Raw genomic sequence first — 72,089 nt, 5'->3', positions numbered from 1 at the left:
ATCAGCAAATTTGCACCTTGGCAGGATTTTGCGCTCGTTTACCTTGCGAGATCAGGAATGCGACAATTTAATAGTTAGGACAATTCTGCATTTGGCAATAGCAAATATGTTTATTTATTTTTACTTTTAAAATTAGAAAAGGGTAGTGATTTAAACTTTTAATATAGGAAGGGTTTAAAAAAAAAAAAAAAAAAGGTTGGGTTCACACTAGGTTTATTTTATCCATTTTTGCAAAAAACGGATGGAAAAACTGATGCATTTGTGTGCATCCGTTTTGATCAGTTTTTCCATTGACTTCCATTATAAAAAAAAAAAGACTGATCAAAACGCATCAGTTTTTTTTTCACGTACACAAAACATAGGTTCCATAATTCTTGATTTTGCTCTTAGTTTCCATTGATTGTAACCGGGCTGATGTGGTCCCTCTTAATTCCATTGGAAACAACACTGATTTTATTCATACTCTGTCTTACCAGCTTTGTTCAACACAAGCAACTTATCCGACCAGTGAAATTCATCTTCACATCCAAACCCACACATTCAGTTCCCCCACACTCTCCTTTGTGTGCATCCGTTTTGATCAGTTTTTCCATTGACTTCCATTATAAAAAAAAAAGACTGATCAAAACGCATGTTTTTTTTTTCACGTACACAAAACATACTTGACCACATTTTTGTGTACGTTAAAAAAACTGATGCATTTTGGTAGTTTTTTTTAGGAAAGCAGATAAAAATGGATGCACACAAATGCATCAATTTTTCCATCGTTTTTTTTTTTTAACCACATGAACCCCACTGAACTGATTGCTCATAGGAATAAATGTAGTATGTATATACTACATTTATCCATGAATTTGCTGCTCAGTTACTAAGGGCTGCTGGGGCCCACAGTAATCGAGTGCCGAGCCGGGCTCAGCATCATATTGTCTCTAAGGCCAGAAGCACGGATTGTCCTTTTGCGAGCACATTGCAGGGTGGTTGATCCGGCCTTTAGAGAGGGGTTTTATAGCCATTTCAATGGATATGAGGGGGCGGAGAGGGGTTATGTTATGGGGCGGGTATGTGATGGGGCAGGAAGGGGTTAAATCAACTAGTGTCAGAAAGCTATACAGATAATATTATTACATGTAATACACCTTAGCAATAAACTGCATTAATAGGGCAGATTTACTGTTGCAAATACACCAGAATTACATGACTTGTGCTACACACTCAGTGGCTCACATTTACTATTCTTATAGCCCCCCCCCCCCCCCCCCCCCACCTCCTGTCCTCCCCATTTGGATTTGATTGGGATTTTTTTTCCCAGATTTACTACTTTGGCACACACAAATCAGGAAAATTGTGGCACACCGAAATCTGGGCCCGTGTGTGTGTTAGAGTGACGCTTGTCATGAGCATGGATAGCCATAGCATTTTGTGATCTGTCCCAGGCCAAAACTATAGATGGTGAAACTAACAATTCAGTACATACTTGTTCTTATTTATTCAGTCTCCTTCCTCCACTTTTGGGCTGCTGCTTTCTGGTGAAGACACAAAAAACTGTGTGTGATTTTTCCTCTCCGTCTCCCCCTCCTGGGGGGGGTAGGTAGGTGTTATTTTTTTTTCTTCCACCCTTCCCCTTGCGCTCTGAAAAAATGGGTCCCATCTGGAGTTTTCCTTTAATAATAATAATTGTTGAGAATGGTGACACAGTAGTCCTAATATGTCTTCAATCTTTTTGTCTATTTTTTAGAGTTGCACTTTATTTACAGTTTAAGTTTTAACAGTTCTTAAAAGTTATAGATTTTAACAATCTAGTTATCCATTTCTGTGATGAATATCGTCAGGAGGTCCCCATATATGTTAGGAAATTGAGAATGGGCGTTTTATAAATAAAGTTTTTTCATATGACTATGATAATACTAATGTGGATTCAATAATAAAATGCACTATTAAATTCAGAACAATGTCAGTTGTTTCTTCTTGAGGTTCCATAATTCTTGATTTTGCTCTTAGTTTCCATTGATTGTAACCGGGCTGATGTGGTCCCTCTTAATTCCATTGGAAACAACACTGATTTTATTCATACTCTGTCTTACCGGCTTTGTTCAACACAAGCAACTTATCCGACCAGTGAAATTCATCTTCACATCCAAACCCACACATTCAGTTCCCCCACACTCTCCTTCCATCAAAATGTTCCACAATGCATTTACATAAATTTTTGCTTTGTAGACAAATACATATTTTCTTGGCCCGACTCCATCCCCAACCTCTACCCCACAAACCTCTGTATGGGATTAATGGATTCCTTTGGTGGTGGAAGACAGAATGACTTCACAGCAAGATCATTTCTCCAATCTTTGTTATATGATCAAGCGCTTAACTCCTCCAAGACAGGAAGTTCTCCCATAGCTATATAGATTAGCTAAGTATATAGAAATGAGGTGTTTAATCTTTGTATAACATAAGCCACTATTGGACTAAGATGAAGATGTTACATTAGCACTCACCCATACTAAAAATTAGATTCTGTATGGGAATATTACACATAGGCCTGCCTTTATAATAATTCCTTTATATAGTGTTAACTCATCATAGGTGGCTTCTGCAGCCAGAGGCTGTCTGGTCCTCCCAATTAGAAGCAATTAGGTTTTAATGACTGAAATTATTTTAATGTCTTCCTTTAATGTTTTTAATTAACTTTATCGTTTATCTGTATATTGTCTCATAGTCTTTTACATAGTTAATGCTGAAGCATGCCTATTTAAAGGGGTAGTTCTGGAAAAAAAAATCTTTCAAATTAGCTGGTGCCAGGAAGTGCCAAAGATTTGTAATTAACTTCTATTATAAAATCTCAAGTACTTATCACCTGCTGTATGTCCTGCAGGAAGTGGTATTCTTTCCAGTCTGGAGTGCAGGAGAGGTTTTCTATGGGGATTTGCATGCTTTGGACATAGGTGGCAGCAGAGAGCATTGTGTCAGACTGGAAAGAATACACCACTTCCTGCAGGACATATAGCAGGTGATAAGTACTGGAGGACTGGAGATTTTTTTTTAATAAAAGTAAGTTACAAATCTCTGGCACCATTTGAAAGATTTTTTTTTTTTGCTGAACTACCACGTTAGTTCAGTTTGTGCCATATTCTTTTTGTTGAATTTTTTTTTTTTTTTTTTTTTTTTTTTTTTTAGAAGTGAATCATTTTATTGATTGTCAAAGAAATCTTTGCAAACATGGGCAAAATGGCCCATTTGAGGAATGTATAAAGACCATGCACCCGCATCACAAAGTGCAAAGATGTAATCCCGTTCAGGAAAAAACAGCACAATTGTTAATGAGCACCGAGTTAAAGGGTTATTCCAGCAAATATGTTTTTGGTTTCAGAAAGTTATGTAGATTTGTAATTTACTTCTATATATAATAAAAAAAAATCTCCAGTCTTCCAGTACTTATCCGCTGCTGTATGTCCTGCAGGAAGTCTGATACAGTGCTCTCTGCTGCCTCCTCTGTACATGTCAGGAACTGTCCAGAGCAGGAGAGGTTTTATATGGAGATCTGCTACTGCTCCGGATGGTTGATTTGAAAGAAAAAGATTTTCGCTGGAGTACCCCTTAATATCTACACGGACCATAAACCTGTAGGGCATGAAATAGTAGTTTTGGACATTGCTATCATGGCTTGCTAAGCACCACTGGGCTAATATTACACATGCACATTCCTACTAGCCCCTTCAGTATAGACCTTTATACCTATACTCCAGCCTCCATTACTGTCTTGATCTGCCTTATTATAGCTCTTGAAAGTGGTGTTGTGCTTGACACCTGTCTCATAGCCCAATGTGGTGCATGTGCCTTCTTATGGTTTCCAGAGACTTCAGTACATGTTTTCTTCCCTTCTTGGTTGTGTCTGTATTTTCAAGCACATGAATGTATAAGCATATGTAAAGACTTTCGCTGGGGAACCATAACACCACTGATTCTGTATTTATTCCCAAAATAGCCTCTTTTTTTTTTTTTTTTAAATGCAGTAAATTTGTCTTGTATAATTATTATAATATTTACTAAGATCCCGATCATGATTTTGCTTCAAACTCTGCAAGTTTAGAGAATAAAGTATACAGACTTTGTATGGTGTCCTCAAACATACCGGCAAATATTTGCCTCTTTTTAGACAATTTTTTTTTTATTAATTCCTTCCAACATTTTCTTTTCCCCCGATCTGGCGGAGCAGCGCAGTGCAGCCTGGACACAACGTGTCATTTCAAAGATGCTCATAGACCCTGGCATCTGTTGCTCAGTGTAACTGTTTGTCCAGTAGGAGGTAACGTTCCCCTGGATCACGAGAGAAAATATTTCTCCTCTTCTTTGCAAAATAAGTGAAATAAATGCATTCTGTCATTATATGGGGATATCATGCACCTTGACGTAGATATACACACAGTATTTTTTATTTTTTTTTTATTTATAGTCACAAGTGTGTGTAGACAGAACGGCCGGAATGGAAAGTCTAAATTTTGCAAACAAAATATTTGTAACTGATGATCCCAGAGAAAACAGGTTCAGCATGTAGAAACTGCATCACTAAAAGCTTAAAAGAGCTGAAGTTACAGCAGCCTGTGTTCTATCTATAGTGCTGCAGACTGGTGAAAATAACCACAGGAAAGCAGCAAGGATTTTTTTTTCCCTTTGTGGCTGCCCAGCTATGAAACTTAAAGTGTCACTGTCATATTTATTTATTTGCAGAAATCAATAGTACAGGCGATTTTAGGAAACGTAATTGGGTTTATTAGGCAAATATGCCATTATCTGCATTCAAAAAGACTTTCCCCAGGTCCCCCCCCTCCCCTCCTCTCTCTTATTCACTGCTCATTATAAGGAAATCTCGACTGTTTTACATCAGTCAAGCCCTGTGTTACCTATGGAGAGGGGGGGGGGGAGATTAGTCGGCAGCAGAGAGAAAAGGAGCTGTATGAAAGCCAGAATTCAGAGGTCAGAGAGGTCAGTGCTGACTTAAGAAGAGAGAGCCTGTTGATGCAGCTGTAAATTAACTCTTTGTTGTCCTTTTTTTTTTAGGGGGGGGGGAGCTTCAAACTGCCTTTTCATGATAAAAATGCATTTTTCGGCTAATAAAACCATTTACAAAGTTTCTTAAAATTTATTGCCTGTACTATTGATTTCTGCCCAAAAAATTTTAACGACATTGTAGGAAAACAGGGCAATATATTAGGAAATGTCTGCATGCTATCCTATGGAAATTCTATACATGACTGGGGATCAAATATGATTGTACAGCCAGTTGACTTGTTCACACAGGGTGTTGATGAGCATATACTCTTGACTTGTATTGCATGTAGTGATTAGCAGACAAAATTTCGTCCACCATGCAGTATACACCAGAATACCTTTATGCCAGTATGTTTACATATAGCGTGAAAGTGGAGCCGAAACTGGTTGAACAGAATATATTGAGACACGTGTTTCATACGGTAGACTTAAAAAAGCACACATCCAGCACACAGGCATGCTGCATTTATATAAAGGCACACGCCACTAAATAAATCTGGGTGCATCTGAGCTGATGAGCGTCCTCACTGAAATTTTGCATAGTTTTCAAAAAATGTATGCTTGTTAGACGGTGTAAATTGTGATAAATATGGAGCATGTATAGGTCATGTCCTCTCCGTCGCACCCTTGTTGTGCCCTCTTACCGCCTCCTTAGTATGAGCACCACAGACATCAAAAAGGAATATAACAGGAGTTTAAAAAAAATAATATCTTTTTGCCGTCCTTGCCACCATCACAACATGATAAATCCCTCCCCTAAAGTTTCAAGATGTCTGCTGGCCATATGTGAAGTAAAATTCCAAAGCTGAAATCCAGTTTAGCCATGATTTTGCGCACAGTTGAGGGTTTGTTATCAAATGCCAAAATCTTGTGCTGGGGCTGAGATTATAGCACAGACGTTTCCAAGATAAAAAAAGACTGTAAAGCACCATGCAGTTGTGTCCATAGATGGATTCCATTCATTTACATACTGATTGAAAAACAATTAGAAAGCTGCATAATTTTTACCTGAAATTTCTACTTAAAAAATTATTTTTTAACATACTGAGCTGGAGGAAAATTACTTCTGACACCATTACTCAAGAAAACAGGGGGAGAAAATAAATATACAAATGTAAGTGCGGTGCTAAATAATAGATTGCGGCCTTGCTGGTGGGGGGTCCTCTTTTTACATGCATATTCATGTGTGGAGTATTCTAAAGTGCTGCCTTAAAACCTCAGCATTAATAATTTAGCATATGTCTAGCTCTATTCGACCTCTCCTATGCCTGGACATGATAGTACCACGCCTGGGTTCCTGCTGTGAACTTCTTTCATTCCAGAATACTTCCCTGGTGATGTCTTTGCTGGCAGACATTTACAAGATTATTATTACAACATTAAGTCCTTCTCTAGCCTTCATTGATCTTCCTACAGTCTTGTTGAGCAGGTCCCTGCTGAGTCTCCTGCCCTGCAGCACATTAACAGCTTCTGCTCTTCTCTACAGAATGCAAGCTTATGCTGTTGTCCAGGGTACAATGAAAGACATACAATGATGAAGCAAATGTGTCCAAGCAGCAGAACTGGCCAAACAGGTAGAAGAATTGTCATTGATGTGGAATGTATGCTGGTTACTAACAGCCTTTCTGCTGAGTAGTCTGTGTAAGTCACAGCCTTGTCAGCTATCCAATATGGATAGAAAACTTTAGGTCTTGTTCACATCACGTTTTGTCATGTAACACTAACGGTGTTACTGCTGTTCACACCCTTCGCTAAAGTCTGTATTTTTTGTGGCCCTTTTGCAGCCGAAGTAGTACTAAAAGATGACCACTAGATGTCGCTGTATTGTACATTGAGGTATTATGGAAGCTGCACAGCTGAAGTGTCTTAAAGGGATTATCCAGCGCTACAAAAACATGGCCACTTTCCCCACTTTCCACCCAACCATAGCGCCCCACACACGCTGGATAGGAAGTTAGTCCATTGGGTGAAGGAGGAGTCTTAGTTGAGCTTCGGTGGAGAAAGGATGCAGCTCAGATAGCTCTCCACGGTCGTTCTACCTGGGCCCTGGCCCTCTGCCAGGTCCCCTCGACAGAAAAGTCTTAGTCTTAGTCAGTACCCCGCATGGGTAGGACGCAGGACAGTGCCCTCTTACAAACTTCTTTCTTGAGGTGCCTGTACCCTGCATGATGCAGTGCTAAACCCTTCAGTAGAGGACTAGCCAACAAATCATCTCAACCCACGCCGAGGGCTAGGAGTAACCACAGTGCAGGACAGTATCCACTAAAGAGCCAAAGAGCAAAGTTACTGGAAAGTCTATGAACTCCATCTCGCAGCGTGAGTGTCAGCCAGGGTACCCTCAGCACTCTGCTCATCGCAGGTAACAAGGTCTGGGGCCTGTGTCACCCATTACTACATATTAGCTAAGGTAGTGGACATAAGGTGGTGTGAAGACTATAGGAAAGTCAATACGCGGGCACAGGTTGTCTTCCTCTTCTTCTTCTACAAGTATTCTTCTATACACTCCAACATCCCGGCAGAGCACATTACTACTTTGGGTTGAGACTCTTACAGCACCCTCCTCTCTACTACGCTACCTCAGTACAACTTTACCAACTCTACTACATCCTACTCAGCACTTACCAAGCAGATCCGGTGGGTTTACTTCTCAGTATTTATTGGAACGTTGTCAAGTGTATATCTGAGCACGTCTGTGTTACCTGTTGCACATTTGCCAATAGTAAAGTAAGTCAACGTTGTCTATGGAGTCTGTGATTATTCACTACCACCTGCACAGCAGATACACTGCAACCTTGGGACATCTTCCCTTTCTGTGGGTGCTGGGTCCTACTATTTTTCGGGAGGGTCATTACACCGCTCTGGCCATCTGTAACAACACTATCCCAAGGGACCCCGCAGCAACCCGACAGGACACCGACCACAGGGGAAAAGGGTACAACCGGCCTTACACCTTAAAAGCAGGCATGCCATCACACCTGTGTGCCCACCAGCCACTGGCGTCACGTGACAAAACCTTAAGGTCCGGCTGTATCTCGGCCCTCCACCATAGGAGTGGCGTCACACTTCCATCTAGCAAGTGACCGGCCGTCTTACCGCTACAACATCATCTGGGGGCTCACCACACATAAACATTAAAGGGGAACTATCAGCAGGTTAGACGAATCTTAACTGCTGAGAGCCCCCTATTGCACACAGGGCACCGAGGAGGAATGTATGTCTCTTACCTTGCTCCTCAGCACCGTTTCCGTGCTGTTAGCAGTGTAATTTTTGGTCCGGAGCACTGCCCCGCCCCCATCGTGCAAGTCGGCCTGCTCCTTTCAATGATAATCAATAATTTATTATAATGGATAAATAAAGACCTAGTTTTCTTCCTGACACCACTACTTTAATATCATGTGAACAGGCCCTAAGGTGTAAGGCCACTTTGATGATCTGTTCACATTTGCATTGGCTTCTTTTTTTATTACCGCCATTGACCTATAATAGTATATGAAAAGTTCCATTGTAGTTCTGACAGGAACAATAGCCCTGCATGCTCCCAACAGTGCCTCTAATGCAAGCATGAAGACAGCTTAAAGGGAAACACTAGGTTGGCACATACCATAGTATTGGTGATGCTGAAGATAGTGATTCTCTTTTTTTTTTTTTTTAATCTGTTATGTTGTGTTAGGGAACTTTGGATAAAAAAAAGCATATGGTATTGAGCCTGTTTGGTAGACTGGGCGTGATTCTTAGCTCCTCAGTAGTCCGCTATGCCCACCCTTGTATGTAGTTCTCGTATATATATATTCATAATGTGCCTCAGCAGTGGTGTAGCTGTAATGGACTCCCAAGTCCACAATTGCGCATTCGGGTATCGTTTTCTCCTAGGCCGCAGCATGTGCACATAAGGTCTGACTAAGGTCAGGACTTGATTATATCCATCACACCTATGTCCTATTAATTGATGTCCTATCAATGGGACATTGTCTTAGCCATCCATTTTTGTAGGTGAGATATATTGCCGACATGTGAACAGTTTATGCAGGAAAAGTCATTCTCATTGTTGCAAAATCAAACCTGGCAGCCCCTTAATGGGGAAACAGCAATTATGAAATACTATTGGTAAAAAAGGAACATTTGGAAGGTCAGATAAACCCCTGTGCACATATACCTATAGAAATAATCGCTGCACACACTATATATTACAACATGATGTTGTGCCTTTAAGACATGTTGGTGGCATTATTCCCACATACCCCCTAGTTCATTGCCTAGGTATCCTGCTCATTCAGGATCTGTCTATCCTGGTCATTGGCAACCTATCCAGCCTTAGGGCAGCCGCCGTCAGGCTAATTAGAGGCCTGGATTTGGCCAGCGGGTGGCTGGGAGGAAGCCTGATGTTCCCACTGACCAGAGAGAATCGTCTCGTGTAATTATCTCATTTCCAGGCCCATGTACTATAAATAACAAGGCTCAGAGAGGTGGCTGTATTTAAAGTCAGTTTTTTTATGATGACTTCTGGTGTGTGGTCGGAGGGAGAGAGATGGATGCAGACAGCTAAGATTCTGCACCTACAGGGAACATTCACAGCTACAGCCGGGAGCATCCTTAACTCTCACGCTGCCATCTTACTATGCTATTATGTATGATATTACAGCTCCCAGCAGAAACATGTCCAGGATAGTTCAGATCTACATTTTATGACATATTGGAAACACTGTCGTTTCTGTTACTGTAACTCAGATTATATTTACCTCTTTCCTCAGTGACTGTGGTTTGGCACCATGAAATGTTGTTTGTCTTTGGGAATCTGCATTATGATTTCATCATAGAAGCAGCTGATGAACCAATTATTGTTAAAGGGGTTGTCTGGTCTAGTCATTCTAAGCCTCCTACAAATAATACGGAGCGGTTATCTACAATATTTTAACCTTCCATTATAGTCTCGGGCTACACAAAGATTTTGGTTGCACAACAGCAAGTCTCATCCTCGCAACCTTGCGACTGATGCATGATTTTATGCAACACCATTCACTAACATTAGGTGCAGCATTACGAGATCCTTGAGTCACACAATTAAAGTCATTGTGGGGCCTTCTCATGCTCTCAAAATAACAGGTGCACCTCCAGTTTTAGTATACCCCAAAATATATACAGTACACTTCCTCAGAGAATCCCTATGAGAGCAAGTTGCATTGCACAGATGAACATTGACCAATTTTAGGAGGCCTCGAGACCCATCAATGCAAGCAATGCTTTTCAAAGCTATGGGGAGTGTGAGGCTCAGGATGCAGTTTGGGGGTCACTGTCCTTGGAAATTTACAACCTTAATGGAATAAAGGAGAAAATGCGGGTCCAGGCACTGGGACAGATAGTAATAGAAAGTGCATTGTAGCCATAAAAGGGGACCAAAGGATATGCAAACAGAAGCAGATATCTCCCCTCTTAAAGCCTGACCACAGCACTCAGAACTCAATGTAATTGCAGGCTCCTCTCCCAGGCGTCCCTGAGCCACATGAGTAAAGCCGGCACCAGGGTTACAGTTTGGAAAAGGGGGGTAGGCACACTTGAATTATCTTGTGGGTTGGTTCCCCCTTCTTACGGAGCCATCATATGGCTTTGATTGAGGCTGTGGTCAGGAGGCTCATTAAAGTAGCGGTGAGGCACAGAGCATGCCACAGGGATGGAGGCTTGTAAGGGGTTAATGAGGCCTCCCTCTCTTACACACTGCACCTCCTGTCTTATTCGGTTGGTCTCTGTCTATTAAAGGAACAGTACAGAGAAGGACAACCAAGGACAGCCATCAACCTACATTTAGTTCTGTGTACAGACCATGTCTCAAAACCATATATTGTGTGGATAAAAAGTCACTAATGGTTACACCTGGGTTTATCACATTACTGTTCATAGGAAGGTAATCCATTTGTATATCTACAGTACATATGACAACAATGGGTGTTCTTCTATAGCTCATGACCGTATGCAGCACCCTGCCTTTATAATATATTGGGACTCAACAAATGACAAATGAGGATACCACGGATCACTATTGTAGGGGTTTTATTTACCACCTCATCAATGCTACCCAACTATATACCAAAGTATGAATACAGAAGGACACAATGGGGGAGATTTATCAAAGGGTGTAAAATTTAGACTGGTGCAAACTGCCCACAGCAACCAATCACAGCTCAGCTTTCATTTTTACCAGAGCTGATAGATGAGTTGTGATTGGTTGGTGTGGGCAGTTTGCACCAGTCTAAATTTTACACCCTTTGATAAATCTCCCCTTATGGGTATAATTTAATAAAAAATAGTACTATTTTACTTAACATGATTAATCAATAAACATGATAAAACGTATCATTAGAAAAACTACATCAGCAATGTTAAAAAGTAAAAACAATTCATAACATCAGTGCACAACTATAATAGTATCAGGATGAGTCCCAATGTAAAGTGCATAAACAACTGCCTGACCACAGGATGACTACCCAACTCTCCCCACCGATTATACAGTGTAAATCATACAGGTCAGTATATGGAGTCTATATGCACTCACCCATGGTAATGCACAGTAGCTATCATGTCCCAATGTACGTTTCGCTAGATTCACTTCCTCAGGGAACTCATCTCATATACCAAAGTACCACATATGTAAAGTCTGTAGAACTCCACCATACAAGACACTACCAGTACTCTTCTAATGTATGGGGGATAGGTATTAAGTTACGAATTGCGGGTTCTAGTAGCAAGCTAAATACCAATAAATGAACAACTGAACCTCTAATATATCACAACATACAAATTTTATTGTTTAAAAATACACTATGATGACAAAATAATCAATAAATACACAATGAACCATGGCTGACAATATGTTAAAAAACGACAAACATACAATGAGGGGGCTGCTGCAGATGGACATAAGTGAATAAATCAATAAATCAATAAATCAAATAGTAGACTAAAGTGCTGAGTATGATACAAAGAGAATAATAAGATAATAGTAAATAAACTAAAAAGTCCTATAAAGAATTCATAAATCTCAAACTGGTATAGAGTCATAGAAGTATCATACCACAAACAATGGAGTCAAAGTGTCCACCGGCGGCCCCCACCCCAACGCACGTTTCGGCGTAGCCTTTTTCAAGGGGCCCACAGCATCCAATCACAGCTCAGCTTTCAGCTCTGGTAGGATATAAAAGGAGCTGTGATTGGTCGCCGTGGGCAGTTTATACCAGGTGTATATTTACACCCTTTCATAAATCTCCCCCAATGTGTATGTGTAATAACAATATGATAGCAAGGAGACTATTATATTGTCAGAAACACTTGTGGCGAGTGGAGGAGCCTCATCTACTATTTTGGTAGTGTAAAGGTCTGTCATGACACAGCCCACTGTTAGGAAGGAATTTATCAAGATCAGCTTATCCGTATACCAGTCATACATTAACACGGGCCCTCTCTATACCCGTTGGCTTCCGGCAGCTAATAGCCAGCATGGAGCAATCTCTGTTTCTGGCTATTATAACTGTTTAAATGTGTGGTGTCCCACTAGGGGTGTTACTGCTGTTCACACCCTTAGCAAAAGTCTGTACTTTTTGTGGTCTCATTGCAGCCAAAGTATTACTAAAGATGACCACTAGATGTCGCTGTATTGTATATTGAAGTATGGAAGCTGCACAGCTGAAGTGTCTCAAAGGGTTATTTTGTTTATGTGTACCAGATTCTGTAAACCAGATCTTTACTTTCTTCTGTCCTATCACCTCTTCCCTTTCTACTCTTCTGTTGCACTCTTTCCACCCAACCACAGCGCACCTTACACGCTGGATAGGAAGTTAGTCCCTTGGGTAAAGGAGGAGTCTTAGTTGAGCTTCAGTGGAGAAAGGATGCAGCTCAGATAGCTCTCCACAGTGGTTTTACCTGGGCCCTGGCCCTCTGGCAGGTCCCCTCTACAGAAAAATTGCAGTCTTAGTCAGTACCCCGCACAGGTAGGAACCAGGACAGTGCCCTCTTACAAACTTCTTTCTTGAAGTGCCTGTACCCTGCATGATGCAGTGCTAAACCCTCCAGGAGAGGACTAGCCAACAGATCATCTCAACCCACGCCGAGGACTAGGAGTAACCACAGTGCAGGACAGTATCCACTAAAGAGCCAAAGAGCTAGGAACTGATCCAGGTGGAGCAAAGTTACTGGAAAGTCTATGAACTCCATCTCGCAGTGCGAATGTCAGCAGGAAACCCTCAGCACTCTGCTCCTTCCAGGTAACAAGGTCTGGGGGCTGTGTCGCCCATTAGTACGGTTCAGCCAAAGTTAGTGGGCATAAGGTGGTGTGAAGACTATGGGAAAGTCAATACGTGGGCACAGGTTGTCTTCTTCTTCTTCTTCTACAAGTATTCTTCTATAGACTCCAACATCCCGGCAGAGCACATTACTACTTTGGTTGAGACTCTCACGGCACCCTCCTCTCTACTATGCTACCTCAGTACAACTTTACCAATTCTACTATATCCTACTCAGCACTTATCAAGCAGATCTAGTGGTTTTACGTCTCAGTATTTATTGGAACGTTGTCAAGTGTATATCTACGCACTTCTGTATTACCTGTTGCACATTTGCAAATAGTAAAGCAAGTCAACATTATCTACAGAGTCTGGGATTATTCACTGCCACCTGCACAGCATATACTGTACACTGCAACCTTGGGTCATCTCCCCTATCTGTGGGTGACGGGTCCTACTATTATTCGGGAGGGTCATTACACCGCTCTGGCCATCTGTGACTACACTATCCCAAGGGACCCACAGGGGAAAAGGGTACAACCGGCCTTACACTTTAAAAGCAGGCGTGCCATCACACCTGTGTGCCCACCAGGTCCGTGATATACAGCCAGCTTATAGGAGACCTGTCAGCCAGGTCAGCACCCCCGGACAGGGCCTGGCATACTTACCGGCTCCTGCTCTTCCCCCTCCTCGTTTCGGTCCTGCTGCAGAGATATGGCCGTCAGCTCATCAACATGCTCAATATGCAGATGAACTGAGATGAGTCCGGTGGCCAGAGGAAATCACTCCCCCAGTGACATATCAAGTATTATTCGAGGCCATGTTCACATTGTGTAAGAACATCGGCAGTTGTTTGATACGGCCATGTCAAACAATGGCCTCTGTCTTACATGTTTACCCAGCTTATACTGCAGTATCGGCCAGACTAACATCATTTGATTTTAATTGGAATGCGGGCACATTTGCATGTGCCCACAGTCCAACTGACCATTGACCACAGTGTAAAGTATGGCAGGCAGAGGAAGGATACAAGGTTTTTTTTCCAGAATTTAATGCTTTTTCTTTTGGTAGGGAAAGCTAATCGTATGCTGGGTTGGTATAGCTAGAGGTATAACCAGTAGGAACAGAAAGATTGTGATACTGCTGTCTAGTGAGACCACAATCACTGGTGTCCCCCAGAGCAAAGCCTCCACTTCCGAGATTAACCCCTTCATGTCAGCAATACTTATATATATGCACTGACAGTCAGTAACGTTTATATACACTCCTGCTGCACAGGGTATGTGCAGCAGGAGTGTATATAAACGTTCCTGACTGTCAGAGGGGTTTGATGGGTGCGGGACCGCTGCATTGAGAGCGGCCCCGCACACATCAGTGTCCCCGGAGCCAAGGATAATGACAGGCAAAAATTGGAAGCAATATTAGAAAATATTACTTTACTGAAACAGACCTTTTCATGGATGACTCTCTCCCGTCTCATGTAGGACATTCTGAAATGGGAAGCAATTGGCTCAGTGAGGCAGTGGTGATCTAGCATCATAATGTAATGGTCAATGTCCCGATGTTATATGCGGATAAGTAATCAGAGATCCAGGACTGGAAATCACATTTTCCTTGATAACGTATAGGGTTTTTTTTTTTTTGCAGAATGACAGATGAAAGAGAAAAAAGGAAGGAAGGAGAAATAATAAGATTGTTTATTCTAGGGTTTCTCTGATTGCAGGAACATTCTTACAGAATCAGGGAAGGATAATTATATCAATCCAGCTGAAGGCTTGTTCTGGACTAAAAACTTGGCAATGTATGGGTTAAATCCTGGCCTGGCTACCACATAAGAGAGTTAGAATGAACTGCCTCCTCAACACATATGAAGACTGTGGTTTTAGTTATGTGACTGTGAATACATTAAAGGCAGCATTGCCCACCACGGCCTCCAGCTGCAGCATGCGGCATTCCAGTGGTGGGAGCTTCAAGCAGGTTTTATACATGCACTACCTTCACCGGCCACTGGGTGTCTGCAAATCCTAAGTAGCCTGTAACTGTGGAACACTTATAAACCATCAAGTGTGAGTTTCACACTCAGCGTTTTTAGCAAAAATGACCAGCAGTAAAGATTTCATGTCAACAGGATGTCATTGATATTGGTAAAAACACTGCAGAGTTATTGAGGATCCCCCCCCCCCCCCCCCCCCCCCAAAAAAAAAAAGTCAAAGGCTATGTTCACACACCGTCTATTTTTGGCCATTTGACGGACATCTATTAGGACAGCTGTCATCTTAAGTCCAAATATTTAAGTCCAAAATTTGTACAATCACCATCATCATTATAAAATAATGGACGTTATTTGGACAATGTAAACTGTCAAACGGCCAAAAATAAACGTGTGAACATAGACAAAATCTGCATTGCTACTTTTTGCAGGTTTTTTTCGGCAGCACATCTCATCCACTAAGGCTGGGTTCACTCTGTGTTTTTCTGTCCATTTCAAGGTTACAATTTTAGTCCATTTATTTTAACAGACACTTTAAGATGTGGTTAACCACATTATTATGTAGATAAAAAAAGGGTATTTTTTTATTATGTAGGCCAATGGGAAATGGATACTAGAGTACAGCATACAGCAGCATCCATTATAGCATCCATTTGTTTCCTTTATTATGTATACGGTAAACAGAAATAAAAATGCTGTGTGAACTTGGCCATAATGCTGCAAATGTTCCATATGGGAATTTCACTTGGAAATTGGGAGATTACTAATGTGAGGCTTCCGCAACAACTTTTACACAGTGTTTTTTTTCCCCTAGGCTGAAAAAAATGCCACAAAAACACCCAGTAACCTGCCAATGTTTTAAGCGTGTTTTTTTTTTTTTTTAATCTTTTTCATTTTATTTCCTGCAGTTTAGGTCAATGTGATTCTTAATCATCTGATTACACATTTGTTAAGTGAAGAATTTGTGGGGAAAAAAAACTTTTTTTTCCCAGACATTTTTACCCCTTTAAAAAAGTATATTGGGAAAACCACCAACATTTCTGTGAAAAAAAAAACACTGAATGCAGGACCTGCTGCGATTAAAAACAAACAAATGCCAAATGACCCTGAAAAAACGTCATAGCAAAAGCAACCTGTGGGTAGTGCATTTCATCTTTTCCCATTGACCCTAAATTAAAGGGGTTAACCAGCGCTACAAAAACATGGCCACTTTTCCCCCTACTGTTGTCTCCAGTTCAGGTGCGGTTTGCAATTAAGCTCCATTTACTTCAATGGAACTGAGTTTCAAACCCCACCCAATCTGGAGACAACAGTAGGGGGAAAGTGGCCATGTTTTTGTAGCGCTGGATAACCCCTTTAACATCTTGCGGCAGCATTCTGAGCTGCGGAATCCACTGCGTGTTATCCACCGGGATTCCATAGTGTGCACATACCCCTATTCAGCTCTTGCAGAATAGGAGCAGAATTTGAGCAGAATTCAAGCCCCATTTACTTCTATAGGATTCCTCTAGCAGAATCTGCCCAAAGAATTGACATGTCAATACTTTGGGCAGAAAGAGGATCCACTGCAGAAAATTCTGCTCAAAATATCTGCAGTGTGAACAACAGAGCAGAGATCCCATTGAACACAATTACAGGTTAGGTGTCAGATCCATGGAGCTCACGGGGGACCAAGGAACCAGAAAAAAATGGCGCTACATGGCTTCAGAGTAGATATGGTAAAATGATACAATTTTATTGGTCTCATGCACAATGCGTTTCGTATGTGTTTGGCGGGAGATGTTAGATTGGTGCCGCCCCTTGACAGCTTCGACAGCCAAAACAAAGTTTAAATTATTAACATATAAGACTTATGCTACGTTTACACGGAACGATTATCGGGCGAATTTTCGCGATAACGATCGAATTCGAAACGATAATCGTACGTGTAAACGCGGCGAACGATCGATAAATCGTTCATTTTGATCTTTTAACATGTTCTTAAATCATCGTTCGTCGTTCGCAAAAATTCGCCGATCGTTCCGTGTAAACAGTCGTTCACTGATTTTACCTATGTGTGAGATAGGCTTAAACGATCGCAAAACGAATTTTCTGTATGATATATGGTTCCATCTAAACGCTGACTGTATTAAAAAAAAAATCGTTACTTCGAAATCGTTAATTGTACGATCGGGCCAATTATCGCTCCGTGTAAACTTAGCATTATATATAGTAATTAGAGATGAGCGAACCTCGAGCATTCTCGAGTCCATCCGAACCCGATCGTTCAGCATTTGATTAGCGGGGGCTGCTGAAGTTGAATAAAGCCCTAAGGCTATGTGGAAAACATGGATATAGTCATTGGCTGTATCCATGTTTTCCAGACAACCTTGGAGCTTTATCCAACTTCAGCAGCCACCGCTAATCAAATGCCGAACAATTGGGTTCGGATGGACTCGAGCATACTTGAGGTTCACTCATCTCTAATAGTAATACTAAAGGATTTATGTCAAAGTGTGAAGTCATTAGTGTTCGTGTCGCATGATCGACTTTTTTTTGTCAATGTTAAAATCTAACTTTATCTAGAAAATGCTTGACGTCATTAGTGTTTACATCACGTGCTGTGTTCATGTTTTACGGGAAGAATTTCAAGCAGAAATTAAAAGCGGATTCTGCTTCAAATTCCTTATCTATTCCTCAGTGTGCACATATCCTTAGAGATTAGCGCTAGAGATGAGCGAACTTGCCGGATTTCTGGTTCGTATGAACCAGAAATCTCGGCGTCTGATTCCCGCTGTCTGCTCGCTCCGTGCAGCAGGTGGATACAGCGCAAGGAACGCCTGGAAAACTGGGATACAGACATTGGCATTGGCTGTATCCCAGTTTTCTAGGCGTTCCTTACGCTGTATCCACCCGCTGCTCAGAGCGAGCAGACAGCGGGAATCAGACGCCGAGATTTCTGGTTCATACAAACCAGAAATCTGGCGAGTTCGCTCATCTCTAATAAGCGCATATAAATACCAGTGGCTAAAGAAGTTGGATGCAGGCCTAGGGAGTCCAGGAAAACAGTGATACAGCCTTTGGCTTTATGTGCATAGAACTGCAATTTTTTGCTATTTTTCCGGTAATTTTTGCAGCATTTTTTCTTTAAACAAACCCTGTAGACTGATGTTTGCTGAAAGACAAAAATGATATGTTAAACACACTACAATGTTTTTTGTTTGTGGCATATTTCTTTGCAGTGTTGGCTTTGTAGGGAATTATAAAAAAAATTCTATCAATACTTTTTTTTATTTGCACTGTTTTTTCCCCCTTTAGGGTCTTTTATTTTTGGTCAGCGATGGTTTTTCATAATCTCAGCATACTATAGGTGTGGCATTTTTTTTCTATAGACCTCCATATCTCTTCCTGCTAAAAAAATATGCATGTGTAAACACAAAATGCATTGACTGCCCTAAAATCTTGGAAAAACACCATGGCATTTTTTTTATTTATTTTTTTTGCAAAAACACCAGCGGCCAGATGTTAGCTGGGAGTCAATGGAAGTTTATAATATGCCTTACACACAGCGTTTTTTTTGGGGTGGCCTTCTTCTCTCGTCTCTGACATTTTTGAGGCTTTGACCATTTTTCTAAAACACAGCATGCTAAGGGTGCGGGGTTTTTTGGGCAATCTGTGGTGTTTTTTTTCCCCCATAGACTTCAATGGGATTGTTCTGGTTGTCTCAAAAACACCATTGCTGTGCCTATGGCTTTTTGTTCTGGCAATTTTGTCTCCTTTTGTGGTCCAGCAGCCAGGACATGTGATGGCAGAGGGAAAAAAAAAGTTTAGCATGCAAAAATGCCTAAACCACAAAAAAGATCATTCACACATAAAGTCAAAAACGCTAAAAAAAGGCCAGAAAATATGCAACTGAAAAAGAACATGAAAAAGAAAACACCATGCGCCACACTGGTGTTTTTTATGCCCTGAAAAAATGTCAGACAAAAAGTGTGTGTGAGGGCACCCTGAGAAATTCTTAAATCACATGATTAAAGAATCTGATGACTTGTGATGAGAAAAACACCACTGAAATCAATGCGACCAGAAATACGAGAAATTTTGAGAAAAAGGTGTAAACCTGAAGCATCTCCTCTACGAAGAGGTTACTCACCAACCACTGACAGCAGAAATGAGAAGGAAGAGTGTTGTCCATGGTGACAACCACTTTGTGCTAATGGACTTGCCATATCTGTGCAGTACAATTGTTGCCATTCCCACAACTCTTTTTGTGCATGTGCATAAATTCCATAACTATTGTATGTGACTATTCAAGACTAAAACAACAGTGGGAAGAGGAAGGAGTAGGACCGAATAGGAAACATTCAAAGTGACCTTAAGGAGTGACAGCGATCTCAAATGTTATGGAGCAGGATGGAAAGGTTTATTGAGTTGAATCCAGATAAAGAAATGGGTGGGTGGAGTATAGAAGACAGACACTGAGGCACCAGGGTCAGAACCATTTCATATCTGGGGTGCCTTCCAGGTTTTGGGGTCTGTGGTCAGAGCTGCGTGGCCGGTTATGCTTTCAGGGAGACCTCAGGGTCTGAGTCAGACTGTAAATAGACAAGAACACACAAGGGGAGACAAGAGGGCAGTACCATAGCTTGTATACTGTTACAGGACACTGGCATGGCAGAAATATACAGAAGAACGGGCAGGCAGAGCCCACAATCTTACAAAGGACGTCTGTCAGTAGTAAATCTCACACTAAAAAGGAATGAGATACTTTACACTAGTCCACACTATAGCAGAATATGGTTAAGTGTCCTGCACCTAAGCTGCTTATAGACCACAAGCCATTCCCCATCTGTGGTTATAGGAAAGTGTTTGTGCTAACTAGGCATTACTAGCAGTTACTATGCATTTCATTCCCTAGACTCCCCAGGATATCTCTGACATCAGTCTTCGGCTAGGTTCACATCACGGCTTTGCCATACAGTTGTTGCATTTCTTTCTTTCTTTCTTTTTTTTTGCTAAATAAGTATGGCTGAAACATGTTTGCATATGTATGCACAGTAAATGCACAATGAAAAAAAATGTTGTTGGTATAAAAAAGTGTGTGGTAGTCTACACATTTCTGGACTGTCAAAGAAATAAAGAGACAAATAGCAGGAACATAAGCAAAATGATACAACTTTGGTGAGAAGACTTTTCATTGATCAAAAAGTGCAAAAGAAAGCATCACCCTATGATAGATGATAGATGTACACACGGGCGGTGGTTCAGACCTCTGAGTATGCATCTGAATCTTTACTGTAAAGCCCCTATTACACGGGGCGATGTGGAGCACAAAAGAGCTCCAACCTGTCAGGTCAGCGCTCGCTTGCTCCTCATTCCCCTGCCCGCTGCCAGCACTGTTACATGCGCCGACAGCAAGTGAAGAGGAGCAGGTAAGAGCCAGGGGGCTGCCCGGACGATCGTTGGAACGTCCGGGCAGATTATAGGAAACAGCGGCGGTCTGCTGCTGCTGCTCCTATTACACAGAGCGACAGCATCAGATCGTTAATAGGCTGATCGTTGTCGTTTCAGCTGTTGAAAGACAACGATCAGCTGACATCGTAAAGCGATTATTGACTGAATACGGACTATAATCGCTTTGTGTAATAGGGCCTTACTGGTTGATGCCCTAAAGTTTAATTTAGTTTTTCTTATTGATCTGACATTATTTTCAGACTTAGGGCCCTATTCCACCGGACGATTATCATTCAGATTATTGTTAAATCGTTCGAATCTAAACGATAATGGTTCGGTTGAATAGCAGTTAACGATTAACGACCAAACGAGAAATCGCTGATCGCTTTATAAGACCTGGACCTATTTTTATCGTTGCTCGTTCGCAAATCGTTCGCATTGAATAAGATGTCGTTCGGTCGTTCACAGTAGATACGAATGCAATAGCGAAGAAATAGCGAAGAAAAGACTATCGCAAATACGACCATAAGTAACGATTATCGTTCCATGGAAATGAATGAACGTTTTCAGGTCTTTCTCAATAACGGTTGTTTGAGATCGTTAATCGTTAACGATTATGCGAACGATAATCGTCCGGTGGAATAGGGCCCTTAGAGCGTCTTTACACAGGCCGGTTATCAGCAAAGAGTTTTGCTAGAAACACTTATTTGGCTGATAATTGGCTGTGTAAAATGTGCACTGATCACGTCCTATAAATCATTGCTTGTGTAAACAGGATGTGTGTCAGAAAGCGATGTATTTAAATGGCTGCACAAATGGTACATGGATCGCCTGGGCGCTCGATTAGTGCTGTGTAAAGGCTCTACAAGCAAGTTAAGGGTATGTTCACAGAAAGCTTTTTGAGGTGAAAATACAGCTGTAAATAATGATCTTTATTCATGGCAATAATTATCAAAATACGGCAATATTTTTACCTCAGAAAGCGTGTTAACATACTCTAAAACCTCATATAATCTTGGCCACAAAGCAAGTGTATTCAGGTGTAGGCCATGTGCACGCTATGTATAACACCAGCCGTTCTATGACCCAGCCGTATCACAAAACTGCAGTACCGGCGGAATGATCTTCATTTCTGCTGAATTCGGATGCGGGCACACCCCTGTGTGCCTTGATCCGAATTCACCACTGCCAACAATGGAGCGTGCAGCCAGAGCCACACGCTCCATTGTGTGAACTGACATGTTCTCTGCGTCCGCTATTCAATGAATAGCGGCCGCAGAAAACTGACATGTCAGTTTTCTCTGTGGCCAGATGGAATCCCGGTTGGAGCGTATACTATGTGTATACGCTCCGAATGGGATTCCATTGATTCACAGACAATGTATGGTTTGTATAAATCACAGCCGTTGTTGCAAATTGCAACAACGGCCATGATTTATACAAACCATACGTTGTTTGAACATGGCTGTAAATGGTAAGAACTTTAAGGCTATGTTCACACACAGTATAACAATGGCTGTTTTTATACTGGCCGAACACCAGCAGGTGTTTGCATGCTCCTGTGGCCGTCAGAGCTCTGACAGTCACAGGAACATTTCCATATGGCCTATTCGGGGTGTGTATAGAAATCAATAAAGCACTGATTTCAATACGCACCACGAATAAACAGACTGCATCCGTGTGTGCACGGAAGATTAACAATGCCTGCTGTACGTGTTAGCAATGCAATGCTGTCCAGGCTGAACAGAACAGTGTCCGTTCTTTAATTAAAAAGTACTGTGTGTGAACATAGCCTAACTCTGTATGCCTCCAAATTCATAATGAGATTTGGAAAGTTTGTCCATTTCAGCAACAACATGTGGCGTGCCTGTTTCTGCCTAATATATCTTTTATGGCTACAGTCTGACAGAAAAACCTATTAATAACCCTGCCGTTATGTATGCACGCTAATTTTTTGACAGGGTGTGCTGCATCATTTGCAACAACTTTAAGCGGCATGCAACATTGGGCTGAATTTGTCACAGAAAAAGCCTCCTTAGTAGAGAGCTGCAAACGCCTTCCTTCTTCAAGGCCATAGTTAAGTAGTGAGGAGCTACACAAAGCCCCTGATCTGCAGGTTGGTCATCTGTGAAGTGGTATAGACACTAGTAGTAAGGGTAATGTAAGGAGGCACGCTCTATTGTGTGTTCCAGCTATATAAATACAGACATACGCAGGCCTTAAACTGTAGCTATGTTTACTATACAAAACCACAAACACCATAAAGCACTAAAGCCACAACAAAACATAAGATTAGTGTGATTATACTGATAGTAGCCAGACAGGCACTTTTCTAGCAACCATTGAAGTGGGATCTCAAGCTACAAATGAGGCAACAGAGAGGGGCATTTTGGACTTAAAAGGGGACAGACAATGTAAGATCCAAAAGGACCAGCAATCTAAAGAGAACAGAGGTTCCCCTACTGATAGACTCCATAATGTACTGAGGCAGGGTGAAGAGGAGAATGAGGTCATCCCTGGCTTTTACACTAATGTTAAAGATGACAGGTTTGGTAACATTTTACATGTAAGAAGTACAATTCAGAAGTAACTGAATTTTGTTACTTTGTTTCATTAGCCATTAAATCTCTGATTTCTCTTTTATAGTGGCACCTTCATGATGTAGAAGCACCAGATGCTTTACCTTTGCAGACATGTAAAGTGGTAGTTAATAAAAAAAATTCAAACCAACTAGTACCAAAAAAGTGCCAGAGATCTGTAATTTACTTCTATTAACAAATCTTACAATTGCAAAATTAGTTTTGCAACAAATAAGGGCTCATATTGGTCTCTAGGTGAAAAAATGCAAGCGCTATGGCCTTTTAAACATAAAGTGGAAAAAGCAAAAGTGCAAAAACGAAAATTGCCTTTGACCTTAAGGGGTTAATTATTGTCAAAATATTACTTGCTTTAAGATGACAATACACCTTGAATACATTCCGGAGGATTCCAGCCTGTGTTATTATTCAAATAATAAACGTGTGTTCCGTGCTAGTTTACACTGTGCGGCGCTGCACTGCAGATACCGAACCACTATGCCGCTCTATAGATCCAGAGGGTTCCGAATCCTCTACATCAATATGTTGCAAATATAATAATTGTGAATGAACTATAGCGCTATGGTCGGTACAGGGGTATTTAGTTGTATTGCAATAATAGTAAAGCGATGGTAATACGTATATATCTTATACTGGAGAAACCAGTGAAAAGAGGTTAGCTGTGAATGAATGAACAATCACAATCAGGTGGATGCTGGGTGTGTGACTTTGTAACAATCTCCAATAGCGGTATACCGTTATCACACGTAGTGAAACTAAAGTAATTTCATATGCTTTGTGACAATGTCCTACCTGTGTTTGGCAATAAGTTCTCTCTGCGTTGGTTATCCTGTAAAGTTCATCTTGCAAGGTGCGGTGAGGGAAGATCCTTGCTATCGGGGTTGGGAGCGAGCCCCGGCCGGCGGCTCTGCTGCTACCAAATTCACCCGGCACAATAGAGTAAGTTCAAAGGAGTCCACGTTTAGGTGACGTCACTCTAGTGGATACGGAGGCCGATGTATGGCAAAAGAACATCTAACGCGTTTCAGCGAACTTGCGGTCGCCCTCGTCAGGGATCTCTGACGAGGGCGACCGCAAGTTCGCTGAAACGCGTTAGATGTTCTTTTGCCATACATCGGCCTCCGTATCCACTAGAGTGACGTCACCTAAACGTGGACTCCTTTGAACTTACTCTATTGTGCCGGGTGAATTTGGTAGCAGCAGAGCCGCCGGCCGGGGCTCGCTCCCAACCCCGATAGCAAGGATCTTCCCTCACCGCACCTTGCAAGATGAACTTTACAGGATAACCAACGCAGAGAGAACTTATTGCCAAACACAGGTAGGACATTGTCACAAAGCATATGAAATTACTTTAGTTTCACTACGTGTGATAACGGTATACCGCTATTGGAGATTGTTACAAAGTCACACACCCAGCATCCACCTGATTGTGATTGTTCATTCATTCACAGCTAACCTCTTTTCACTGGTTTCTCCAGTATAAGATATATACGTATTACCATCGCTTTACTATTATTGCAATACAACTAAATACCCCTGTACCGACCATAGCGCTATAGTTCATTCACATGTGTTATTATTCACTCTCCTGGGAGATCAGCACTGTCAGATGAGTCAAGAATGTTTTTCATAATAAGATGTTAAAAAACATAACTATATTGTGCATGCTAATTCTGCATTTACACGGAACAATTATCGTTTGAATTTTTGCAATAACGATCGCATTTGAGCGATAATCGTTCCGTGTAAACACAGCAAACGATCAAGTGACGAGCGAAAAATCGTTCATTTTGATCTTACATGTTCTCAAATTGTCGTTCATTGTTCGCTGAAAATTTGCAGATCGCTTCGCGTAAACAGTCTTTCACCGATTTACCCTATGTAAAAGATGGGTTTAAGCAATCTTAAAAACGATCGCAATAACGATTTTTCTAACGAATCTTCTAACGATTTATTCATCTAAACGCTGATCGTTATAAAAACCAAATTGTTGCTTCAAAATCGTTAAACGATTGATTGGGCGAATTGTCGCTCCGTGTAAACGTAGCATTAGTCTGTCTACTGAGAATATTTGTTCATCCGAGCGTGCGTGTGTATGGGGAAGTTGGGAGGAATAACTGTTGGCTGAAAGAGCTGTCAGCTGTCCTGCGTCCCTATTACACCAAGAGATTATTGTCCGTTATGGCCAATAATCGATTGATGTAATGACTAGTGTTAAAAGGCAATGATTAGTGTACTGATCATTGCTTTTCAACACATTTGAAAGCAAACGATTCCGATAGTGGCGGTCTACTGGCCATCGCTCCATCTAATAGGAGCAGCAGACCGCCGCTCTCCTCTATCGGCTAACCAGACAATTTAAAGATCGCCCAGGCAGCCCCCCGCAGCTCCATGCAGCCATCCCACTCGCTGTCAGTGCGTGTAAAAGCTGCCGGCAGTGAGTGGGAAACGAGGAGCTAGCGATCACTGACCCGACAGGTCGGTGCTCGCTTGCTCCCAAAAATTGGGCCGTGTAATAGGGCCTCAGGGGATTTTTGACCACCTCCTATTAGATCATAAGCTAAATAGGTCATTATTGAGCATTGTCCTCTGCATAGGCTTACAATGGAGCTGTATAGAGCCCAACCCTTTTTTTCTTACACAGAGCGGAAAGAGGACAAGCTGTTCTCCCAATCAATACGGGTCTGAACCCTCAGATCTGGACCCATCAAAACTTTTGACATGTTTCAAAGTTTTTTGAAATGACAGTGACACTTTAGGCTATGTTCACACAACGTATTAATTTAATTAACAACGGCTGTTCTTTTCAGTATAAAGAACATCCATTGGTAATGAAATTAATATGCTTGCATTTCAATGCAACTACAGCCATAGGGCCACATGTATCATCCGGCGAACGGATGATTTTCGGCGGAAAGTGCCGATTTGCGTATTTTTTTATTCGCAAATGGCCGATTTGTGAATAAAATATTCGCAAATCGGCACTTTCCGCCGAGTACGCCAGGGGGGCGGAAAGGGGGCGTGTAGTGGGCGGAACGGAGGGCGCAGATTCAGACCATCCGTTCCGCCCAAATGTACGCCGAAAACCTACTCCAGTCCTCAGCTGGCGTAGGTTTTCGGCGGTGCGCACCGGCGCGCACGGGATTTATGTAGAGGCAGTCCGCCTCTACATAAATCTCTGTAGCGCCGGAGCTGCGGGGGCATTTATAAGTCCGGCGTAAAAAAGGCCGGACTTAATAAATGCCACCCATAGTGTATACACACAGCATACGCTATGGCCATTGTTAAACTGTGGCCGTAGAAAAAAAACGAGCGTGCCTATTTTCTTCGGCTGCAGATTTGTCGAAAAGCGTCCGTAGAAAATAATTGTGCACACAATGTAAAGTATGGCTGCCGAACTTCACATTGTGTGCAATGCTTAATTGCGAGCACACACAAAGGTGCCTGCAATCCAAAAGATAATGGTCCTGCAGCCAATATGGCAGTGTCAGACGCAGGAACATGTGATACAGCAGACGTAGTTTGCCACACAATACAATGGCCACAGTACGGTGTGTGATCATAGCCTTAAACTGGGGCATTTTTAAATATGAGACTAGGCCATCAATAAGTATAACTGAAAAACCTTTTTAGGGTGCATTCACATGTACATGATCTGCAGCAGATTTGATGGCGCAGATTTGAAGCTGCATATTCAATGCAAAGTAACTCTGGGCCATCGAATCTGCTGCGAATCTGCTGCAGATTCAAATCTGCGCCATCAAATCTGCTGCAGATCATGTACGTGTGAACGCACCCTTAATGGAAAAAATATATATATACGCATCTCAAAAGGTGAGGATAGAAAAATCAAAACATTACTAAAAATGACGGCTTATCCTTAGAATAGAATAGAATCTGACTCCCAGCAGCCCCAATGATCAGCCGACTGAGCAAGCCACAGCCCTTCTCTGAGCACTGCATCACTTTTTAGGCTTTCCTCAGATACAGCTTTTTTTTGTTTTTCCTAGAAAAACACCAAAAAATTCCAGCTTTTTATGTGTTTTTCCTGGAATTTTCTTATCTTGGTGTAAATATTTATAGGTTTTTTTTTTTATCTCTGCTGTTTATCCCCTGCATTTTTTTCTGCAATATTAAAAATGTGAAACACGCTAAGATGTGTGTAGTGAGCACAGGTTTGTCTATTGAATATGAATGCTCACTAAAGTGGTAGCACTATATACAATAGCAGTAATAGGATATTATGCAGTGTCAGGTCTCCTCACTTTCAGGATAATTAGGGTTTCCACTGACATATTGATAAGCCTAATAACCCAAGCACACAGTAACATGTAGATCCTAATTCCAATGAAGCAGTCAAAACATAGTGGCGCTCTTATGAAAGACTACTGCACTGCACAGGCCTGTGTTTAAAGGTAAATACAACTCAGTAATGACAGACTATGCTTAAGTACTTTCCCACAAAACCAGTCTGCTGTAGAGATGGGATATCCGTAACATCAAATACTCCAGGAATAGGAAAATTGATACTATTACCAGATTCCTAGAATGGGGGGAAAGCTGCTTTTTCTTATTACGAGTGCGCTCATAGGATATTAAGGATATTTGTGTAAAGTACAGCAGCAGAAAATATACATATGATAACATGCAGCAGAGCCGCTGTATTCAGAGACTTCTATGGACACAGTCCATAAGTAAGGGTGTACATGGTCATATTAACACACAGAAGTGGTTCCCTTGTAATAAGCTTCAGCACATGTCCTGTTGCGAGCTAAAATATCATACACCACCTGTCGCTACCTATAGGTGTTACTTGCTATTCATTTTCCTCCTGTTTTCTGACTGGCTATATTTTTAGCTCCACAGCATAAGGGCAGAGCTGTGATCTGTGACTACAGTTTAGCTGCAGTGTCTACAGGAAATCTGAAGTAGTCTAGGACACACCTCCTGTCTTATCATTGGTTCAGGCTGCTGCTTCCACAGCTCCGCCTCCTAGGATTGGCTGCTGAGTATAACACAAGTACAATCACAGGCTGACCAGGAAATTGTGGCCAGGAGAGCTGATTTTTAGTACAGAAAGGAAGTATAAATGTTATATGATTATACAGTACTGACTAGTAAACCACCATTGACAAAATGATAAAAAGAAGATTATCAACTTATTGTCATACACACTCTGAGCCCTGCCTTTCTCTGCTCATGCCCCACCCACTCTTATCCCCTTGTCAGGTCTGCATCTTCAGTCTGTGCTCAGCAAACAAACTAAATGCGACACAGTGGTCACATGATCTTTGTCTCCAGGGGGGAGGGGGGCAGCGGGGCAGCAGAGGGAGAAGGAGACCTTTTCATGTGTAGCCTTTAAATTGATTGTTCTGTTTTCCTTTGCATGCTGGTTGTAACAGCTAACAGGTAGAAACCCATCAGACCCTGGTGGTGGGAAAGACAGCTGCATCACTCAAAAGTTCTACGCCACTGATCTATCAGTTGCTGCAATAGAACAAGGGTAAAAGCAAGTGCAAAATGAGACTATAGGAAACTATATCAGAGGAGAAGGAGTCAAGATGACAGAAAGCCCATAAACAGCACATAAACTGTAATATATATACCCAAGGCGTACACAAGAGTCTCCATATCACCTTTTATTAAAGGTATGGCCACTCATTGTAGAAATACTGCTATGTGCTGTCATTCTATAACAGTGTATTGTGTAAAGAAGCATTGATGCATTATATTGGCAAATAAATCAGCTTTTTGAGTAGGACAGAGGTGTGATATAAATAAAGCAGGTCAATAAAGTAATGGAAATATAATCTCTTTTATATTTTTACAATTTTACAATCATTACATTTGTAATATGTGTAAAGTTATAAGCAGCGAGGGTACAACTGTCAGGATTAGCAACCTTGCAATCAGTTTTGCGACTATGCATAAATAACATAATAACCGGAATACATAAAAATGTTGTTTTATATATATATATATATATATATATATATATATTATTTTTTTTTTATTTATTTTTTTAGAAAAGCAACAGTGTAAAGTTTTCCATTATATAATTCAATCATTGGCTATTTTTGAGTGTCATTACATTCACTAATTAAATGTTTACACTAAGGAAATTTTTCTTCCCATAAAAGACGTTTCTATTTATCAAGCCAGTTATCATTACATTATATGTTTCTGTTTTTTTTTTTATTATACATTTGTTTATTTCTATGTTATTTTTCTATTTCTTTCAGTGCAGACATTGTGCAGTTTGGCGTAAAAACAGTTAAACAACCCCTTACTCTCTAAGAAGATGCTGAAGGAGACCAAATGCCCTTCCAGCCCTTGAACTTTCTGCCCCCGCACCTCCCTGTCTCTAGTGCCAACCACATCAAACATTGCCACGCAGATACCCAGCATCTACTCCAACTAAATTCTCTGCCTGATCCCACATGTGACCCTCCCAGTCCCTATATAAAGCGCTTCTAAAAATAAGAGGCCCCCTCCTCATCACCACACTGAAAACCCACACACCTCTCTTCCTCCGCCCCCAAACCCTCAGAGGCTGGGGTGGTCCCCACAGCTCCAGATATTTGGGGAATGTAATATTTGGAGTTTCCGTGGCTTTGCTTTGTATGAAGAAGGGAGGAGGTGCTGGGGGGGGGGATCTGTGGCTTATCATTTTATTTTTTCATATTTTATACTAGTCGAATATTGAGATGGAACTTTTATAAAGATTATCGCTAAATGCCAAGAGGGCTGAGCACAGGACTGTATTAGAGTATAACTATAATACTAATAGTAATGGTTATACTGTATATGCTGACCATTTCTTGGAATATAAGGAGTTCTTTTATTTGGAAGATGTCCTGTTTTTAGCCAAAGCAAAATGTTTCTGCCAGCTAATTCCCCCAATGATAACAGCTAAAGGGACCCCCCACAGTCAGCTCATCCCCTGGAGATCCTTGTAATAGAGAGGAATAGCGGCTATTATGGAACACAGCAGCTAAGGGGGTCCACCTCCACTCTGTAATGCAGCAATCTAACAAATTTGTATTGGAGCAGAACTCCTATAAGTGTTCATTGCAACCAAAAATAAATTGTGCAATGTAAGAAGGTATCCTCCTCTATAGGAGAATATGTCTAAATACACTGAAGACTGTGCACTGCCACTCAGGTTCGCTGCAACCTTTTAGAGGAAAGATAATATTCATTTCTAGAGATGCGCAAACTCTGCGAAAGTTTGACTTCGCTCGAAACCGAAGGATCGGCTTTGAATCTTGCTTCCTGGAAGACAGGGAAGCAGCCCGAGGTCTGCCTGGAAACATGGTTACAGTCACGTTCTAAAATCCATTTGTTCAGGGGTGTGATGTTTTAGAGCTGGTATAGTACCCAAGGGGAATGTTTCTTGGTGTACCAGGTAGTATCTGTGACCCGAGATGCGGAGTCTTGGGGTCAGCTGTTTCCATGTTCTCATCTAAGGGGCCTATTCCATGGAACAATTATCGCTACGTGGAAAAAAGAAAACAATCAGCCGATGATCATGTCATCGGCTGATCGTTTATTTAGGTGCAAACCTAAAATCATTGGCACCGACCGCGCATCACTACGTGGAATAGCGGTGTGCGGCGGGTGACCGACGATTTAAAAACATTATACTTTATCTATCCAGGCTGCAGGTCTCCTGCGCTCCTTCTCCCCGGGTCCCGCATGCAACAGCAGCTTCGGAGCAGCCTGTCTGAGCTCACAGACCGCTCAGCCAAACACTGTCCTGGACCGCAGGAGCGCAGGAGAAGACCTGCAGCCTGGATAGGGAAAGTATGATGTTTAAACAAGGGCTGCAAGGACATCGGTAACGATGTCCCTGCAGCCCTTGCTAAACGATTATCCGGCCGCGGAATAGGCCCAGTAAGCGAGCGCCAATATAGCAGGTCAGCTCTCATTTGCATTGTTGATCAAGCCCCCATGGGCCCGTGGAATAGGACCCTTAGTATGCAAGGACAGGCACATCACCTGTGGTCAAAAGTAGCTGTGGTTGAAAATCAAAGCTTGACAGGAGAGACAGAAGACAGAAGAACACCAAACGACTGCCCCTCCAATTACTGCAGAATTGAATGCACGTTTAGGGGGCCAGTATCGGTGTATTTTTTGGATACAATTCTACAAAGCTTTCTTCTGCCCTTTGTGTCAAGCTCTGACTTTTAATCACAGCTGCTTCTGGTCCTTGAATACTGAAATGTTATCACAAAAACAGTCGACCTCTAAACACCCATCAATTCTGGTCACACAGGCCCTTACCTGTTGTGCACCAAAAGTTCTACCCTCTGAAACTTTTATCGGGTCTGATATATAATGCCCAAAAAACAAATAACCAGGTTTTTAGAACAGCATAAGTAATATAGTTTATCCTGAGTGATATAAGCTATATGATTGAGAAAAAAAGGGAAGGGGGCGTAGTTTAAGGAAGAGCATAACTCGACTATGTTAATATGGGGGATGTTCTAGGTATTTTGTCCAACCTCTGAAAGTGGATTGGTCTACTAATATCCTAGTGATGGTAGACAAGCAATTTATGGATTATGCTTGTCATTGTCACAGTATTATACTAACTCTCATTGCACTAGACATTATGTGTTAATATGGCTGATTTTAGACGCTAGGCTCTGGTGGGCTACAATGATTAAACATGTAGCAGGAGCCGGTATGTATTCTGGGTCTTCATGTGCTGTGTCCACCATCTCTGTTGAGGCACCCATAATGTGGTGGAGTCATAAACAAGCCATATAAACCTATTACATGTCCTTCAGTATTCTGTGCAGTTTTACCTGTTACACATTAGTTCCTGATATGGAGTCTGAGAAGCAGAACACAGTGCACTTAAAGCTAATCCTCTCCATCTTTCCCATCTTCTTATCTATTGTGTGTGTCCTTTTCCTTTCTGTCCCTCCCCTCAGGCCGGTTTTGCCTTTTTCTCCATCTAATTTGGGGCAGTTCAGGGACACACCTTAGTGATCAATAAATGATAAGCTGTGTGACCAATTGGACATTGTCTGAGTAGAATAAGCTTTGGGAATAACACACTCAATTACACTTTTTTATCAGTTTTGTTTTGAAGTTAGGAAGTAATCCCAAGCAAGATGCCAGCACATTAGCCGAGGGAAATCACCATAAGTAGTGTCAGTGAGCACAGCTTATTCAGGTGGTATACACAAAGAGGAATTATATACTCTAGAGCCTATGTCAGTCCCTTCTGAATATTCCACGGCTTGTGAAGACGCATTATTTTTGTTGGTGGAAGAAAGTGTTAAGGCCCTGTAAGAAGGTCCATCTCATCTGATGACAAGAATAGCATCGCACGCACAGTGGAACACCATAGGATCCCATCATTTTAAGTCCCTATTAAATCTTTTAAATGTCTTTGGTATCAGTTAAGGATCTCTTATAAACAGAAGCCACAGTATAACGCAGTGAAACTTTTTACCACATCTCCTGTGAATGTAAGGAGTACCGCGTTTCCCCAAAAATAAGACATGCCTTATTTTCGGGAAGGGGGGGGGAGGTGTCTAATTTCTGTCTCCCCCCCCTCAGCTCTTTGCCCCCAGCCTCCCCCCCTAGCCTCCCCCCCCTTGTCTCTCTCCCCCCCAGCCTCCCTCCCATCTATCTTCCCCCTGGACTCCCCCTTCATCTCTCTCTCCCCCCGGTCTCCCCCCTAGGCGCTCTCTCCCCTCGTCTCACTCTTCCCCACCCACCCCCTCGGCTCTCTCCCCCCCATGTCTCTCTCTCACCCCGGCAACCCCCCCTCGGCTCTCTCCCCACGGCATACTCACAGGACATCAGGGCGTGGTGCAGCAGTGTGGCGGGACATCAGAACGTGCAGCGGGACGTTGGGACGTGCGTGCAGACGTGGGGCATATGGAACAGTGTGCCTGCGGCGCCTGCTATCAAAATCCATGATTGGCTGAGGTGAGTAGCGGGGGGCTTAGAAAAACATGGCTGCTGTCTTCCAGAAAGAGCACCTCTCTTGTCTACAGTTTGGGTCTGGGTTTTGCAGTTCTCAGTTCCATTAAAGTCCATGGAGCCTAATTGTAATATCACAAACAACCTGGAGACATTTGTGGCGCTGTTTTTGCAAAAAAAAAAATTCTAATATTTTAATCCCTTTAATGCAGAGCATCATGGCTCAGAGCTGGTGACTGTATAATGTACACAGTTGCTATGAAGCTTATACGTCTTATACATAGACTTGAGCCAGTAGAACCTCCTCCTCTGTTAAGTGACAGTCGGAATATATCTAGTGAATCCCATGTTTCCTTTATGATTTTTTACTAAATGTGAATTTTTGTACAGATATCAGCACAAAACACTTGTCAGGACTGGACTTCAGAAATATATACCCCAATCTTGATGGGCCCAGTGGACTTATAGGGTGATCAACTTTTGCACATTGACAGGAAGAGGTTAACAACGTGTTTGTCATAACATAAATCCATCCGTATTTATTAGTAAAGCGCAATGCGTTTCGGTTCCAAATGGAATCCTTCATCTGTGAAAGTCTGACCCTAGTGTGTGTTTGACGATACCGTGCTTCCTGGTCTGACTACAATATGGATGATTCCCAAAGGAGCAGCAGTGGGAAGGTTGTTGTTTGGTGGTTGTGTCCTAGGAACACAACACACTTGTTCCTAGGAACGCTCAAACAACTGATAATTGATGTGTGTGAAAGTGCCAGCGATCAGCCGATGAGCAGGAAAATGTCCGCTCTTCGGCTGATGTGCGTCTTGACTTTGTGCTGGCTGTAAAACTTTGCATTATCAGTCGCACATCTCTCTATGTAAACGTGAGATGTGTGGACGATAACAATGAAAGTTAATGGCCGCATGAATGATACAGTGTGCGATCCAGTGTGCCTTGTAAATGGCACTGCAAGCGAGTGCCAATCTTGCTGATCAGCTATTGTTTGCATCCGTACATGACCTGTTATTAGGCCATGTAAAAGGACCCTTAGTTTGTGTCAGCCTTTAGCCAAGCTCCCATGCCTCTGTATGTAGTAAGAACAAGAGTACACTTCTTATATAGCCCACCAGGCTGAGGTGCATAGTTTACCTTAGTGTCCCTTCTATAGGTGGTCAGCTTTGACATACTGTATAGAGCTACCAGAGTGAAAGAGATCACTTGTGAGTTCAGGAGATGACTTCATATGTTGGATATTTGCTACCAAGATTTATATGTATACACAAAAAATGAACAGGTCCCTTTTGAGCAGTGTATTTTCAGGGAACGATGACATCAGTATTTGGCAAGTTTGCTGATACGAATCAATGTATGACAAGGATTAACCACATCCAACAAGCTATATTGCCTCAATAATTGTTGAGAAGATTTTCGCTGTCATTAGATGAATAAAATTGTTAGAAAAGCAATGTGCTTAATACTTTTCAATCTACTGAGCCTCTAAAAGCAACGTATATAACCTTGTTATTTAACACTTTGTAGGGGTTCATGTGTTTTGGATGTATGGGATATATCCTGCATGAGCCGCTATTAATAGAGAGGAATATATGCTGTACAGCAAGCCCTCATGGATAAAAACACAATAGACTGGCTCAGACTCTACCCACATGAATAGGATAGTGTTCTGGTCATGCTCTGTGACCTGTGCAGAGGTATTCCCCTGGGGAGAAGGTGAGGTCTAAGCATCAACTATAGTAAGTTCATGTCATCTATACACTGGTGTCACCTGGTGTACTCCTATATGTGATGATAGGGAGGACACTGCTGGAAAGCAAGAAGAGTAAATCTCATTTTAATATTAGAAGTGGTGGAAAGAATGAAAACTGCATGATTTTAGCATCTTTATTAAATATAGAATTTACAATGGAACATTAGAAAAAAACAAGCACCAAAAATTCTTAAAAATAAGTTTAACCCCTTCAAGACTGAGCCCATTGATGCATGGATGTCCGGGTTAAATTAATGCAATGTTCCTTCCCGCCTTCCTAGAGCCATAGCACTTTTATTCTTCCACCCACAGGGTTTTTTTTTAATACAGTACTGATCTATGCTATGCCAGTCTGCCTGAGAGCAGACTTTATACATAGATGACCGATCTGACAGGATGGAGATAAGTGGCTTACCCCCGTCAGTACAAGCAATCACTATAGATAGTGGGGTTTAAGGGGGTTAATGACAGGCAACTGCTAGATCGCAGCTGACTGTCATTATGCTGGGCTCCCGGGACACTGATGTGTGCGGGACTGCTCTCACTGCAGCGGTCCCGCAGACATCAAACCCCTCTGACAGTCAGTGACGTATATATACGCTCCTGCTGCACGGGATATGTGCAGCAGGAACGTATATATGTACTTATTGCTGACATTGAGGGGTTAACATCAAAACTTAATTTAAACAATAGGCCATTTTCTGATACTCTTTAAATAATACTCTTTCTAAAATAAATAAATAAAATAATAAATAAATTGTATTGGGCACCCCTTTTACACTTTGGAACTAGTGTGGGTGCTTGCGCTTAGGGCAATAGCTGCATTATCATATTTTGCCCAGAGTATCACTTTAATGCAAGCAGAAATACAAAGGATTTATATGCAGTAAGAACCATCTGAGATGATAACTTTAGGTGAATGGCTTATTAAAGCCTTCCTTGCAAATTTACAAATTGACTTTTTGTCACTACTCATATTCCCACAGCTTCACAGTCAGGACATGCACTCAAAGGAAAGGTTATCCGGAATTATTTCTCCCGGCTTCCAATGGACTCTTAGGTGGTGACATCCAGTAAATCAGACCTTTTTTTGCCATCTGCCATCCCTGCCATCTGCTGTTGGGGAGATTCGGCTGCACCTCACCCTCCAATATACATAGCTCATCAGACTGGGCCAAGTTTTTTCCGATGTTTATGGCCAACTTAACATTTGACAGAAACCTTATATCCAAAGATTGGAAAGATTAGTATACAATGTGAATGTAAATGAAAACTACAAAAGTAAAAAAGAGGTTGCCCATCTTACAACAATGGAAGAATCACTTTTCCGTAGTTCATCAAGGTTTTACCTGTAAGACCCCAGGCAGTTCCTCACACCTGTGAATAGCTGTTTTGCTGCAGGGCTGAAGTGCAGGAAGAAAGGAGCACAAACAATAGGAAGAAGACCCCAGCATGACAACAAGAGCACACACCTTGTGCTTGTGTCCACTACCTGTCACACCGCCTCATTGATCACTGCCGTCAGAATGGCTGCTAGGTAACCAATGTAACAAGCTTGATGTGGGGAAGCTGACAAACAAACATCAGCATTCTATCAGGGCGCTGAGGGCGACTTACACAACATCTATGCATAGTATGTGGGGCAAGCAAGGTTTCCACCTATACCAAGGAATGTCTTCGGTTAGGCCAGGTTTTTGCATCCAGTTACAGTGTTTAAACATTGACAAAAAATAAACAAGAATTTTAAAATTTTTATCTCTTTCATAAACACAGAGCAAGAAAAATGGTACACGTGCTGTATGCCGACAGAAAATACCAAATGCAGGTCCTGCTGTAATTCCCCCGCCAAACCCCCCCCCCCCCCCCAAAAAAAAAAACAACAAAACAAAACTGCAAACACACTAAAAGGCATCATAGCAAAATGTTATCATTTTCCCCATTGACTCCCAGCTAGCAACTGGCCACAGTGGTTTTGACCCCGAAAAAGCCATGCACCGATTTTAGCATTTTTAGTGCTGAGTCCAGCATAAAAAACCCAACCAAAGACTATTTTTTTTTTCATTCCTTTGTCCTTACCACGGCTTTAAGTCCAAGTCTGGATCTCATGGGATAGATCTGGAGTCTATATTTCTGCCAGCTTGCGCCATTATACTTACCCTCAGTCTGGGAATTGACACTGCACTGTGGGTGCAGAAATGCAGTTGTGTTATACTTATGTGAATCTGGCCTAGTAGTAAGAGCAGCATAACGCACTTAGCTACATGGCTATATGATCAGTAGAGATGAGCGAACCGTCGGACTTTTGGTCCGACGGCATCGGCGCTCTCTCGTCATGCCTGTGATCCCGGCAGCATGGTTGCGATCCCGCGAATATGTGGCCAGGATATTCCCGGGAACGCAACTATGCGGCAGGGATCACAGGCTTGACGAGAGAGCGAACTGCTTTCGGACCAAACGTCCGAACAGTTCGCTCATCTCTAATGATCAGTGCCTTGCAGTACAGTACTATATGGATGCACAAACTGCACTAAAGTGCTATTAGTACTGTATTATACTTTGAGTTTCCTTACTACTGTCTGAGGTTCGCATGGCGGCATCTTCAGGCGTTAAACCTCTTATTTCTGCCAGAAATTACATTACATGGCTCTGTATATATCGATGCAATTTTTTCTTACCAATTGTTTTTTATTGGTATCATTTTAATGGAGTATAGTAGGATTTACTAACCTACACAGGATATTATTACTGTATTACAGATTCATGTTCGTGTACAGAACTATAATACAGTAAAATCTCAAACGCTTATTCTGTGCTAGACTTTGTAGGGAAAGTTTGGTGTCAAATCCACCAGAAGAAACTAAACCAAATTCACCATGTGTGAACCTTACCTATAACTCCCTGTGCTATTTCCTACTGTATATGCCTTCTCTTTTACTATTAAAGTTGCAATGAATTTAATTCCACCAGCTACCTTTATAATAACCATACAACCCAGGACACCATTTTTGTACATTCCCACAAATAAATAGTGCTCCTCATTACAGGTAGACCTTAAATTCACTTTATATTGTCCAGAATGCCATGGGGCAGATTCCCACCTGGAACTCTACTGCTGAGTCCAATTATCCTCTCTTGTTCTCCACTTTATTAGTTTTCTTTTCAAACTTCAAAGACTCTTTCTAAACTATTTAGCCCCCTGCTGTTTCTTGGGGATGACTCCCATGCTTGACAAACAAGCTCCTCAAAAAGACCCATTGCCATTATTACCTTTTCTGTTGTCAAAGGCCCGGACCTGGGGAATGTGGTGTGCAGAACTGCACAGACAACCGGACACATTTTCCTATTCTGTTTAATTCATATTTATAATGTACTTGCTGTTTCAGTCACATTTCTGCTCCTGATGGAATGTGATTGTAGACACTTAGCATCAAATAGCTATACAGCCTGGTCAGAAGACATGGCACAGCCACTGTGAGATACATGAGAATAAAATAATATAGCACCTTCATTTTAATTTCCTGCCCAAGACTTCTCATTCGCTGCATAAAATCCTGAAGAATTTTTAAACAGGATTAGACACAAAACCCGTAGTGAGGCAGATGGAGATCCCTGCCGCTCCTTACTGCTTACTATGAGTGCGGCCATGTAGTACCTCCATACAACACTGTATTACACTTTATATTCTAATCTTTACACAATGCACCTGTAATAAGGTATTCAATGGAACAGTACTTGCCTGTGGCTGCCATCGTATAAGCATTTCATAAGATCTACTTGGAGACCAGTCCTGGCACACAAACGGCACCAGCCCACATACAATTCTCCCTGCACCCATTACGCCAACAGTGCATCAGATACCCTGCAGACTGCAGAGAAAACAGCAGTGATGAGACCCATAAACTATATTGTTTTAAATCCCCTCAATAGTACCCAGTCTAGTAGCTAACTCCTCCCAGTACTGTCCCATATACTAGTTAGTCCCCCCAATATTACCCCCAGGACTACCAACCATTCCACCCCTTATAATGATAATTATGGCAGTGCTCTGAAGAGGTGTCACTCCAGCAGATGAATACTCCTTACAAGCAGCTGGCCGGCCAGAGCCGATTGGTACACTGAGATTGGTAGTCCCGCCCCTAGTGCACCAAACTGCCTAATTAGCATATAGGTTAAGCTACAAAGTCACAAATTGGCCCGAGGATCAAGGTAAGCAACTTACCTTCATCCTCATCGCCCTGTGCACTATAGGGACATAACAGCAGCTTAGATGCTTCCTTAGTTTTCCTTTGAAGATTTTGACCACCTATTTGTCCAGAACTGATATTCTTTTACAGCAATGTTCTCCTTCCTGTGGCTCCCCAGCTGCTGCACAACTACAACTCCCATCAGCCACTGACAGCCATCATTTCCAGGGCATTGTAGTTTTGAAACAGCTGGAAAGCTGCAGTTTGGGAAACACTCTTTTGCCTCCTGCACCATATTCGCAGCACTACACCTTGTGGCTGGCATACAAGTCCACCAATAATGTTCCCCTGTAGGTCCAGTGCCGAATTCAGCAAGCATCTTACACTATACACATGTACCACACTGTATGTTTCCTTTGGAATAAGCTGTGACTAATATGTAATTAGAAACAGTAGTTGAAGGTTATGCAGAGTATCTATGTGCCATTTGGGGTTTGTGTTATGACTTATATTATTTGTAAACAATACAATGCTTTTTACAATGTTGCAATTCAATCTATAGACATAAAGCTACGTTAACATGGAGCCATAATTCGCCCAATCGATCTTTTAACGATTTTGAAGCAACAATTTGGTTTTTAGAATGATCAGCGATTAGACGAATAAATCATTGGAAAAATCGTTAGAAAATTCGTAAGAATCCTTATTGCGATCGTTTTAAGATCGCTTAAGCCTATCTAACACATAGGGTAAATCGGTGAATGAGTGTTTACACGAAGCGATCAGCGATTTTTTAGTGAACGATCAACGACGATTTGAGAACATGTTGAAAGATCAAAATGAACGATTTCTCGCTCATTGCTTGATCGTTCGCTGTGTTTACACGAGACAATTATCGCTCAAATGCGGTCATTATCACGAAAATTATTATACATGTCATGCACCTTTTAATACCACTTATAGAATGTATATAGCAGGGCAGCTGTTCAGTCAGGTCAGCAGACATTCCTAGCATCAAACACATAGCAGGCATCCTCTCCTAACTTTATAGCATTCACATATTTACATGTATCCCCTAGATCCAAATAGGATAATAACCTTATACCAACTAGACACACACCCTACCCCTTACTGGTTTCATGGGGGAGGGGCATTTAATAAACACAAATGGGCAGGAGAGGTGCAGCCGAATAAGCCTTGGGGCAGTGGGTGGATCAGAAGCTCCTCTCTCTGGAGTCAGGACCACAAGAGCTCCATACAGCCAGTTACACGAGCTGCGACACTTGGTGCACAAGAAGGGGAATGGCATCACCTATGTTAGAGGTAACTTCCAGCCCTGCCTCTCCCTGACACTATAGGGTTATAGCTGCCACACATCACTGTCTCATCCAACTGCATGTCACTGTCTTGGAGCTTTGCTTTATGGCACAGATATATGCGACTTTTATGTGTTAGAATGAAGTTCTATGGATAGCAGGTGATTACCAGTATGTGTGATATAGGGGATGCTGGGATGATATAGGGGATGATACACAGCAGGTAGTATAGGCAGGGAAATTCTTTACATTGGAATATAAAAAAGTGTTTCCCTGGTTCCCAGAAGAGCCGTAAGCATACTGTAAGTATAATTTAGCATTATGCCTAGTAGTTCGCCTTTTTAAATAGACAATTTTCTAGGATTCCTATAATGAAGATTTGCTGCAGACATTTTTGCCCCTGAAAAATAATCTTTCCTGTTCATACTAAGATGGTGCCAATGACTAAAGGGAATATACCCTGCCTGCACTCATATTTCATATCTGTTATTGGAAACAGGAGTTGTTATATAGTCGCAGGTTATGCGACATTTATATGGATTGTAAACAACACCATGTTTGTTACTATGTTGCAATTCATTCTGTAAATGGTCGCTCATACATGTGCCTAATGGTGTGTTTACACAGAGAGATATCTGAAGCCAAAGCCAGGAATGGATTTTAAAAGAGGAAAAATCTCAGTCTTTCCTTTATGACCTGTTCCCTGTTTATAGTCTGTTCCTGGCTTTGGCTTCACAGATCTGTCAGATAAATTTGTGTGAACGCACCATTAAGGAGCGCTTGTGAATTATACTATTAGTGTGTAGACTGATTACACCTGTATGTGCCATATATACTACCATATCATCATTGGCCACCTCACTATTACTACAGCATTAGATAGATGCATTTATCTGCGGAATATTGGGAATTACTCTAACCTCTTGACAGACTCTAGCTGCATTAGGGTTAATGTATCAAAGAACTCACCATTTGAGAATCCTGTCTCTCCTCTCAACCAGAAATGAGGACTCAGTTTGCGGATTTAACCAGAATGGGAGTTTGGGTCCGGAAACAACAAAGTTTATTTTATTTTTTTTTTCTCCCCAAATCCTCTAAGGGGAATATATATTCCTAACTGTGGTTAGGAGCATTTTCAAAGGGAAGCACAAGGAAGAAGCCAGTTTAACCCAAATGTTCCCAGGGATGAGCAGTGTTGAATTAACCGCTCTCATTTCTAATTTCAGCATGCCACAATGACAGATACTTGCCAGGACTTCTGTTGGAAAGTTCTCACCACAATTCAGAGCTATTTCTTTATTTTGTATCGCTTGATTTTTATTTTTATTTTGAAGATTTAGTAGTAATATCTTTTATTGCATTGTCACAGCCTCACTAGGTAATCTAGTAAAGAGATGACGATACAGTAGTGGGTTCTATAGGTGCTATAGGAGCTGAATGTTATATGTATATAGTGTACAGACAGATATTGAATCAATACAACTGTGACTGGCAGATTGTATTCATAGTCAATAGTCAGCATGTCTGAATAGTAGCTAAGCCTTATGAGACCTGCTGTATGAAACCCAATTATTGGGGGCATTAGAACCTTGTCTGCATGTCAATGAGAATCTCATACCAATATCCTGAGTAGGCTGACCATCTTGGGGTGAAGAATTCCAATGTGCACACTAATGGTGCATTTACACAGAGAGATTTATCTGACAGATTTTTGAAGCCAAAGCCAGGAACAGACCATAAACAGGGATCAGGTCATAAAGGCTGATATTTCTCCCCTTTTACAATCCATTCCTGGCTTTGGCTTCCAAAACGCGCCTAAACGCGTCTGTATTCACACATTGTTTTATCTGCAAAAAGCCCATAGCAACCAGCTTTCATTTACCAGAGCAATTTCAGCTGTAATTATTGGAGCTGTTAAAAAAAAAACTTATTATGGATGCAATATGGTCCTCTTACTTATAAAAAAAAATGTGCTTTTATGTGTTTTTGATTGGGTGCAAATAAATTGCATGCAAAGAAACTTGGAAATTTGAGGTTTGCTTTGCTTGTACAACAAGTGTGCAAAATAGTGCTGACATCATCAGTTCTGCTGGGGCCAGGTCAGGACTCTAGTATGACCTGGCCCATAGTGTGACCTGGTGATCTAGTTGTGGTGTTACCAACTGAATCGGCAGAGAAGAACTGGCTACTAATGACTAATGTGCTCATTAGCTGAATATATGCCATACACTTAGTATAATGTTGGAAAACATTTCACCCATCTGGACTGAACAGCCCACTTGACCATGCTCTTTAATACAAATCTCTACCAAGAAAAAAATATACCAAAACATTATGAATAGAAAAGGGAATTAAAAGCTGACCCCGGTTGGGGGTCTAACCACTAACACCCCCCCCCCCCCCCCATTCCCAGCACAAAGGAGGACACGTTGCCTGTAGTACCCAGCAATCCGCTGTAGATATGTGGCTGGGGGATAAGTCAGAAATATCCATTTTAAGGAGCCATTGTGTTTCTGACCTTGGCACCTGGCTTCGCAAACTGCAACATTTAAAAAAATAAAATAAAATTATATTTTGGGGAAGCACGATCTGGCCTTCATCTTCCTCCTCTTATCATAATCCGATGTGCTAGTGATGTATATCAATAAGCTTCAGGAACCTGACTGCTGACAGTCACCAACTGAGGTCTATGAGGGGTCAAAGATCTGTCGCCTCTCCCACTGACTGCAGCCTCGGATATTCAGCAGTGCTTGAACGTATTTTGAGCTGTTGCGTAGCTCTAGTCAGTGGGTCTGCATAGGTTTATTGTGTATACTTTTCACATTTTGAGAAGTTTATAGAAGTTCCTAAATTGTAAATTGCGAGAGTTTAGTTACCAAGTTTATAGTAAAAAGTAAACATTTAGTCTATAACCTTTTTGTGTATCCTTAGTTACTCTGTGTTGTCTTTATAGTCTAGTCTTGTGGTTTATTGCTGCTATGTAAATTTTTGGCACTAAAGCTATCTATCTATCTCTTAATACATACTGTACTGTATATATGGATTTCTAGTACAGTGCTATACTAGTTACTGGTGCATTTGGTTTATCTATATAAAAATGTATGTTTCTGTCTTTAGGTTAAAACCTAACTGTATTGTAAGGGACTCCACAAATGGCCATATTATTATCTTTAGGTCCCAGGATGACCCAAACAGGGAGCTATTGGTTCAGGTTGTCAAGACAGAACTTAATATGGAATGGGGACCATTAACCTTAGTGGTTATCCAGTGCTACAAAAACATGGCCACTTTTGCCCCACTCTTGTCTCCAGGTTTGGTGTGGTTTGAAACTCAGTTCCATTGAAGTAAGGGGGAAGGAGTGGTTTTTGAAGTGCTGGATAACCCCTTTAACACTCAGATGTGACTGCTATTAACCACATTGATATGGGTTCAGGATGCTTAGATCTGGGGAGTTAGGCCGTATTCCCAAGTTCCGTGCACACTACGTATATACAGACACACGTCTGTGTCCGTTTCGGAGCTCCCGGCATCATAATCCTATGTTGGGCAATCTGATAATGACCAGATATATGGACTTTGTGCAGAACGTGGTAATAAGGCCTTGTGTCATGGTTTTTATCTTGTAGCGCTGATGGGCACACGTGTGCAATGGCTACTTTACAGTATTTAGTAGATTAAAACCTCCGACAATAAAAATCTACAAAGTCAGATGTGACTGCAATTCTACACATTTGCGTAGCTCCAGGAAGATGAGATACAGGGAGCTGTTTGCTGTGGTTGTATGTTGGAGATCACCTGTTATATTCCATTTTTTATTAATAAAATTATAACCCATACACTAAGGCTATGTTCACACATTGCAGTACTGCATCATTTCAGTAAAAACACCTTTAGTACTGCAATGAAACTGCAATGTGTGTAAACACAGCCTTAGGACTGCATTGTGGAGCTGCTCATTTTCAGCTAATAGTGTTTGGCATTGTGACTTTGCTGGTTAGCACTACTATAACACAACGGTCAGCACTGCACTGTAACGTATACAAGTCTCCATGTAGCTTTAATGTAATACACACACATGCAAATAACTAGCGCTCTGTCACTAATATAAGTGGCAGAAATAAGCAGCTAAACCCCTTAACATGCCGTCTGATTAGTAAAATGACTGCACACAGCACCCTTCATGGTTAATAGCGCCCCATGCTCGGCTTATGTGTAGGGGATATTTTTACATTCACACTTGGAGACTAAGGTGGGGATAGATTTGGGTGGGATCATAAAAATATTAAAAATAAATTGTATAAACCCAGCAGGAACATGCCTCAGATTCTGTGGATAATGAGCAGCCTCAGACGCTAGCTTAGCAAATATTAGCCAGAGCTTTGAGGTCTATAAAGGCCAGAATTTTCAGCCGAGATTATTTGTGGAAGCCCTATATATAGGGTGGTATTATTCTACTTGTAAACACCTTGTAATGTAACCTGATGGGACAGTTCGATGTTCTTCTACCAGGCTGGCCTGCTGAAGGCATCCTCACACTCGGCTGTTTATATGAAAGCTTGCCCTGTGGTGATGGGCTATGCAGTTTTATTCATAGACTCAAGCCAGGTTTGTAACTTTTGCTGAACTCACAAATAACTGTTTATAGGTGTTGGTCCCTACAGTTTTTATGCTATATTATGTAACATTTAGCACTTCTTATACAAGAGCTGTCTTATAGAGATGCTAAAATGAAGGATTATTAAAAAAAAAAAAAAATATTTACCAGGTTTCTGGCATAAAAAGTTGCAAATTGTCACACAACACAGTTGTACAAAAATGTGCAATCTTTTAATGAGTTAACGCTGCGCTCACCACCTTCGAACAAGTGAGTGGCGCTTGGCATGATCGCAGCCCCCTGCAAATATACATTGATTTATACCACTAAACTGGTATTAAAGATAGATGAAACCTGTGCCAGCCAAAATGAAATGTGTCCAGCCAAAATGAAAAATCTGCTGCAAGTAGGGGGTTATAAGAACCCATACTTACCCGTCCCCATGCCCTATTGCCCCTGACAGACCCCTCGCCAACCTCCTGGATCTCAGACTCCTGCAACGTCTTGACTCTGCTCAGGAGTGCTCGCACGACCAGTCAGTGACTGGCTAAGCGAGCTCTTCATGTTGGGTCATTATGACACCAGAACTTAGGAGAAACTGGAGTTGTGGTGCTGTAGGGGTATGGGGACGGGTAAGTATAGTTTTTTTTTATTATGTTCTCATACCCCCCCCCCCCCCTGCCTGCAGCGGATTTTTCATTTTGGCTCGAATTCTGCTGTAAGTGACAAAACTTGCTACATATAGCTGTCGCTCTTCTTCCAAATGTAACACAATTTTGCTGCGGATATGGGGTCAGGTACAAGATTAGGCCATGTTCACACACTGTGAGAACATCAGCTGATGTCTGACATGTTCACCCGGTAGATACTGCAGTATCAGCCGGAAGAACATCATTTGACTTAAAGTGGAATGCGGGCACATTCGGGTGTGCCCGCACGCCAATTTGCCATAGACCACAATGTAAAGTACGGCCAGGAACCGTACTTTACACTGTGAGCACAGCCTATTTTGTACGGCCGCTGTTCACCGAACAATGGTCGTACAAAATAGACCTGTCAATTATTTTGTGCGCCCGTAGTGTATACACCATGGCTGCTGTTCTACACGCTTAAATGCAATCTCGCATTGTTAACGGCGGCTGTTGTTTTACTAACAAATACAGAGTGTGAATGTGGCCTACAGCAGAATTTTTTCCCCCCCGTGTTTGGACCCAAAAAATGAACAGGACCGACTGTCTGCCAGACCAGAAGATCAGCTGATCTGTAAAAAGAAAAAAAAAATCATTGGAATGCAGTCTTCTCCAGTCTCAAGCCAAAATTCCCCAGTACCCACCTATGCCTTTACCATTGTCTGTTACTCACTAGCAACGTTTGGTAACAGTGACCCGGAGCTGACCTTTTTTCTGTTGTCTAGGAAAGATGAGTAACAATATGGCGGTATTTTCACCCCCCACACAGTTAGAATGCATAGTTTCGAATAATATGGAAGTCAGGAATGTAATGTTTTATAATCAAGAAAATTAGTATTCCAAGTTCTATAAAAGCTGGTTGACAATTGCTGTAGTAGCTGTGTCAGCGCCCATATTGGTGGTTAGCTCTGATTGGTATTGTATCTACAAAATATCTGAATAAGATAGTAACTTGACTGCTCCATGACTTACATGATTTACACACACACACACACACACACACACACACACACACACACACACACACACACACGTGTTTTGTCTTGTTGGGAATATCTCTTTACTCGCATCCAGTAGCGGATTATAATAGGGGCGTTTCGGGCGGCAGCCCGGGGCCCTGAGCTCCTGGGGGGCCCATGACCACCCAAAAAGACTTATACTTTCAGTGGTGTACTGTCTCCTGGCTACACTTCTGCTATGATTTGCAAAAAAATCACAGTTTTTTAATGGCAATTTTGCACAAATCAGGACATCATGTCATTATCTGTCCTGTACTATGAACGCCAGGCTAGTGCCACCATAGTTACAGTGGGGTGGGGGGGCCCAGGCTAGGTGAACAGCCCGGGGCCTATGGTAAAGTTAATCCGCCCCTCCTTGTATCTTCTTTTAAACTGTGCGCATAAAACTAAATGCACACCAGTCTTAGCAGTCTCTTCTCTTATTTGGATAATCAAAATAGTCCCCATGTAATTTATAGACCATTGGTTTTGCAGAATGAATTGTGGGAAATTGAACAAGTAGCAGCAGTAGTGTAGTGACAAGTGTTGAGCCAGGTCTTGGCCACCCCTGAGACATTTTGTATTTATGTAAACAGAGGCGCTCTTGTGTGTCTTGTAACCATACAAATATACATGGGCTTACCCTTTGGCAGAAGCCACTAGACACAAGTGCAAATAAAGCCCCGCTAACTAAACAGAGACATTACAGCCCGAAAGAATATACATATGTGAAATTATATCCAACTGAATTTTATATGTTCAAAAAGCTTTATTGCTCAATAAACTGAGGATAATAGTAGGTAATATAAGCTAAAAACTAAGAGAGACAAACCACTAAGAGAATTATGCAAGTTATAGATATGTTAAAGGGGATCTCCAGGATTAGAAAAAGCAGAGCTGTTTTGCAAAAACAGCACGACCCTTGTCCTCAGGTTGTGTGTGGTACTGCAATTCAGATCTATTTACTTAAATAGATCATAAAAATATGTCATCATAACTGCACCAAAGCCTTTATCAATGGCAATTCTGCATAAAGACTGGCCTTGGAGAGATTTTTGCAGTTGGTGGACTATGCGAGAGCAACAATGGACATATGACCCATTTCATGGCATGGTGAATATGAAAGGAGCGGCAATGCATCCAGTGTACTGCATTGCCGCTTACTACTGTTCACATGAAGGAAACCCAGCAATAGATAGGAAGTCCTTCTCCGACATACAGTCCATGGCACCCTACACAGATGACAAAGCATGCTGCCAATCAGATATGGTGGCTACTACATATGTATAGCCTGTCTAAACTTAGTGCCCTAATGCAGCCAGCAAAGCTAAAGTAAAGTTGCCTTCACACCTAGCGACTCGCAGCGTTAATTACGCTGCGAGTCGGGTAGGTCCTGGCAGATCGCTTTCACTACATACACGCAGCGGTCTGAACAACTGCTGCGTGTATGTAATTCTGCCGGCCCCCTTAGCCCCTTTTGCTCCCTCCTGGCTCCCGCTCTGTATACATTACCTCTCCTCGCTGCACGGGGTCCCGGCGTACTGCTCTCCCACCCGGCCAATCAGTGGCTGCGGCAAGGCAACACACTGATTGGCTGGGTGGGAGAGCAGTTCACCGGGACCCGTGCAGCGAGGAGAGGTAATGTATGAAGAGCGGGAGCGGAGCAGGAGCCGGGCGGCAGCTGAAGGGGTTAAGGGGCCGGCAGAATTACATACACGCAGCGGTCATTCAGACCGCTGCATGTATGTAGTGAAAGTGATCTGCCAGGACCTACCCGACTCACAGCTTAATTTACGCTGCAAGTCGCTAGGTGTGAAGGCACAGTAACACGAGACCCCAAAGGGGTTGACATCTTTGTCGGAGACAGGAGCTGTCCAGAGCAGGAGAGGTTTTCTGTGGGGATTTGCTAATGCTCTGGACAGTTCCTGCCTCGGACAGAGGTGGCAGCAGAGAGCACTGTGTGAGACTGAAAAGAAACATTTCCATTAGGACGTACAGCAGCTAATAAGTATGGGAAGAGTTGAGGTTTTTAAATAGAAGTAAATTACAAATCTATATAACTTTCTGAAACCAGTTGATTTGAAAGGAAAAGACTTTTGCTGGATAATCCCTTTAATGTGGACTGGCACACTACTATGGTTAAGAGAAGGTACAGCACCTGCTTTCAGCAACTAATGCTATTCCACTGCTACCAAAGACTCATTTGGCTTAACCTCTATATATGTATTCTAGATTCCTTCAGTTTTTGTCATTTTCAGTATGTCATTTTCTTTAGTAATTATTTTATTCTCTGTTTTAGGAAGAAGCCCGGTACGTTTCTAGCCCCTTAGCAATGCTAACTGCTGCCTGCAACAAGTTTGGAGGCTCAAGTCCTATAAGAGATTCTGTGCCATCTTCAAAAGGTGGAGGAAAGAAGTCCTACAGTCCAAATAATGACTTTAGTGCCACAAAACTGATGGGAGACGGCTATTCCTCTGCCTATTTGGGAGGAGGTAATCTAATGACGCCATGTGGTACTCCACCTGCTCCGTCAAGTTATGCAAGTGATTACGGATCCTTTTCCCATTCTTTTTCTACTTCCTCAGGATGTCAAGAACCCAAAAGTCTATCAACGGCAGATTGTGTTCCAGGGGTGTACACATCCCTAGATGTAGGACATCCGTATAGCTCTTGGTATAAAACTGGAATTCATCACCCAACAATCTCTGGTTCACCCCCAGGCACAGGAGGATCATGGTGGGATATGCATCCAAATAGTAATTGGCTGGGCAACCAATCACAAACAGAAGGGCTGACGGCATCTGTACCCCCTGTGACAAGTCCTACAGGCATGAGCAACCAGTATAGCTCTGAATACACCACTTTGACACCTGCAAACTATGCTCCCGTGGGGTTTCCATCTATATCACCTTCCTCGAGTCCTTCTCCATCTGCTCATCTGCTCTCATCATCTCAACACTCCTTGGGTCCTGACATGTATAAGCCAAAACTTCTGACAGCTAGTCCATTGCTTGAGGCACCAGGGCCATTAAAGCCCCAAAGAACATCATCATATGGGAATTCTGGACGTCCATCATGTGACTGTCCAAATTGCCAGGAGCTTGAAAGGTTAGGAGCTTCTGCAGCAAGCCTGAAGAGGAAGCCTGTGCATAGCTGCCATATTCCGGGCTGTGGTAAAGTGTATGGCAAAGCATCACATCTGAAGGCTCACCTCCGATGGCACACAGGAGAAAGGCCATTTGTCTGCAACTGGCTGTTCTGTGGCAAGCGATTCACACGCAGCGATGAGCTTGAGCGCCATGTACGCACCCACACACGTGAGAAGAAATTCACATGTCCGCTCTGTGCTAAAAGATTCACACGCAGCGATCACCTGAGTAAGCACCAGCGCAGTCACGTTGAGCAAAATAGTGCAAAGGAAGGTACCATTCAAGGAGATGGTGGTGGAGGAGCAGCAGCTGTAGAAGCCTCAGGAGAGGAAGGATCAGGAGCAACCGAGGCAGCCCCTGTTGGTGGTAGCCAGGATAGAGCATCTAGTAGTCCAGGCCAGGGCGGATTACTAGAAATATGAACTAAATTGGCTCATAAGGAGCTGTCTGGTGCTTAAAAAAAATTCCCAAGAGCTACTGTTGCAGGACAGTGCAATCTGCTCCACCGGAGCAACTAAAAACTGCAACGGGGCCGGACGGAGTCTATCCTATGGCAAAGGAGCCAAGTGACCACCAACCTATTCATGGTGTGTTACGAGTAGGACAATGTAATAAACCAAAGTGAATAACTTTGTACTGCAGGTGTAAGATAAACAATCTTAATTTTGAGCTATCTATTCCCTTCCACGTTCTTACTGTTGTCTTATTCATCTCTCCAGGATTGTGGCCTCACATTTCTCTACAAATGTACAATTGTTATTGTCTACCTCTTGATGATCATGAAGGTTTCTACGCAGGTCAGTTTTTAACCCACTAGTTTCCTTGGTGCCATTTGATCCATGTTGCACTTTTGCACCGAGACTTGCCAGATATACTGCTAGTGAATACAGACCAGGCCAATAAGATTTCATGTAATAAATAGCATTAATGTTCTGACATTTTACTTAAAGAAAATCCAGGGATGTATAAACTGGTCATCCATTCAGGACAGTAGCAGTCTAAAGGCTAGATATTAAATATATATACATATAGATATATACCCAAGCACCCATGTCTTGTCCCAGTGATGTCATTGGTTGGAGTTGACAAAATAAAATTTGCAAATGCACGTTAGATTCTTCGAAATGTAATAGAATTTTTATTCTACATCTAAAATCAGACTATTCACAATGCAACACTCTTTCTGTATAATGAATTTCAGGGAATTTGTCCTGTAACTACAAGGGCAGCTGTTATCATTCATATACAATAATATATAATTTTTTATATATATTCATTGTTACTATCCAAATGGAATAATATTCACTGACATTTGCTGTCTTTTGGTGCTACTTTATGATTCCTTTCATTGTCACTGGTAAGTGAAACTAATGCTGGCAAATAGTATTTATGTAATGAAGAAGTAGCAGTATACTATGGTATTCATATGCACACATGCACAGTACAGTTCTGTTCTACTGGAACTTCAGATGACCTGGGTATGGTGGGAAAGAGCATAAATGGGGTGAATATGGAGGGAAAGTGTACCAATAGGGGTGACTAAAGAGCATACCATGTCTGGGGTGAATATGGAGAGCAGAGTCCTCAAACTACATATCCTAGCGGTATTATAAAAAAAAAAAAATGTTTAAAAAAAAAAAAGGCAGATTGGTCAACCACCTTTTAGTAGAATCAATTCCCACAGCTTGGTTAAAACCAATTGCCCGGACATTTTTTCCTGCAAGAAAATTAAGAAGACTGAGAATGAGTCCTTACTTTTATCGGGTCTCTTGACTAACAGGGTAGTCCATGCAAGTTCTGTGGCGTTACATTGCGCTTGATGACTATAGACCAATGATTAACTCTACTTTATCACATATCAGCTCATATTCATTCTGCAGAATAAAGCCATCCATGCTCCAGAGTAGTCACAACTCCCTTGGCCTAGTATGATGAAACTTACACATTTCAGTCCCGTAACTATAATATGTTAAAGTGGTTGTGCAGGATTAGCAGACATTGCCCCTTTCATCCACACCTTCCACAGGTTCTGTCTGGTATTGCAGCCTAAGTCCATTGCAATTGAGCCACAATACCAGACACAACTTTTGGATGGTTGTTGCTTTATTTTTCTGGAAGAAAGCAGCCATGATTTTTAGATCCTTGGACAACCCCTTTAATTTTAATTCAAATGTCTATGAACCTTCCCTATGAACTCTAGTCAGTGTTGCCTTAGGAAACAAATGCAATATATTGCATTTGTATATTGTATTGGTAATAACTTAATTTAATGTTAATATAATGTTCTTTTTAAGTTAAGTGTACTTGTAAATATATTAGTTCAGCTCATGCGTGCATTTTATATTCCATTGACCCTATCATGTCTGAAGTGCCTTACGGTGAGTTTACCATGAAGCTAGATTAAGTCATTCAGATGTGAATGGTGGCGCTTCCCGCAGCCATTACCATTTGATGCTTCTCTTGGCCGTAAATATTTTATATGTTATGGAAATGCACTTTGTGAGATCTTTTCCTTTTGCACTCAGTATTGTTGGCTTTTCCCATACCAAAGTTGACTTCAGTATACATTGTAGACACTGTTATGGGGTAAAAGCCTTTATAACCATATTAATCATATATCCAAAAGCCAAGGACCAACAACCTTTAGTAGTACATATACATTAAGATATATTTGCAATTCTATTGTCCAGTTATATGTTTTTGTTTTAAATGAATTGTAATGGCTTGTGAATTTTATTTATTTGATTTTATTTTATTTTTTGCTTCAATAAAAAACAAAACAAAAAAAAAAATTGTATCCTGTAGTTCTTCTACGAAAGGACAAATGGTTAGGGCCCCTGACTGTTACCGTATTTTCTGACTTATAAGACGACCCCTGACTTTTAAGAAGATTGTCAGGGGTTCATCTTATACGCCGGAAAATGTTAACCCCTGCCTGACCGCAGCCCTGCTGCGGTCAGGCAGGGGTTAACTGCGGCTCAAATAAAATAAAAAAAAAACATTTAACTCACCTTGGGCCTGTTCCCAGCATCAGTCTGCCTCCCGTACCGTTCCCGGTGCAGGCAGTGTGACGTACACTACCTGCGCCAGAGACGTAGATGCTCTGCTGCCCGGGAGAGGTTCGACAATCTCCGGCGCAGGTAGTGTACGTCACACTGCCTGTGCCGTGAACGGGCCCCAGGTGAGTTAAAGGGGAAGTCCGGTCAAAATAATTTTAAGATATGTTATTGCCCAACAAAAGTTATGAAAATTTACTAAACACTTATTATGGGAAACGCACCTATAGTGCATTTTCCCTGCACTTACTACAGCATGGCGTGTACAGGTCTCTGTAAAGTTGGTGATGTCACATCACATAAACTGCGAGCTCCTGCTGCAGCGGTGGGACAGACTGGAGCAGCAGGAGCTCGCAGTTTATGTGATGTGACATCACCAACTTTACAGAGACCTGTACACGCCATGCTGTAGTAAGTGCAGGGAAAATGCACTATAGGTGCGTTTCCCATAATAAGTGTCTATTAGTAATTTTCATCACTTTTGCTGGGCAATAGCATATGTTAAAATTATTTTGCCTAGACTTCCCTTTTTAAATGTTTTTTTTGCTGTTTTTTTTTAATTTTTTATAGTGGCTGCCCCATATGGTGGGGATGGACCATTTTTAAGCCCCCCCACCCTATGGGGCGACCATACCCGGCGTATAAGACGACCCCAATTATATATAAAATAATTTTGTGAAATATGGGGCAATAATATGAACCTTATGTAGCCTTCCTGTCTGTGTAAGGTGTATGGGGATCTCGCAGTCATCCACCATGTCAGTGGAGATGGAGATGGGGATCGGCATGCCCAACTGCCCTGCACTAGAGAGATAAGCTGGAGCGCTATGGCTGCAGCTCAACCCACCTCTCCCTATTGAGAACACAGGATCGCTCTCATGTGCTGAACGTTCCTGTGGATGGTGCCTGATGGGTGAGAACTAACAGCTAACTACTGTCTGGCTACCAGTTATTGAAGGAGTATGGCCATTGACAGACCAGACCACTAAAGGGAATATGACTGACTATAGCTGTCCTGACAAACTCCGCTATAGTTGTACACGCCCTTAAAGACACTTTAAAGGGGTTTTCTACTATTGCGATGTCTTCAGATGCCAATCGGTTGCCAGCTTATGCCACCCAGCTCCCGGGGAGGAGTGGCACACAGCAGCAGTCTGGTAATAGAAGCAGGTTGATGAGCGGATTGCAGAGATAATAAAGCGATTCACTTCATTATTACTTCACTATTCTGTAGTATCTACCCATTATGGCTACTTCGTTCAAAGTTGCTTTTCCATCTCAGATGGGTTGGAACAATATCATCATGACTCTAGTTGATATGGTCCTAAGGATAAAGGGAGAATTATTTATTTGGTTCAAACTGTCCCAAATCTTTAAGTGTTAAAAGTAAAATATACTAATGGACTGCAAACCAGAAAAATCCTAAGAATTCGTATGGGTGAGCATTCTGCACTTTTCCTCTTTGACCTACCTACCAATGGAAACTGGCAGTGTATTAAACAGACACTGAGCATCCTTTCCTGTCCCCAGTTATTGCTGCATTTGCCAGTAAGAGGGAAAATATAAATTAAAAATTATGAAACTTCATATAATGTGCCAACAAAAGTGAGGGAACTGCTATAATGTAGACCCTCATTTAACAATGCAGAACAATTCCCAGCAAGAGGTGACCACAGCTATTCAATAAGGGTATAATGTACACCTGAGACAATGAGGATCCTACATTAAAGCGTACCTGTAATTTCAAAAGAATTTTAAAAACCTGCATAGTCCTGTTACAGTAACCTTTCAGAGTAGTGACACAGTGATCTTACTGCTCTCATGGCCATTGAGCTCTTTCCCATTCTGTTCTTTTCAGTGAATAATAAGGGACGTTTTTTTCCCTTCAGTGGCCAATGACAGTCCAGTACCTACATGTAAGCAATCCCCTCTTCCTTGCCATAGTGCTGGATAAAGTGCACTAAACTGAAGGGCTGGCACTGTGCTGGAGACCTACAGTACACTGCAGTATGGGAAAGAAGGGGGTAATTGTCGCGCTGGGTTTGCAAAGTGCTATATAAGCAGAAAAAAAGCAAAGAGCAGCAGGATCACAGCGAGGGGGCACATCACAAAAGCAGCCCTGGTCTAGGCAGTGAAATGCAGGTATAAGAAGGATGACTAAAGGTTGCCATAGATGATATAGGTATTTACAGAAAGAATAGCTGCCCAGAACTTTATTGGTTATAAAAGAGAAAGGGTGCCTTCATTTACCTTTCAGGCACAGTGTGGACTCCTCTGGAGGAGACAGGCTCTGATTGCATGCACACAGTCCAGGCTTTCTCCCATCCATAGCAGCACCTAAGATCTACCCCTACTTTCTATGTTCCATCTTGGTGTTGCTGCTGTCACTGCTGCTAGAGATGGCATTGCCCTAACAGGCAGACACAACAGTTTTCATTGAATGATGGTCATCATATACCGGTGGAGGATACGTGTAAATAATTATATAGACAAAAGAAAGTGTCTACATTCAATCACTTTCCCTGAGTACCCAGAGGCCGAGGTAAGCACCAGGTGCTGGGTTTGGAATAAGATTCTGGTGATTTACAGTACCTTCTAGAAAGTGTGGACATGAGGCACCAAACAGCAATCACTATTTTATGGTGGGTTCACACATGGCGAAATCCACTGTGATTCAGGGCACTGTCCGTTTCAATAGGTTTACATACTTGCAGCGGAATCTACATCCCGCAGCGAGTATGTAAACGCCGTCCCCCTAAACCTGCCGCGGCCTGGTGAATACTTTACTGGTCCGCACTTTGGCCTGCTTCTGGGGCTCCCGGCTCCTTGACGTCCCGCTCAGCCAATCAGTGGCTGCTGCAGGCAGGGCACTGTTTGGCTGAGCAGGATGTCAAAGAGCCAGAGACCCATTTCGCTATGTGTGAACCCACCTTTATACTGTTGCAAACTGGTATAATTTATTTTACCGCCCTATCTGCCTGCAGATCTCAGCATGATATAGAGATGATCGATTACGTCGAATGGCAAACGTGCCAAATTTGTTAAGTGGCACATGCCTCTGTTAATAAGTTTGGGGCCTCTTACTTGAGTGCATGTTTATATCAATTGGATGAGTGGACATTTCCTGTTTGTGAAGCTATCACCAGGACATGTTGAGCAGTGGAGACTTGGGCTCCATCAAAACAGTAGTGGTGGGGGATTGGGCATTACTGAAAAACCCTTTTAAGGGGTCTAGAAATAACCTAATGGCTAAATTTTTATCATGATTCTGAGTATAACTTTTTTTGTTCCATACTCCTTTCCAGCATGAGATATAAACATGTAAATGAGTCAGGAGCCCAGGGTTCGCCAGCCCATCCATCATTTTTACCACCTCCATGCCTGCTTGCATATGCCTACACCCCTTTAATTGACACAGGTCATGGAGACAAGTGAAGTCAAGAAGTGAAGGGCTGGCTGACCCTGGGCTCTTGTCATTCTGGGGAACGCCCCCTGGTGGCACTTGAGCCTCATTTACATATTAATAAAAATGCCTATAAGAATATGGGGATAAAAAAACTATATGTCCAGAATCCCAATGACAAGATCTGGTTATGGGCTGATCTGTCTTTTATTCATATTAGATTGCTGACAAGTCCACTTTAATTCAGGTTTTTAGGTTAAACAATGGTAAGATGCAATTTCTTGTCTTTTTAGGTTTATTTTGGCGGTCTTTTAAATACTGAACAGTAGTCTACTTTTTAGCTCTTACGTCTTTGGAGGTCTTGGCAGATCCTGTCCTTACACTTGTAACCTAGAGAAAAAGCCACATGTGCTTTGAATGTTCATATGACCATTTAGGTGAATATCATTTACATGGACTCGGGAGTCAGTAGATAAGCTGTGATCTGTGAATACGGCCCAAAGACAGAAAGGCGACTCTCCACCTGGCAGCGTGCCCCCTTTCTTTTGCAGCTGGTCCTGATTTGGTATTTCTAATTGCAGTTGTTGACATTTTCGGTGGTGTGTCAGAGGCTAATCCATTCACTGATGTAGAGTGTGGCCATCCTTTGCTTTCTGGAGTTAAAATAGAAAAACCACAAGACTCCCAGCCCTGTGCTGCCTCCATTTGGGGTTTGGACTGTGATGTGCTGGAGGATAACACTGTTCCTTATTAAAAGTAGCAGCCGCAGAGCTCTGGTGACCATTTCTTAATACAAACTAGAATGTATTTGTTGTTGTCTGATCACACAGGACCTTAAATCTATACGATTATAGTGACCGATAAGAGAGTATCATTCATTTCCGTTGTGGTCCATATAATTTGTATAATCTCCTTTTTTTCCCACCTAATCCATTAAATAAATTGTCCATTTACTATAAATTGATAAAAAAAAAAAAAAAATACTTTTTACCATAGGAAAGACCATAAAAAAGTCTGGTCCAGGGGAATTGGTACGATTTGTAGTTTTGCATGACACAAATGAAAAACAATAACTGGTCAACTGATATAAAAGGAGTATAAAAAAAGTTTCACCTTCTCATGATCATCTCATGGTCATCCCATTACAACCAACACCTAGTAAGATTAATTTGTTGTTCATGCACCATATCAATATGTCGCCTATGATGAGATCGGAATGGGTCATCAGAAAATAATCCATTGTTTACATACATTTTTTTGTCTGAAAAATATTTAAGGATTTTTGTTTCAATTTTTTTTCTAATTTCCATTGTACTGTTTATATTCCAAATTAATCCTATAATCTTGTAGTTTTCATTCGGGCCACTAGGCCTAATAGTAATCCAATATGTTTTTGTAGGCATCGCTTGTTTGAGCTTTGTGTGTAGCACATAGTGCTTAGCTCTGTATGGTATCATACAATTTTGACAATATAACACTGTAAATTGGAGCAAGCCAGTATAAAACAGTATAAGTGTGTCAGGCATCTGAAATTAGGAAATTACCAGATGACACCCAAACATATAGATCTTTGTGGGACACTGCATAATAATTTAGTACGCTATTGTGCTATATATTTTTAGTTGTATGGGTGCTATAAGGAAGTTACAGTAATGTGTAGAGTAGTTAAGGATTAAATGTAATGTAACTCAACACCATAATAACATACGTACAGTATGTACAGTTCATCATGTTAAGGCTATGTTCACACTACGTATATTTGAGGCTGTATGTTTGAGGCTGTATAGCAACCAAAACCAGGAGTGGATTGAAAACACAGAAAGGCTCTGTTTACATAATGTTGTAATTGAGTGGATGGCCGTCATTTAACCCTTAGGGGACACAGCCAGTTTTCATTTTTGCGTTTTCGTTTTTCCCTCCTCGTGTATATAAGGCCATAGCGCCTGCATTTTTCCACCTAGAGACCCAAATGAGCCCTTATTTTTTGCGCAACTAATTGTACTTTGCTAAGGCAGATGTAATTTTTGCCTAAAATGTGCCGGGAAACCAGAAAAAAATTATATGTGTGGTGAAATTGAAAAAAAAAACGCATTTCTTTTATTTGGGGGAAATGTGTTTTTACGCCATTCGCCCTGGGGTAAAACTGACTTGTTATGCATGTTCCTCAAGTCGTTACGATTAAAACGATATGTAACATGTATAACTTATATTGTATCTGATGGCCTGTATAAAATTCAAACCGTTGTTAACCAATATACGTTCCTTAAAATCGCTCCATTCCCGGGCTTATAGCGCTTTTATCCTTTGGTCTATGGGTCTGTGTGAGGTGTCATTTTTTGCGCCATGATGTGATCTTTCTATCGGTACCTTGATTGCGCATATATGACTTTTTGATCGCTTTTTATTACAATTATTCTGGATTTGATGCGACCAAAAATGCGCAATTTTGCACTTTGGGATTTTTTTGTGCTGACGCCGTTTACCGTGTGAGATCAGGAATGTGATTAATTAATAGTTCGGGCGATTACGCACGCGGCGATAGCAAACATGTTTGTTTATTAATTTATTTATTTATTTTTATTTATAAAATGGGGAAAGGGGGGTGATTCAGACTTTTATTAGGGGAGGGGGTTTTGTGTTATTAAAAATACTTTTTTCTTTTACTTTAGACATATACTAGAAGCCCCCCTGGGGGGCTTCTAGTATATGCACTCTGATCTCTCATAGAGATCCATGCAGTATAGTTATACTGCATGAATCCATGAGATCGGTGTTCTATTACTTTTGGCTGCTGCAGCCAAAAGCAATAGAATGCCGAGCCGGGATCAGCGCCATTACGGAGCAGACCCCGGCCCGGTATGGATGCAGGGATCGCCCCCCCGCAATCGCGCCGCAGGGGGGCGATCCCCCCACTAGACCACCAGGGATGTATAACCGCAAGTATTTAGAAGCAGCTGTCAACTTTGACAGCTGCTTCTAAGTACTTAATTAGCGGGCACGGCGATCGGACCGTGCCCGCTAATAGCCGCGAGCCCGGGCTACTCGCGGCACCCGGGATCGCGGCAGTTCAGAGGGTGGTCGCCGCGCGACCCCCCTCTGAACTCCCATAGCGGCACGAGGACGTTAAATAACGTCCTGGTGCAGCTATGGGTTAATGGCAAATATGTGCTGTTATTTTAAAACAACGGCTGTTGTACTGAAATAATGGAAGTTATTTACCGTTATATGACGGCCATCCACTCAATTACAACATTATGTGAACAGAGCCTTTCTGTGTTTTCAATCCACTCCTGGTTTTGGTTGCTATGAGGACCTGACATGAGGACCAAATACTGCCTCAAATATACATAGTGTGAACCCAGCCTAAGGGTGTAAAAAGTGGGGTCGGGAGCCGGGCCCACTCCATACCCAACGTCTGTCTTCTGCATGCAGCAGCACTAATAGTCGGCACAGAATGTAGATAATGCTTATGGTGCGGCATTTGTGGAGCATAATTGTAGGTAGCCAATCCATTGTCATTGTCAAGGGGGGGTGGGGTGGATAGCAACAACATTGGGCCTCATTAACCAACTCAGCCATCATTTTGTTTACCAGCAGTATAAATAATTAGCTTACTTCATTCTATACACATCTACAATACAAATCTTCCACCCCCTTGAAAATGTAACTTTCACTTTAGAAAACCTTTGTCACATTATAGTGACATGTCAGAAATTTTGGGGGGTCGGAGTACTGAGAAAAAGAGGGACAGAAATGCTCAGCTGTCTACTGTGCCCATGTGATCGTCTCTGCTTAGCTGTCATTGGAGAGGTGATGGGTGTGATAACACAGTCAGGGGGTGTAAAGGTTTTACATTGAGGGGCCTGTATGTCTAATACAAACCCCTTGACTGTAAAATTACACCTATCACCTAATGTTCACCACCTTTTATAAAAATTCATTCTAATATGATCTGGCGATGTAGCGGCCGGTACCTCTTTTCAAGAGTATCTTAATTACACTGGAACTGGTCTCTCTGTGTCATCCATGGGATCACCCTCACTAGGTATACTGATCAAGCTACCAAATGTCTGTTTCGAGAAGTCCTTACCTTTAAATGTACCAAGTTATCTCTCAAGTAAAGTCGCAATATATTTTCACCGCTGTTGTGTGAAGATTCTTATTAAAAATATATGTCCCTGCGTGTATGCTGAAGAGGACAAGGGCCCCGACACCCTCGGACCCCACCGTGACAGGAAGGTTCAAGAAGGTGAGCCCTAAGGTTGCACTACACCACCTAGCAACACAACCCCTCAACATACCATAGTACAACACCAAAGGGACATTATATATACAACTGCAGCTGTCTATAATCTAGGCAAAGACAGGACATAACTTGGCTTTTTGATCATTTGAGCCCCATTTGTTTGTGCCAAATGCCCTATTAATTTGCATGCTTATATGATATGATAAATGCTGTTTCAGCAGAGAAACAGGAAATAGGCAGCTGCCAATCACCTCTGACATCTTACATCTCTGAGGGAATTATAAGGGGATGTCTATGGCAATATTATAATAGTGGAGGGGAATACAAAGCGCTGGCAGAGAATTCTGATTATTACTAATCGGAACAAGGACTAGGCAATCGGGATGCCCACATACACATATTGCCAGTATACTGACATACAGTATGTTTCGTCTCGCAAAACGTTGAATACATATGATGTAATTATGTCCTATGGAGAAAGTAAGAACTAGAAAATTGACAGTAATACACAAATGTAAGTATATCGCAGGGTAGATATATACAAACATATGCTATACATTTAAATTTCTTGTATTTTTACATCAAGGTAATCCTGCAGCATGGGGTTCTTCTCCTATATTCCATGCTGAGTTGTATTTTTACTGCCTGGGTGGCTGGATGCCTCGGCTAACTTACTCACCTTATTCTTGGTTTTGTTCCTGTGCAAACTTGGCCTGCAGACAAGCTGGGAGTCTTTGGCAGGCATCCCCAAGGGCTGTGGTTGTTCTGAAGTTTACCACCGCGTGGCGCCATGAGCTGTACAATGCTCTGAGGGACTAGCCAAGCCACCTCCAGATGGAGAAGCTGGGATTCTGCTCATTCTGAAATCCATATGTAAACTGAGTGTTCACCAATCTGCGAGTTCTGGGATATGGTTTGTAGTTCTTCTAGGAAATTATGAATAAGACTATGGGATTTCTAATTATTCGCTGACAAGTGACAGAACAGACAGCCGCATTCTATAGATGTTAAAGCCAGAGAAATGTTATCTTGAAAAAAACTGAAGCTATTGCCTAATAGTACATTTAGCATCCTTTTGGAGGGCCAAGAGTTGCTGGCTGTAGATAGAACTGAAGGTAGATAAGAGAAAAGAATTAAAGGGGTTATTCAGTGTTATAAAAACATGGCCACATTCTTCCAGAGACAGCACCACTCTAGTCTCCAGTTCAGGTGTGGTTTGCAATTAAGCTCCATTCCCTTAAATAGAACTGAGTTGCAAAACCTGCACCCAAACTGGTGCTGTCTCTGGAAGAAAGTGGCCATGTTTTTCTAATGCTGGATAATGACATATCACAGATCAGTCGGGGTTTGAGTGTACAGACTGTGAATGACCAGTAGAGACAACCTACACTCACCAGCCACTTTATTAGGTACACCATGCTAGTAACGGGTGGTCTTCTGCTGCTGTAGCCCATCTGCCTCAAAGTTGGACGTACTGTGCGTTCAGAGATGCTCTTCTGCCTACCTTGGTTGTAACGGTTGGCTATTTGAGTCACTGTTGCCTTTCTATCAGCTCGAACCAGTCTGCCCATTCTCCTCTGACCTCTGGCATCAACAATGCATTTCCGCCCACAGAACTGCCGCTCACTGGATGTTTTTTCTTTTTCGGACCATTCTCTGTAAACCCTAAAGATGGTTGTGCGTGAAAATCCCAGTAGATCAGCAGTTTCTGAAATACTCAGACCAGCCCTTCTGGCACCAACAACCATGCCACATTCAAAGGCACTCAAATCACCTTTCTTCCCCATACTGATGCTCGGTTTAAACTGCAGGAGATTGTCTTGACCATGTCTACATGCCTAAATGCACTGAGTTGCCGCCATGTGATTGGCTGATTAGAAATTAAGTGGTAACGTGCAGTTGGACAGGTGTACCTAATAAAGTGGCCGGTGAGTGTATGTGTGCTATGTTCTCCTATCCCTGTTCTATGACTGTGTGAACGAAATGGCTCCATAGACTTACATAATGCAGCAATCCTGGTCACGTGACACAGAGCTTGGGGGGGAGGGCAGGTACGCTTTAAAGTGTCACTGTCGTTATAACTTTCAAAATCTAAATCAATAAAGCAAGTTTGCAAAATACATTAATTATTTTGTTGTTGTTATGTTGTTGTGAACTTACCAGAAATCCAGGTCCAGTCTCCTGAAGGCAGATTTTCTGACTTGTTGAAAAAAAACAGACTAAACACAGAAAGTCCTGACCAGTACAGAGAGTCACAGCTTAATGTGTCCATCAGTCACATGACTGCCTTCTCTCTGTGAGCGCTCAGATGGCCTTGAATACATGGCCTTCTGTTTTCTGACTGTTTCCTGTTTTTTTTTTAAGAGAAAAAGTCAGAAAACAGGAACAGTGCTGTGTTTTCCATGATAACTAAAAAAATAAATAATCTACTGTTAATTTAGATTTTGAAAGTCATAACAACAGTGGTACTTTAAAGGGGTACTCCTATAATTCTAATTGATATAAAAAGGTTCATTAACCTGTTAATATACTACTTAAAATACTTCTATTTAAAAAATAAAATAGATTTCATAGTTTGTATTTTATCCACTGTATTCCCTTGAACACCACTGCTAATCTGTGCTATTGTGGGTGGACTACTGGGTAGTGTCAGGTAACCCATTCTACTGCTTTCTGCCTACAATACACAATCTCTGATATGCACTATATTTCCTATATTTTACCTTCCTACCTGTTCCACCGGTCAATCAGTGTCATTCCTCACAGCTGTACAGAGAGGCTCTAGTCCTTCCAAGCAAGGAAGTGCATACCTGAGGATTATGGCTGCTGCTTTAATTTAGTGTCAGCGCACCTGCTGGAATGGCATATCTGCTCATATTTTAGGCAACCCGGGTGCGTGAATTAAAGAGACATTTCTTTCAGATATAGTCTTAATCCAACACCCAGAATAGAGCCTCCTTCTTAGTGGTGAGAGAGAGAAGGGCGATATGCCACCCCATCCACTCCATGTACTAGGACTGGCAGATTTTGACTATCCCAATAAAGTCAGTGGGGTAAGTCTGTAGCCGGTCTTCAAAAAGAGTTGACATGCAGGTAAATATCCCTGTTAATTTTCTGCAGATTTTATCCATCTGAAAGAGATGTGTCAAAATCTTATTGACGATGCAGTTACTGTAATCCACTGGGGATTTTCCACATGTAAATCCACAGCAGATACGAGCTGTGTGAAGGCACCCTATAAGAAGCGGGACCCTCACCCTCGAAATGGCGATACTTTAAGCCAACATACCCCCACTAATGCAAACTGTATACACCCATCTTTAGCTGCATTAGCTGTATACAGCTTGTTGACCAAAGCACTACTAAAAGCTCAGGCTAACATTGAATACTGGAAGATTTCAGCTCAGAAGGCATGGGAATTGTAAATACAATTGTGGGTTTTAGTTTAATTATTAGGCTGGGTTCACACTACGTATATTTCAGTCAGTATTGTGGTCCCCATATTGCAACCAAAACCAGGAGTGGATTAAAAACACAGAAAGTCTCTGTTCACACAATGTTGAAATTGAGTGGATGGCCGCCATTTAATGGCAAATATTTGCTGTTATTTTAGAACAACGGCTGTTATATTGAAATAATGGCCGTTATTTACTGTTATATGGCGGCCATCCACTCAATTTCAACATTGTGTGGACATAGCCTTTCTGTGTTTTTAATCCACTCCTGGTTTTGGTTGCAATATGAGGACCACAATACTGACTGAAATATACATAGTGTGAACCCAGCCTGAAAGTGAATCTGTCACCCTGACTGCCTACCTAGCTGGTGGTATAGCTAGATAGATATTAATTAAAGCATTCAGAACATACATTTGCTGCAGGGCTGTGGAGTTGGTAAGCCGCAACTCAAACTCCTAAATTTTATCAGGGACCGACTCTGACTCCCAACTCTGACTCCAGCTCCTTCATAAATGGTCCTACATGATCCTGGGGCGACTTCTGAGTGAATAAGGCAAAGATATAAAGCAGATTCTCCTGTGTGTGCAGTGGATCCCTGTGATATTGAGGTCAGACATAGTGATATAGAGGGGGTCACACATGGTGATATAGAGGGGGTCACACATAGTGATATAGAGGGGTCAGACATAGTTATATAGAGGTCAGGCATAGGCCCAGATTTATCTTTAATCATTGTGGCTCCACAGTAACTACCCGCTCAGCCAGTCAGTGACTGCAGCTGTGCCCCGCCTCACTCACTGATTGGTTAAGTGTGCATTTCTGAATGGAGCCATGACATCACAGGATCGGGAGCCCCGTGGGGGACCATGAGCGGCAAAGCGGAACTGCCGGGGCACAGGGATGGGTAAATAGGACTTCTTTATTATGATCCCACCACCCCTGTCCCCCCTGGATTTTTCACTTTTGCTCAGAACAGAACCTTTAAATTCTGTCTACATCAAACCCTTAATATTCAGCTCTCCAAACGATGCATGGAAAAACCCAGAACAGAATCAGCATGAAAGAAAATAAAGTCCAGAACCTTGAATAGAGTAAAAAAATTCACAACCTTCTTTATTTTACACAGGTTAATAAAGAGGAAAAGACAAAAGCACTGCTTAGCCTCTCTTTCTCTTACACACCCAGCCTGCTGCAGCCATAACACACACACACACAGTCTGCTGCAGCCATAACGTGTGCACTCACATCCATATACACACACACAGCACCTACTGCAGCCATAGCGAGCGCACACACACACACACACACACACACACACACACACAGCCTGCTGCAGCCATAGCACACACAACGCCTGCTGCAGTAATAACACACACACATAGTCTGCTACAGCCATGGCATGCAAACACACACACACACAGACAGCCTGCTGCAGCCACAGCACACATGCACACACAGCCTGTTGCATCAGCTGTGCTCCTGTCACTATCCGATCTGGACCACTGCGGGGGTCCCAATTGTTTTCCCTTTCTGCCAGAGGTTTAATACTTGCCCTACATTGATCAATGCTGTTCAATGGCTTGAATGTAATGTAATAGTCCCCTATGGGGATGTAAGAAATGTAGAAAAATTACATAAAAAAACCCAATGACCTAGCACCTCCACCAATAAAAGTTTAAATCTCCCCGTCAGGAGCCGACGGCGTCCTTCGCAACAGGCAGGATCGGATGCTGAGGGTGCGACGACGGCGTCCCTAGCAGCCGCCCTGCACTTCTGGTTATCGGGCCATGCTCAGACGTCACTACGTCCTGCTGTTGAGCGGGACTGGTTGCTGGGGGCCGCCTATCGCGTTCCCGGCAACCAGCCTGCTGTGTTTACCTCTTCTTTTCTGTGTAGCCGTGACCGCGGCCTCACCACCCCCGGTCGATCGGTTTCAGATGTACCCTTGATAGTGACTGACAGCTGACCTAGCCAGTTAGCTGTCAGCACCTAGGTTCCTCTTTCCTATATATTCCAGCCCCTGGTCTCAGTCCAGTGCCTGTGATAGCGCCTTGTGCCTTGACCTAGCATTCTCCTGACTGATTATTGTTGTTGTTCTGACCTTTTGGATTATGTACCCTGACCTTGCTTTCTGGATTCTGAATTTGTACCTTCCCTGCTCGGCTGTTGCTGACTTAGTTTCCTGACCATTCCATATTGTGTTTGTTTGTCTTGTTTTGTTTGGTGTTGCACTTATTTCAGTGTAAGGTTTGTCGACCAGTTTCTGCAGTAAATCTTAGTACTGTTTGTGGCAAGTAGGTAGGGACAGCTGGGGCGGGTGCCAGTCTAGGGCTGCACTTGTCTACATGTCTTTCCAGTACCCTACCTGACACCCCCTTTTCCAGTTTAAAAATAAAACATGTAAATATGTAAATGCAAATAAACATATATAGTAGTGTGCGCAATTGTTCGATCTATTAAGCTATAACAAGACTATTCCTGTATGTAAACATAAAGGGGGGGGGGGGAAGCACCAAAATTGTCAAATTATTTATCAGAAAAATATGTATAAAAAGAAAAATATTTTAAAAATATTAACATACTAATACTAATAAAAAATAGAGATTGTGGTGTATAAATGACACCTTACCCAGCCATGTAGATGGAAAAATAAATGCGCTATAGCTTTAAGAAGGCAAGGGGGGGGGGGAGGAAAACGCAAAAAATGGCCTGGTTATTAAGGCCAAAATAAGCTGCAGAGGCGAGGAGTTAAAGGGATTGTCTGGATACGCTGCATTTTTTTTATATGTTGCTGGGGCTGCAGGGAAATTAAGAAAAAAAAGATGAAACTGGCAATGGCAGGGGAGCAAGTCAGGTAAGTACATCACTTTACTATGTTCTCTGCAACCCCAGCTGCATATTAAAAATGATATCTTCCCCGACAACCCCTTTAAACATCTATGTAGTTTATATCTGTATGTAAACCACAAAATGCTACTTAGCTGTAAATCTGCACTTTACCTTGGAATGCTCTGGATGGGGAGATATAGGTTCCCCCATTTTCTATAGCCTTTAGTGACCAGTTCTTTACTGGTGTCTGTTTAAAATATTAAATATAATATTAGTTTTCAAGACAATAAATCACAGATCTCAAAAACAGCATTACACATTAAACAATGTAATAAAAACTTTGCTAAAAATGGAAACTTCCTCTTTGTAGGGATGACATCACGGCTACTACTGTGTAGGGACAGCAGGTGTCTCATCTTCCTTGTGCCTACAGTAACCAGTTGGATTCCAGTTCCCATAGGGAGGGTTATCAGAGGACCTCTAGGAAACTCAAATAGAAGCCTGACTGACTGCTATGTGTAACGCCTCCACATATCCTTCACACTGGCTCCTCAATTCAGTGTTGGCCGAGTTACGGCAATGAGGAAATTTAGTTTAGGAAGTTATGTGTTCACTCACTTTGTTTTAAATCCAAAAATAATACATTCCTGTTCCTCCTAGTCATCATTTAAGACCTTGAAAAAGGTCACTTGTACTTGCTGAAGTCATGAGATTATTTGGGGCTTGATGATCTAATACTGGCAGCGTTGGCGTGTGGCCTCGTTCAGTAGTTAAAGGGAATCTGTCAGCTGCAATTTACATTCTAAACTGCTGACACTGTTAGAGAGCTGTTAGGTCAATGAGACACATGGTACCTTTCATATATCTGTCTGTGCTTCCAGAAGGTAAAACATGCTATTAGTCTACAGTGCAAAAAGTCAAAGAGGCTGTAACACCTCCTTACTCCCCCTCCCATACCTGACCCTGCTTAGGGCTTACAGGGGTAAATCAAACAGAGAGAGGAGGCATTCCACATTCTAGCTATTAAGGGGCTTGGTAAAGCCTCTTTAACTCTGCATCAGAGAATAAGGGTCCTATTAGATGAAGGGATTTTTAACGATTATAGACTAATGATAAACAATCGCAAACAAGATTGATTATTGTTAACCTGAAATCGTTCACCATATTACACAGAACGATAGTCATTAGTTATGATTGTTACTACGATTGTTTACTCCATCTGATCCCAGCAAAAGAATGAAGGAACAATGTGGAATTACACTGAATGATTAGTGAACAAATGCAGAACTTCAATGAACGAATGTGGAATTACAGTGAACGATTAAAAATGATTTTAGTCATTATGGCTCTTCCAAGCTCCTGAAAAGCTGCAAGGAATGTCTCCTCTCTCCTCCCTGGAGGCACAAGCAGGGTCAGGTATGGGAGGGGGAGCAAGGAGGTGTTACAGCTTGCTGCACTTTAGGAGCTTAGGAAAGCCTCTTTGTACTATGGACATTCTGGAAGCACAGATGTATATATGAAAGGTATCATGTGTCTCCTTGACCTATCCACTATTTAACAGTATCAGCAGTTTTGAATTAGAATTACAGCTGACAAATTCCCTTTAAATGTGGGCAACTATGAGTTAGTAGATGGGAGGATTACTCAGATTACTCAATAGATTACTTAGTAGAAGATTTATTTAGTGGCACTCATAGTGACTGTCATCCTCCTTTTTCACTACATACTAATACCTTTTTAAAGCGTTTTTCTAGAGATATTATTTCACTGCATCTCCCTTTAGGCAGAGTTCTTTAATTATAAGTTCATCAAAGGAAGGTCCTATTTTATTGAAATTAGTGGTGGAACATAGTAGTGAGTGTTTCATTGCCCTGCAGCGCCACCACAGGGGAAAAAAAGCATTGCACAATTTTCATTGAAATCAATGGGCTGTCTGTGTAATTTACAGACATGCTGGGTCGTCCAGAGTCAGATACCCTCTTTGTAACTGTTCCCCGCTATGGCTCACAGATGAGAAGGGAATGATGGACCTCTATTTGGTAACTGACAGTTTCACCACAGTTTATTTCAAATTGATTTATTTAACAAAAAAGAAAATATAATTAAAATATACTTTGATAAAAGTTAAATGTCGGACTAATCAGAATATTTTTCCAAATTATTTTGAATTGAATTTAAATTGAATTCAAAATTGAATATAAAACCTTCTTGCAAGGGAACGAGTTAAATTCTCCAAAGGCACAAAAATAGCTCTGTGTGGGGAAGCGGGTTTATAAAAATGAATCAGAGACAGAGGCAGAAGAAAATAAAACGAAATCTAAACTGGTTTTGGAAGTCATTGCAGACGCCTCCCTTGGTCAGAAAGGAATATGAAACCAGCGATAATGCAACATTAGAGGCTTACCGCAGGAAGGGGAAAAATGTATCTGAAATGTACGGAAATGGCATGACACAAAAAGGGGAATGGAGAATCAGAAATGATCTCTAATTGGTATCCTAATGGGTTCATAGGTAACTGCAGCAAATGGCTCAGGGTCAAACACATTGACTTAATTTGGGGTTTTACAATGTGATAAGCTTTCCAGGATATTTCCATGTCGGATGCGGTCTTTAAAGAGTATGGCCCTCTTCACCTAATCTTTCTTGGTAACCTGAAGTTAATCAGCTAATATATCACAAGATGGGAGACATGAGACAAAGTCGAGAATATGATGAACAGAAAACCATAGTCAGTTCTGCTAAAAGTATGAGTTTTCCTAAAATGTTTTGTCAACTGCGGCCTCACATATGAAGAGGATTCACTCACTTACTCATAGTCATCTCAAGGCTTGCTGTAAAATCGTAGGGGGAGCTTTTCAAACATGGTGTAAAGTGAAACTGGCTCAGTTGCCCCTAGCTTGATAAATCTTCCCCATAATCTTTAAAGCGACTCTGTATCCACAATCTGATCCCCCCAAACCACTTGTACCTTCGGATAGCTGCTTTTAATCCAAGATCTGTCCTGGGGTCCATTCGGCAGGAAATGCAGTTATTGTCATAAAAACAACTTTTAATCCTGCAGCGCTGTGTCTAACGGGCGGGGCTTACATTTGTATATGCATTAGGCTGGCACACCCTCTCTGTCCTTCCTCCCCACCCTCCTCATCATTAGGAATGTGTCATGGCCGCGGCGGCGTCCCGTGCTCCGGGCCACCGCCGCGACCGCCCTCTATCCCACGCAGCTGCCGGGGTCCCTGTGCAGGGACCCGGCGCTGCGGTCTGTTCGGCCCCGGGGGGCGCCTCACCTCGTCCCGCTCCGGTCTCCGTCTGTGCCGGCCGGCGCGCGCGTCCCCGCCTCCTAGGGCGCGCGCGCGCCGGCTGTCTCAGATTTAAAGGGCCAGTCCGTCCCTAATTGGTAGTTGCACCCAATCACTCCCTATAAATCCCAGCATGCCCTGTCCCTCGTGTTGGAGCCTCTACATGCTTCCCATAGCGTTTGGCCCAGCTCCCTGTTGTTCCTGATTCCTATCCGCTACCTGGTCCCTAGTCCTTGTTCCTGGTTCCTGTTCCCCTGTTTCACCATTGCTCCTGTGTTCAGCCTGTCACCTGCGGTTACGCCTACAGACTTTGGCCAGCACCATCTCCTGCCTACTGCTCCTGCTACGCCTCGCCTGCCGTCACTAGCAACCAAGCCAGGGGTAGCGACCTGGGGGTCGCCTGCCGCAGCAAGTCCATCCCGCCTTGCGGTGGGCTCTGGTGAAAACCAGCGGCCCCTTAGACTCCGCTCCCTGGTGAGGTTAGTGCCATCGCTGGTGACAGTCCAGTGGATCCACTACTCCAGGCGTTACAGTAGGCTCCAACCATGGATCCCGGCGAGGTGCCTGATATCCGCGAAGTAGCCCGAGTGGTCGCCCTACAGGCTCAACAGATCCAGCAACAGTCACAGCTTATCCAACAACTGACTGCAGCCGTACAGCAGCATACCACAGCTCAGCAGTCATCACCTCCTGCAGCCTCTTCAAAACTACGACTGGCTCTCCCAAGTAAATATGGAGGTGACCCCAAGTTGTGCAGAGGATTCTTGACCCAATGCACTATGTATATCGAACTTCTAAGCAGTCAGTTTGCCACCGAGCGCTCTAAAGTGGCCTTCATTATCAGCCTATTGGAGGGTAGAGCTCTGGCCTGGGCCACGCCACTATGGGACCGTAATGATCCGATTGCTGCCAATCTCCGAATCTTCCTGGACGAGTTCCGCTCTGTCTTTGAGGAACCTGCCCGTGCGTCTTCGGCTGAGACTGCTCTCCTCAATTTATCCCAAGGGACTTCCTCCGTTGGTGATTACGCCATCCAGTTCCGTACCCTGGCTGCAGAACTAGACTGGAATGAGGCCGCTCTGATTGCCACCTTTAAAAAGGGCCTGTCCAGTCAAGTGAAGGATGTGCTCGCTGCCCGAGACCTGCCTACCTCTTTGAACGAACTCATCCTACTGGCTACCAGAGTCTACACCAGGTTTTCCGAGAGAGAGGAGGAGGTCCGGCAAGAACGGCGTCTGAGTCTGCCCCGTCGCCATCCTCGGCTGGCACCGGTGTTCCAGAATCCCGTTGCTCCCATGTCCCAGTCGTCTCCAGAGGTTCCTATGCAGGTGGAACGTGCTCGCCTGACAACTGATGAGAGGACTCGTCGACTGAACCTGAATCTCTGCCTCTATTGCGGTGGCGCTGATCACTATCGGCAGAGATGTCCCCAATGTCCTCAGCGTCCGGGAAACGCTCGCACCTAGGTCCGGTGGGAGAGGCCTCCCTAGGTGTGAATGCCACCTCTCCAAGGTTGACTATGCCAGTCTCCATCCAGACACCCTCTGGGCAAGTTCGTCAGACCACTGCCCTCATCGACTCTGGCGCTGCTGGCAGTTTCATTTCTGCTTCCTTGGTCCAAAGATGGCGGCTACCCGTGATCCAGCTAGCCCAATCCCGGTCTATCTCTTCGGTCACGGGCGAGATTCTTAACGAAGCGGTACACTGCCAGACTGTACCCCTAATCCTCCAGGTGGGCGCTTTACATCAGGAGAGGATCTCCTTCTACGTCTTGCGCCATTCCTCTTCTAACATCCTGCTGGGTCTTCCTTGGCTGCAATTACATACCCCT

The 72,089-nt window shown here is 42.4% G+C and overlaps 1 protein-coding gene across 1 annotated transcript; it reads left to right on the top strand.

The window, feature by feature from the left end:
* The first annotated feature begins 40,526 nt into the window (after nucleotides 1-40,526).
* Nucleotides 40,527-50,392, top strand: SP7 (Sp7 transcription factor). The gene is made up of 2 exons (XM_069972191.1): nucleotides 40,527-40,547; nucleotides 49,121-50,392. Exons 1-2 carry the CDS (start codon nucleotides 40,527-40,529, stop codon nucleotides 50,390-50,392), a joined length of 1,293 nt encoding a protein of 430 aa, XP_069828292.1.
* The last annotated feature ends 21,697 nt before the right edge of the window (nucleotides 50,393-72,089 follow it).

This window comes from Dendropsophus ebraccatus, chromosome 5, assembly GCF_027789765.1.
Source record: "Dendropsophus ebraccatus isolate aDenEbr1 chromosome 5, aDenEbr1.pat, whole genome shotgun sequence".
NCBI lineage: Eukaryota > Metazoa > Chordata > Amphibia > Anura > Hylidae > Dendropsophus > Dendropsophus ebraccatus.
The sequence above is the reverse complement of the archived record's forward strand: the minus strand, read 5'-3'. Positions and strand labels throughout refer to the sequence as shown.

Bases quoted from the DNA above. Each gene is read 5' to 3' on its own strand.
- SP7 (XM_069972191.1), top strand. From the start codon at position 40,527: ATGGCATCACCTATGTTAGAG. The intron at 40,548-49,120 runs GTAACTTCCAGC...TCTCTGTTTTAG, and splicing joins TGGCATCACCTATGTTAGAG to GAAGAAGCCCGGTACGTTTC.